This window comes from Eschscholzia californica, unplaced genomic scaffold (assembly GCF_041429995.1).
Source record: "Eschscholzia californica isolate CP2 unplaced genomic scaffold, dmEscCali1.0.p SCAF_4, whole genome shotgun sequence".
Lineage (NCBI taxonomy): Eukaryota > Viridiplantae > Streptophyta > Magnoliopsida > Ranunculales > Papaveraceae > Eschscholzia > Eschscholzia californica.
In genome coordinates, this window is record NW_028238461.1 from 19884350 (window position 1) to 19948416 (window position 64067).

Below are 64067 nucleotides of genomic sequence, written 5' to 3' on the forward strand. Positions count from 1 at the left end.
CTAGCCCCTATTTTAGCAAAAATACCCACATGGCCTCTTTTCTAGTTACCGTTAACTTTCTGTTACTCTCTCTCCTCCATCTCATCTATTCTCTACGTCACATCATTGGTCACGCCACTTCATTATCTTCTCCGGCGAAGGTCGCCGGCCGGCGACCTTCAAATATTTAAAAAAAAACTTTTTTATTTTCTCTCTCCTCTCTCTCTCTAAAATTTTTCTTTTTCTTTTTTAAAAAGTCCTCTCTCTCTACCAGATCTAGAGAGAGGGTTTTCTAAAAAAAAAAATTTTAGAGAGAGGAAGAGAATAATTTTCTTTTTTATGTTTGAAGGTCGTCAAGCGGAAAATCGGCCGGCGACCTTCGTTAGGGAAGATGATGAGGTGGCGTGACCAATGATGTGACAGAGAGAGGAGATGAGATGGAGGAGAGAGAGTAACGGAAAGTTAATGATAACTGACAAAAGGAGTCATATGAGTATTTTTGCTAAAGTATGGGGCTAGGCAGGAAGCTGGTCACAAAATTGGAGCCCATTTGAGAAATAATCCAAAATTTAATTTATTAAAAGAAGCTCATTTATTATTGCCAACTAAACGTATATTCTCAAATTATCTATATTTAATCTGGAGTATTACATTAGATATACCATTAACACAAGTTCACAAAACTTTTTGTTGTGTTATTGGAAATAATTCAAAAAGTGTTTGACATTCTATTGTACTGGTAATTAAATGAACGTTATCTACAAAATATTTAATTAAATGAATGTTATCTACAAAAAAAAATAAAAAAATTATAAATACTTTAAATTATTATATTTTTAAAGATATTATATTAGACTATTCTATATAGCATATCTTTTATCCTTTTTTTTTGTTAAAGATCTTTTATCCTTTTTAATAGTTAGTTTTTTTGCTTTTTAGTTTAGTATCTCTGTGTTCGTTGGTGGATTTCTTCGGATTCCCTTTCCCTAGTGGTGGTCGAGGGAGGAGCAGGATTCTTCCTTGACTTTCTGTCCGTCTTATAGAGCTTTAGTCGAGTGATTGATTATGGTTGTGTCATCCATAACCAACAACTGTTTATCCTGTCTTAGTTGGAACATTAGAGGCACGCCCACTTACATCTCGAGAAAATATCTTCTCAATTTAGTGAAGATTAAACAACCTGATATTATTTTTCTGTCTGAAACGAAGAACAGATCTCATAATATTGATAAGCATATTCCCATTAGGAAAACTTACGCTAGTCACTATGTAGAACCGGCGAACAAAGCTGGAGGTCTGGCGCTTTTTTGGAAGCATCACATTAACGTGCAGATTCTTCAGTCTAACGCTAACATTATTCATGCGGAAATTAAAGACTCTCTTAATTCGTCTTCCTATATACAGGTTTCTATGGGTGTCTGTATACCAAAAATAAAATGCGGCCTTGGAAAATGCTTATCGATCTAAATGTTAACATTAATGATCCTTGGGGATGTTATAGGTGACCTTAATAGTATTCTTGATCCTCTGGAAAAAAGTGAGGGTAAGGAGACATCTAACTCACACCTTCCAAAAATTCACAATATCATTCAACTTCTAGGGCTTGTAGATTTAGGTTATAAGGGTAACCCATTTACTTGGACTAATCGTCAACTGGATGGCAAGCTTATTCAAGAGAGACTGGATAGAGCGTTAGTTAATGAGCATTGGTTGAAGTCTTTTCCTGATTCGAGTCTTAGCCATCTAGACACTAGTGGTTCTGATCATAATCCTATTTTTTTGAGTTCTATTAAGACATCTAAACAAAAACCAAAGCCATTCAAATTTATTAGGACTTGGATGTCTCATCCAGATTGCCATGAGTTTATAGCCAATAAATGGAAAAATAATGGTGACCCTTCCCCTCATATGATTCAACCTAACTTGTCTCATCTAGGCAAGCATCTCTCTAAATGGAATAAGGAGGTTTTTGGTAATCTTGACAATCAGATTAATAGGACGATTGCTTGCCTCCAAAATAAGAATATCAATAGTAATGAAAGAATCAATCTTAAAAGTCGTCTAGAAGAACTTTATAGGCAGCAGGAAAGTTTGTGGAAAGAGAAATCACGTAATAATTTTATTGCCTTAGGAGATAAAAACACAAAGTATTTCCATTCGCAGGCAATCCATATAAACCGTAATAATAGAATCCTAGCGATTAAAGATCACAATGGTGATTGGAAGGATGACATGGATGAGGTCACTAATATCATCACCAACCACCTGCTCAACATCAACACTTCGTCTAATTGTGTTAGCTCTCCCAGTATCCTTGATCTTTTCCATCCAGTAATTACTCCTGCTCAAAATCTTGACATGACTGCAATTCCTGATAAATCGGAAATTGATTTGGCCATCCAATGGCTGAAGAAAGATTCTGCCCCAGGTCCAGACGATTATCCGCCTTTCTTCTTCCAAGCTAACTGGGATACTGTTAATAAAGACAAATACAAGATGGTGCAGAATTTCTTTCAGACGGCGGAACTACCACCAGAAACTAATCACACTCATATTTGTCTAATTCCTAAAACAGCAGTTCCACAAAGTCCTGCGGACTATAGACCTATTAGTTTGCTTAATACCACTTACAAGATTATCACAAAGATTCTAGCTGAGAGACTTAAAATTTATCTCAGTGACATCATCTCTCCTTTTCAGGCAGCTTACATCCCTAGCAGACAGATCTCGGATAATATTATTATGGGTCAGGAACTCATCCGTTCTTTTAAATATATGAAAGGTGCAGTAGGTTTTTTCGAGCTTAAACTGGATATGTCAAAAGCCTATGATAGAATCGAGTGATCATTTCTTATAGATAATATGGAGAGGTTAGGTTTCTCTGACCATTGGAGAAAAATGATATCTAACTGCGTGTCCACGGCCTCCATGGCAGTGCTCATTAACGGTCATCCAGGTCCTACCTTTCATCCTACTCGAGGCATTAGGCAAGGAGATCCGCTTTCCCCTTTTCTCTTCACTATTGCTATAGAGGGTCTCAGCCGTATGCTTTCAGCTAATATAGGTGAAGGTAAATTCTTAGGTTTTCCTACCAAAAACCAAAACCTAACGATTTCTCACCTTCTATTCGCTGACGATTGCATCATCTTCGGGAGAAATTCTATTGAGAATGTCCACAATCTTAAAGCCATCTTATCCTCTTTCTGCTTGGCTTCTGGCCAAATGATTAATTACAACAAATCTAATATCTTTTACTCCAAAAATTCTCATCCAAAATTTAAACGAATCATTATGAAAACTCTAAAAGTCAAATATGCTTCCACTTCGGAAAAATACCTGGGAACTCAATTGTTCATAGGTCCTCAGAAGACTAAAGTTTTTAACTCTATACTAGATCAAATAGATAATAAATTATCCAAATGGAATCATGCATTCCTTTCTCAAGCTGGGCGCACGGTAGTTATTTCGGCCGTAGCAGCAGCCATTCTCCGATATCAGATGCAATGCTTTGCTCTTCCAAAGAGCATAAGTAAACGCATATCGACTTCTCAGAAGTCTTTCTGGTGGGGAAAATCTAAAGGTACATGTACCAAAGCTTGGTCGTATATTTGTCAGCCGAAAAAACTGGGAGGGTTAGGTATTCACCATCCGCAGCTGGATAATCAAGCCCTACTTAGCAAGCTGGCTTGGCGTCTCAAGACTGATTCAGATGCGATTTGGGTGAAATTCCTAAAAGCTAAGTATTTCCATCAATCTGATCACCCAGGTCCGGTGAAAGCTTATCACTCCTGGATATGGAAGAATCTGAGAAGGCATTATGATCTTATAGATAGTCACATAATGTGGGAAGTCCATACAGGAGATCACATTAATATTTGGAAAGATAATTGGATTCCAGGAGAAATCCAACAACTTCAAAACACTAATAACTCAGGTTTAAATAAAGTATCTGATCTTATTAGTAATAACAATTGGGATGAGAACATCCTCAGGCAAACTTTCCCTGATAATATTTGCAATCTAATTAAAGCAATTCCGATTCAGCATGAAGGGATAGATAAGATGAAATGGAAGCTAACGCAATCTGGTAATTTCACGGTTAAATTCATGTATCAGCATCTTAGCTCAGCCGACCAATCTTCTTCTCTAGGAGATATTAACTGGAGTTTTATTTGGACTTTACCCACTATTCCTCGTATCCAACTTTTCATATGGAAAATATGTACGAAAGCACTTCCAGTGAGGCAACGCATAGGTAAATACATCGGAAATATAACTCATTGTCCAAACTGTACAGAAATTGAAACTATAGAACATGCACTATTGTATTGCCCCATACCTAAGAGAATATGGTTTCACTTTAACATTATTTCAGAACAAATTCCTTCGGTTTCTGACTGGATTATGTCTTGGCAGAATCAGAATCATACCAATTGTACAATTGGCAATATTCATTTTGTTACAATATTATGGTACATATGGAAAATGAGATGTGATCACTGCTTTCAACAATCGGTTTATGACGTGAATACGGTTATAGAATCGATAAAATCGTTTCCTAAAATTAGTGCAGAAAAAGTGAATCATGATAAAACTGTCATTTCTAAATGGTAACCTCCGACTCAATCGTATGTGAAAATTAACGTTGATGCATCTTTTGTTAATGTGGTTCAAATAATAGGAACTAGTCTGATTGTACATGATTATAGGTCAAAGTTTATCTTTGCAAGCGTGAATGTTGGAAGAGCAAGGAACAGTGAGGAAGGAGAGGCTTTAGCCATACTGAACGGTATTACGTGGACAAAAGAAAACAATTACATGCAGGTCATCATTGAAAGCGACAATATAAATCTAATCAAACATTTGAATAACTCAAAGCATCAGGTTCAATGGCAATCACTGGTACACATTCGGCAAATCAGAAACGTAAAGAAGGAGATGCAACAGGTTAAATTTCATTACATCAAGCGGGATCAGAATACTCAAGCGGACAAGTTAGCGAAATGGGCGCGTCGAAAGGAAAGAGTAAAAAAGTGGAATTGTATTCCGTATTTTCTTCTTAATATGTATTGTAATGACACTCTGCGTTAGTTTAATAATATATATACTTTTAACCAAAAAAAAAAAAAAAAAAAAGAAGAATACAACCCAAACAAAATGGAACAGATGAATAAAAAATATTAAAAAGAACACGGGTAGGCACGATGGTTGAAGACTTGAAGTTATAAATAATGGGGACTATGTATAAACTATAATGTACACAATTTCAACGCTTTAAACAAGATAATCTGGTACCCAAGAATGTATCAAATATCCCTATATTAATAATACTATTAATATGATTAAATATTATTTTCCATTTTATCAACTAATGATATTAATTTTCAAATATTCTGTAGTTCCTTAAAGATATTAAGGATCAGCAATCATAAGGAGATACAAAAACTACAGTAGTCTTCCATTTACCTTTGGCTTTTGATGGTCTATTCATCATCATCATCAACATCATCATCCTCATCATCATCAAACTTCATAACATTAACAAGTGAAGCTTTTACAGTATGGATGAAATCATTAATTTTCAATGGTAAAGGTTGCACTGTTTATAATTCAAGAGGTGATATCGTCTACCGTATTGATAACTACAATCATAAATATAACCACAATGAAATTTGTCTTATGGATTGTCATGGAAAAGTATTAGTTACTATACTTAAAAAGGTAACTAAAATTAGCCATGAATATTTATGTTATTTTATGTTAATTAGTTCATGATGATCAATCTAGAGGTGGGTTTTGTGCAGAGATGTGGTGTTTTAAGGTTATGGGAAGGGTATAAATTGAAAGAAGGGAAACCATGGTTTCAAGTTAGACTTAATCCTTGTAGAATTTTAAAGGGATATTCAGTTTATGAAGTTGTTGTGAATGATATTGATCATAAAGGTGAACAGTATATGTATCATATTGAAGGATCGGCCAGCAACTCGACCACCAATTACAAGATAATAAAGCAAGTTGGAGGACTTGTTGCAGAGGTGAGTCGCATTTTCCTTCATACACAAGTCAATATATATACAGAGTTACAGACTCACATATACTACATGATTTAGGTGGTGTTTCTTTTAAGATCGATCCCAATATCAAATCTAAATATAATTTTACGTATAATTTTAGCAGTTTTACAGATATTTATCATTCTAATTTCTAATGGAATTAGATTCTAAAACTAGTTATTAAATGTGAGATATGTATTTTTCAACTAAAAGAACAAGTATGGTCTATGGATATATTGAAACGAAAACTTCTTTTAAGATGCAACAAGGTTTGTGTGAGAATAGTCTCACATGAAAGATGGGGTAACTAGCAACCAAGAATATAATGTATAGGTCCTCTCCACTAATTGCCAATTGGTTTTTTTTGAGTTGGATGACCACAAACTTACCATGGTGTCAGAGCTAGGCCTACACGTAATACGCTTAAAAGCCACATATTTTCCACGTCACCCGAAACAAAAAAAACTTATTAGGTGAACCACACCCCACGTGAGGAGGCATGTGAGAATAGTCCCTCATGGAAGATGGGGTAACTAGCAACCAAGAACATAATGTATAGGTCATTTCCACTCATTGCCAATTGGGTTTGAGTTGGATGACCACAAACTTAACAGTTTGAACGTCGACATACCCTTACTCTCAAGTTTTTGAACAACTAACTTAAAACTAGTTAACTATAAAGGGAGCGACAAGATACTATGTTCTTGGTAATATGAGTACACTATTTTCCGTGTAGGAACTCTCTTAGTTACCACCTAACTGAAATGGTCTGCACAACCAAAGAAGAGTGTACATGAACGTTATTTTTTGATCTCAGATTATCTCTAATGCAACACTCAAACTCTAAAATTAGAGTGTTACATATGATTTTTGGATGTTCTCTTTAACACTCATCTAAAATGCAAAACCAAATTTGAATCTCTACAATGATGTGGTAAAAATTATTATAAATGTTCTCTAAGAGGAAAATTTATAGTATCCACTCGAAGATCTCTAACTGTCAAATGCGCAATTCAATTAATTTTAATGTCAAAATATAAGTTTTAGAATTTTCTTGAGTTTCCCACACTGGAGAAGTTTTTCTAACACAGTATCTCTAAATAACCAGGTAGGAAGGAGACAATTTGGGTATCCACTTTCACACTTGACACCAAAGAGTACTTTTAGAATTTTTCTTTGAATGTTGCATTTGAATGGACATAACTGCATCTACTGTGCACACAATATAAAAGTGAGACATTTACTTACCTAATCTGATTTTATTTAAGTTCACAAAAATTAGGTGTTACTTGTATACGATATGCACATTGGATTAACTATTCTCACATATGGGTGCTACCAAGGGTGTGTATCTACAATGACACTCTTAGTGACACCTCTATGGACATAAATTGATTCACTATTGATATTGTATACGGGTAACGGTATATGATGTTACGATGAATTTGTGTACACTGATATAACACCATGAGTATCACTCTAGTATTTTTTTTCCGATCGAATAACTCTTTCTGCATCTAAACTAGTCTGAGAACAGCACCTGTTCGCCCATGTTCGTAGACACTACAAACCATCCCAAATTGTTTCCTTACAAGGACACTAATTAATTTATGTTGTTTAAGTGGTGACCAGATAAAGAGGAAGCAGTTAAAGTCAGGAATGGTGCTAGGGGAAGATGTAATGAGTTTGGTGGTGGAACCTAATGTTGATCATTCACTTATTATAAGTCTTGTGGTTGTGTACAGTTTAATACATCATAAAATGTAAATTATGTAATGAAATGATCACTCTCCCTTCCTCTTGCTTAGCCAATTTTGTGTATTCTGTATTCAGTTCAATTTGATTCATTGTCTGAGTTATAATTGGTCAATAAAATGTTAAGGACTACTCCTATTTTAAGTGTTTTTAAGCATTTCTCGACAATGTGCGGCCTAATCTCTCTGGATAACACCATCGTCGTATAAAAACTCTATTAATTACTACTATTATGATTTCTCTAGCTGCTTAAATCAAAAGTATTTTAAGTTATCTTGTGGATATGGAAACGAGGATATGGAAACCATACGTGATACGTCATTGTATATATGTACACATAAGTTATATATAGATTACATGTATGGACCTGCACATTAACTTTTAGTAGGTTTCTTATATGGTTGGGCTTCAACTTGGTTGATGTTAGTGTATTATTTTCGCCATTATATAAAGAAGCTCATAATGTGCCTGTAATACATGTAGCCGGTGGTTGCTGTGACAATAGTCTCACATCGGAAAAAGTCGATCTAACAACCAAAAATATAATGTCTAAGTCATCCCCACTCGCTGTCAATTAATTTTGAGTTGGATGACCACAAACTTAGCAGTTGCACATCCCTCTAGAATATCTATAGTTAATAGTTGTGATTCGAGCCTTGTATACCAAAGTTTGCTTCAACCTTTATACAATATATAAAGAACAAAAAATAACGACTATGAGGCAAGGATTTACGTGGTTCGGCTAAGCCTACTCCACGGGAGAAGAAGAGATCTCTATTTTTCATTCATGATGTTCTTGGAGGTGAGATTACATCAGTTTATAGGCTCAATACAAAACTAATTTGAGTAACATAATAAAATTATAGAATCTTGCCTAAACTGTTATATTCTTATCCAAGACTATGAAGGAAACATGATGAGCCTAGAAAGTTTCCTAAATGGGCCTACACCCGCAAGTGCACGGGTGTCAAGTTGTAATAAATTCCGGTAAGACCGGTTCGTTCCTCAGAGACTAAGTGAAACCTATTCTAAGACTTGGAAGTAACTCGGTTTTGATTTTGAAATTGGTTTCTAGGATTTTGGTAATAAAATAAATAAAATATTAAAACGACTAAAAAGGTGAAACTCAAATGGGGAGAAGTCAAATGGGAGAGAGTCTAGGTTTTAGGAATTCACCACATAAAATCACATTTAGAACAAATAATTATCTAATTAATTCGCTTTCTTTATAACTCAGAATTTCGGATAATAAACTATCCTAATTCCGGGAGATATTTTCGGTAAAAAATGATAAAGCATAACAATGTAGTTATTTGTTTCGAAAGATATATCTCTAAACTATTATCCATCAAATAATAAGTATACACCATCAAAGGATCTAACCTAAGCATGATGTATCAAATCTAAAAGCATAGATAATGAAAAGATTACATATTTTAACAAACTAAACAACTTAAACTTTGAAGCACGATAAAAAGAATTAATCAAATAGTTATATGTCGTCTCTAAAAGTTTAAATATGGGTTTCATCCTAGCCCTAGAAGGAGGATTAGCTACTCATAATAAAAGATTAAATCAAATATGACAAATGAGAGAGAAAATGGAAGAAGAATGAAATTTTCTCACTGATTTTCCCTATCGCAGCCAAACAGGCCCTAAGGGAAAACGATTTTCTCGTCTTCCCGGAAATGGATTCTCTGTGGGAAAATGTTTTCTCGTCTTCTCCAACTCTCTTTCTCTTCTTACTCTTTCTGTTTCTGTAAAATCTCTCTTTTCTTTACTTTTCAATCCAGAAATCAACTAACATAAACACATTAAAAGAGGAAGACTTTATTAAATTAGAAATAATCTCTCTCTCTAACAATCTCTCTCTGTTTCTGTTTCTTTTTGTTTGAATCTGTCCTCACTCTCTCTGTTTCTTTCTCTCTCTACAATCACTCCTTTCTCTCACAAAAAGAAATAAATACAAAGCAAAGAACAGAAGAATAAGATTAAGATTATGATAATGGTGTTTCTATCTCTCTCTCTCTCTCTCTCTCTCTGATTTTTCTATTTAAGTTGAGCTTCAAGAGAGGATGAACTCCCCCAAAAACCGAGATGATTTTAGTCCCAGCCAAGAGATCCCCCAACTCGTTTCCCTCTCTGTTTCTATATAGCCGAAATACTTCCTATCTCTCCTCCTTTCCTTTCTCGATTTGTAAGAGAGAAGGAAATAAATCTTTCCTTTCTCTCTCTTTCTGTAATTTGAAACAGCCGAGCTCTTCTTTCCTTCTCTGTCTCTATATGCTTCTATGTTTCCTCTCTCTATTATTCTCCTTCTCTCGGTTATCTTCCAGCCGAGAGCTTTCTCTCACTAAACTTTCTAAAGATGAGAGAATAATTTCTAAAGTTTGGGATTTAACTTGATTACGTTGGCTGTTAAGAATCGAAATTATCCCATGTAACATGCATCACCGAGTTATTGTACTTCTCAATTAGCTGACCGTCAGATGGATGCTGGTCATACGTACGGTTTGATCTTCGCGGACTACAATACTATCATGTTCTGCCGGGCATTGAATCAATGCTTCAAAATAATCCCGAATTTAACCACTGGGCCCAACCCTTATACCGAAAGTGACCAATTTCCATCAGATCACACCTTGTCCTTCCGCTAGATCATTGCCACGTGTTCTTTAGTTGATCCACAACTCCAATCTTTGACTTAGCATAACTTTCCCATGCGGACTCCGATTTGACCTCCGTTTTCGCCGATAGATTCGTATTGGACTCTACTTTCACATGAGCACTAATATTGACCAAAATACCCTTGTCATTAAAATGACCAAAATGCCCCTCAAGTATGTCTTTATCATGGTGTTTTCGCATCGAACTCCGTAAATGAGACCTGAGAAAGAAAATCAGACAAATCATCAGAGTAACCGCTCGAACTGGACTAAATAACCCGAGTTAAGAGATTCAGATGGGACAGTTTCATGTCTCATCAAAACATATATCCTTCAAATCTTCTCCAACAACACTCCCCCTCAAGTTGGTGCGAAGATGTCAATAGAGCCCAACTTGAACAATATCTCTTGAAACTTTTTAGCAGATAGTCCCTTTGTAAAAATATCTGCTAGTTGTTGATCAGCACGAACAAATGGAGTACATATAACATTAGCCTTTATATTGTCCCGAACAAAGTGGCAATCCACTTCAATGTGTTTCGTTCTTTCATGGAAAACCGGGTTGGAGGCAATATGCATAGCAGCTTGGTTATCACAAAACATCTTAGTGGGTTGAGACGAAGGAAAACCTAGTTCTTGTAGCAAAGCTCGAAGCCATATAATCTCAGAAGTAGTTGATGCCATGGCACGATATTCTGCTTCAGCACTAGATCGAGCGACAACATTTTGTTTCTTACTTTTCCAGGTAACCATATTTCCTCCAACAAAGGTGCAATATCATGTTGTTGATTTTCGATCAACTGGACAACCAGCCCAATCAGCATCAGAATATGCTGAAATACAATGTCCAGAATCATTATCATTTTTTCGCATCAATATTCCTCTTCCTGGTGATCCTTTTAGATACTGCAAAATCCTCGTCACTGCATTCATATGATTAGAAGTCGGGGAATGCATAAATCGACTTATTAGACTCACTGCATAAGATATGTCAGGTCGAGTAATGGTAAGATAAATTAATTTACCAACTAACCTTTGAAATTGACCAATATCTAGTAGTGGTTTACCTTTGTTGTCAATTTTACCACCACTTTCAATTGGAGTATCAGCTGGTTTTACTCCCATTTTTCCTGTCTCTCTTAACAAATCTAAAACATACTTTCTTTGATTTAGAAAAATCCCTTTTTTTGAGTAAGCAACTTCAATACCCAAGAAATATTTTAATATTCCTAAGTCTTTGATAGCAAACCTCTTGTGAAGCATATCTTTAAGATTTTTGATTTCATGTTGGTCGTCACCTGTAATAACAAGATCATCAACATAAACCAACACAACCGTAATTCCAGAGGTACCTCTTTTTATAAACAAAGATGGTTCTGCTGAGCTCCTTTGCAACCCGTCCTTCATAAGAACATAACTCAGCTCGGAGTACCATGCACGAGGTGACTGTTTAAGCCCGTATATTGCCTTTTTCAATCTGCATACTAGATTAATATTGCCTTCTTTAGGATGGCCAGGTGGTATACTCATGTAGACTTCTTCATCAAGATTACCATGCAAGAATGCATTTTTAACGTCCATTTGAAATAACTTCCAATCTTTGTTAGCCGCAAGGGACATAAGAACTCTAAATGTGTTCATCTTGGCCACTGGAGCAAAAGTTTCTTTGTAATCTTCTCCATAGGTTTGTGTGAATCCCTTAGCAACCAATCTCGCCTTGTGTCGTTCAATACTTCCATCACTTTTATATTTAGTTTTATACACCCAACGACAACCAACCGTTTTCTTTCCGTGTGGCAACTTTACAAGCTCCAACGTCTTGTTTTCATCTAAAGCTTGCAACTCTTCTTTCATAGCCATCATCCAAATTGGGTTGGACTGGGCTTCTGTAAAATTTCTTGGCTCTTGATCACTTGATATTGCACTTAAAAAAACAGAATGTGAAGGAGCAACATTATCATAAGTCAAATGGGCCTCCAAAGGGTAAGCAGCAGCATGGTATGTGAAGAAATCTTTCATTTTTTCTGGCGGTCTTGTCTCTCTAGCAGACCTTCTTAATACTGGAACTGTTTCATTTTGAGGAGGTATTATTTGTTCTTCTAACAATTCATCAAGATCATTATTGGTGGGAGTTGGTATTGGTTGATTTGTTGATTCAACAAGTTCAACATCATTGATGGAGGCATTGCCAATATTAGGAAGTGGAATGGGATCTTCAACAGGAAGCGGTACCATATCAGCCATATACTCCCCCTGGGACCGATTCCCAGACTCAGATTGAAAATAAGCTTGATCTTCATCAAATAAAACATCCCGAGAGATTATAAGTTTTTTGGTTGTTAGGTTATAACATACATACCCCTTTTTTGTGGAAGAATATCCAAAGAAAACACATTTAGTGGATCTAGCATCAAACTTGTCCCGATTTTGTGTTTGTTGATGAACATAACACACACATCTGAATACCCGAAGATGAGAGATATTAAGTTTATGCCCTTTTAGAACTTCTAACGGAGACTTAAAATTAATAACTCGGCTAGGAAGCCTATTGATCAAATATGTTGCAGTTAACACACTATGGGACCAATACCTTTTTGGAACGTTCATTTGTATCATGAGAGCACGAGTAGTTTCCTGCACATGTCTATTTTTGCGTTCTGAAACACCGTTTTGTTGTGGTGTGCCAACACAACTCGTTTGATGTATAATACCCTGATTGCGGAGATAGTGAGGAAGTAAACCTTTAACATACTCTGTACCATTGTCAGACCTAAAATATTTAATTTTAGCATCAAACTGAGTTTTCACCATGTTATAAAAATCTACGAAAGCAGAATAAACATCACTCTTAGATTTCAGTAAAAATAACCATGTTGCCCGAGACCAATCATCAATAAATAACACAAAATATCTATAACCATCATATGAATCAACTGGAGCTGGACCCCATAAATCTGAATGAACTAACTCAAAAGGCATAGTAGTTTTAGATATAGAAACATTAAATGGTAAACGAGTTTGTTTGGAAAATTGACAAACATCACAAATACTGGGTTCATTTGAAATAGTAGGGAAAATATTAGATAAAACACGACTAGAAGGATGCCCAATACGCTTATGAAGAATAGAAGTTGAGACAAGATTTGTTGCATGACACGCCTTGTCCATGGAACTTAATAAGTATAAGCCATTTGAATAAACTCCTTTACCAATCATCAAGTTCGTCTTTCGATCCTGAAAGATGACGGAAGTAGGTGTAAAAATAACATTACAATTTAGAGAATTCGTGATCTTCCCAACGGATAGAAGTTGAACAGGAAACGATGGGACAACAAGTGCCTCAGAGGGAGGGCAATTTGAGAAAAAAAAAACTTTTCCACTGCCTAAAACAGGAACTGTACTTCCATTAGCCACAGCAACATTATGCATATTAGATTTAGAAGAAAAATCATTTACAGACGAAGGATTGTTAGTCATGTGATCAGTAGCTCCAGAATCAACAATCCATATATTAAATTTTGAACCAAATGAAGTAAGAAAGGCATGTAAAGTACCTGAAGTATGAGTAGAGGTGGAAGGTTTTTGTTCAGATGAGACAGACTTACTCATTTGTTCGAAAAGATGACTCATTTGATTAATAGTAGATGTGTCAGCTATATTTGCACGGTCAGTTTTACCCATTTGCTGAAGCAATTGACTTAGCTGGTTCAAGGTAATTGAAGTATCAGCAACTGCTGCACGATCGATCTTACCTTTCTCAAAATTTGATTTCAGATGAGGATGCAATTCCCAACATCGATGCTTTGTGTGCCCAGTTTTACCACAATGATCACAATTATATGTTTCAAGTCGTCCTTTATTTCTATAATTTTTGCCTCTTCCACTACTAAAATATTTTCCTTTTTCTTCCTTCTCAACCATGAGAGCATTCGATTCAGGAATATCAGAAACACCTTTCAAATTCATAGCCTTCTTTCGAGTTTCTTCACGTTGAATAGTAGCACAAACATTAGATAAAGTGGGCAAAACGGAACTCATGAGGATATTGCTTTTTAAGGACTCGTGTTCTGGCTTCAAACTATTAAGAAGTGTAAAAATTTTATCTTCCTCTGCCCTTTGTAAAAGAATCTTTGCGTCAGTTGTATGTGGCCGATATAACTCAAGTTCATCCCACATTCGCTTTAGCGTACCGAGATGTTCGGTAAAGGGCTTTTCCCCTTGCTCTATTTTAGCAATTTCAAATTTAAGTTCAAAAATACGTGCTGCATTATTTTGATGACCATATAAATCAGCCACAGATTTCCATAAATCTTTTGCAGATTCGGAAAATGAAAATATTTCACTAATATCCGGTACCATTGAGTTCAAAAGCCATGATCTAACAAGTTGATCATTAGCAATCCAATCGTCATAATTAGGGTCTGTTAGATCAGGACATTTAGCATTACTATCAATGAAACTAGTCTTCCTTTTTCCACCAAGGGCTAGCATTACAGCTCTCGACCAACGAACATAATTTAGGCCATTTAAAGGAACAGTTGATAACTTTAAACTGGTATTGTAATCTATTCCCGCCATTAAAAAGCAATAAGAAAAGAGAACAAAAAAAAGGTTCAAATGCAAGAAAGCCCAAACAGATAGTAAAATTTAAGAGAGATTAAGATCTATAGGACTTATCTTGATATGAGTTGCACTGGATCACTTTCAATAAGATGTAAGAGAGAAAAAGATTGCAACCGAGAAGCACAAGATCACATCCCAGTCTTCTTCCCCAAATAAACAATCACTTTTCCACTTCCAAACCCCTCTCTGTGTTTCAAACAAAAAACTTCTTCCAATCGACAAGGTTAAAGGTGAACTCAACTCTTCTTTGAAAATCAATTTCTTCAATGAAGGATTATGAAGGTTTTGTGTATTCAGCAACAAACAATACTTATTGATATGGAGTCAAATGTTAGATCGACTCAAATCTCAATCAGTCAGCAGATTCAATTCGGAGTTTCTCTTGCTCGCAAAATCAGAACGAGTCTATACCGTAGCTCTGATACCATAAAGAACAAAAAATAACGACTATGAGGCAAGGATTTACGTGGTTCGGCTAAGCCTACTCCACGGGAGAAGAAGAGATCTCTATTTTTCATTCATGATGTTCTTGGAGGTGAGATTACATCAGTTTATAGGCTCAATACAATACTAATTTGAGTAACATAATAAAATTATAGAATCTTGCCTAAACTGTTATATTCTAATCCAAGACTATGAAGGAAACATATATCCTTCAAATCTTCTCCAACAACAATATATGTAATTTATATATATTAAATACATAAGCGTATAGTCCTTTCTTTCATAATTTGTTTAAGCTTATTGACAAATTATTAATGGGTACTAACGAATTTTTCCCGATGGTCTTTGAGTCAATTTCAGAACAGTTATATGTAGATTTCATGTTATAATATTAATGTCGTACGATGTGCTCATATCTGTATGATGTAATGCATCATAAAAAAAATGCAGTCCCAGCTCGCGAAGGAGCTCAATCCTTATCGTTTCGATGACCATAATAAAAATATCATATCATCTATTGTCCGATTACTTTGAATTGGTCCAGAAATACTGCCTTGCATGTATCATATGTTTCTACTTGCTATATTCTAAATTCTTTTTCTTCTACTTCTATAAATAGAAGAGTCAGATATGGCTCTTAGTAAAGAAATGGGGTCGTCCATTGACCATAGAGAAAGCATCACCACCATACTAAAACTAGCATCTATTGAACAATTTGAAATCGTCATAGGCCAATAATCTACCAAAAACAATCTAACTAAGAAAACGGTGTCGTATGACATTAATTTAACGAGGATATTACGTGGTGTAAGAGCAAAATTAGAGCAAAAAAAAAATCCTAATTCTGTTGATACAGTTAAACCAATGTACATATTAATAATCAGAGACGGAACTTACGCTAGGCCTGAGGGGGCCATGGCCCCCTCGGCCTAGCGTAATGACTTAATGTGCAACAATAATTCATGAGGATTACTGTATTAGCTGACAGGATATGTGAAACTAGCAAGAAAGTGTTAAAGGTTTTTTGGTAGGAATGTGGGCTTATAACCTAAGTGATCCGAAAAAGAAATGGCAAATAATAGAGATGTCTAGAAAGATAATGGCAAATGCCAAACTTGATTACTGAGGAGGGGCTTTAGACTGCACAAGAGGGCCCAAGAAATAGACAAGTATATCATGTAAAGTGAAATCACCTTTTAATATGGATGGGACCTTTGCCTTATCTTATTCAAGTATATGTTGTATAATATAATGCATATTAACAAACAAGGGTAGCAATTATTTCAACAAAAAAAAAAAAACAAACAAGGGTAGCAATCCCATTTTTCTACCCCAACTATGCACGTATGGAACAGGGCCTTAATGGGTCGTCATTGATCTACTCATCTATCTTGATTCTTGACTCCAACCATTGCATCTAACTATATAGTGTAAATATTACTTGGGCGGCTTCATAACATTATTTTATGTTAGTTACTTTACACTCGTCACACTTTTTTTAATATTATTAGTGAAGTACGTATTTGCTCGTAAGTTCAACTAAAAAAAACGCATTTGCTCGTCTCATAACTAAGACAAAAGTTTTTAGGAAGTCAATAACAATACAAAATCTCACAAAAAAGTAATAAAGCGCATTTCTATAAGCACCCGACCAAACTATTATAAGCGGGCGGTCATTTTTTTGACCCGGGTCAATTTCTACACTACCTCTGGCCTAGCTCTGTTGTATTACCTCTGCAATCTGAGTTGAAGTTGCAACCACTTGTCCTTTATTGACTCTTTTTAAACAGACTTAATATGCAACTCACTAACTATATTGTCCACTTGACGAGCTTAATATCGAATTCACATTTCTAAAGAGTTGATCAATATGTACTTTTATGACGTGGGCCTGAAAATACTACCTAATTTTCTTCCAATTATGATCAAAACGTATGCGAGTTTTTCTATCATAGGATAGTTGAGCTCTTGCCTAGAAAGGACTTTGTTCGAGAAGTAGATCAAGATTCAGGACACAACTTGAGCTCTGCACTAGAACATTCCCTGACAAAGACTAATGGATAGAGGCAGGTCCATTAAATGCTCCTTCAAGCCTTGAAAGGTTTGCTCCGCTTCATCCATCTACTAAAACCTGGATTTTTCTTTAGTATCTCGTACAAAAACATGGCTTTATCGCAAATTTTTCTTAGGAACTGGGACAACGAAACGAGTCTGTTACTGAGTCTTTATACTTCGTTCTTTCTTGTAGGTTCGACATTTTCGTTAGAGCAGTGATCTTTGATGGGTTGACCTCGACGCCTCTATGACTGACCATGGAACTCAGGAACTTTTCAGATGTTACTCCAAAGGCACACTTCTTTGGATTCAACTTCATTTATATGCTTGGAGCCTTTCGAAGGCCATTGTTAGGTTTTGGGAAGACTATTGCTCGGACCTTGCTTTTAACAATGATGCAATCATGTTGTCTATGTAGCATTCCACTGTTTTCTTGATTTACACTAGGAAAATCTTGTTCATCAGTCTTCGGTAAGTTGCCCCCACATTCTGGCTTCAAATTTAGTTTATCAGATATCACTGAGGCTTTTATACCTCGTAACTTGTTAGTGTTGAAGGCAAAGATGTGTGTGTATCTGTTAACTCCTACCTTTCAGCTTCTATCAAATTATCGCCAACGTTATCAACCTCTGACTCTACGGTCTCGATCGGCACAGGCACCATCATGTCTTCCGAATTAGCCTGCTTGGTTGTCTTACATGTTTCAACCTCTGCCAACATAAGTTGGATTTCTTGTACGGTTTTACATGTATCTAATACATATCTAACTAGTGTTGGTAGCGGAATCTCATACATCTAATGTTTAACACTAAGTTATCCAGGATCTATACATGAACTAACTATGAACTAGAAGGAAGAAGAATACCTTTAATCGCTTTCCCTCGAACTAAATTTCGACCAGTATTCGGAAGATAAAGAGCTTCAGGTGGTGCTCCTCTACTTGAGACACCGAATTGTATAACTCGAACTCCCTTCTTTCAGTCAGCTAGGACCTTCTTGAAGGTTGAGATGAAGAACTGCTTCTTCTAGACTTGATAGCTAGAATGAGAACTTTTCCTCTAAAATCCTCTCTCCAATAGTTGTGTGAAGAGAATGATTTTCTTCAGATTAAATTCCACACCTTTTCTGAACTCATAATGGGGCTTTATGTAGGCATTACCTTAGTAGTGTCCCACTCAAATAAGAAATCCTAAAAGTCCCTCATAAAAGATAAGTACAAGTTAGTGTTTAAACTAACTGGGACTCTTAATATGGGGAAACCCCTAATTAGGGTTTCCCTATGGTGTGGCCGGCCAGAGTAACCCTTAATGGGCTTACTCTGCCCGGCCCACCCCCTTAATAAGGCCGACCAGGGATCTTCCTTTAAGGGAATCCCTTATTGCCCCCTTAAAGTGGGTTTTTGCCTTTTCGGACTTCTCTTTCGAGCCCGATTCTTTCTATCTTTTAGTGGATCATATCCATCTATATACTGGTTCCCATTATTCTATTCTCACTGTTCAAGTTACCAATTCTTATGTGTAACCCGTTGTAGGATCCGGTCTATGTTAGCCGCGGATAACCAAAGTGATCCGACAATCGTAAGCGGCTTCAAGCTAAGCATTACGACTCCTAATTGAACCGGATTGATTGATCTTCCAATAAAGTCATCATTATCCTATGAGCCAAATCGTACGCATTGCCATCTTGGTCGAAGGACATTCCTTCGGAAGGATATACCTTCAGACTCCAAGGGTATATATCCTTCATTTCTTTTATCTCGTAGTGAGGTAATTTTCGCCCCTTGTCACTGTTTCTCTGCTAACTAGGTTATGCTCAACTTCGGCAATATGAACCTTTGTTGATTCTCTAGTGTCTCCAGGGGAAAAACTCTAGTATCTCTCTTTGGTGCTATCATTTCCGGATTTCCTCTGGACAAGCTAGCGAGACCCTCACTGGTTGCTTGCATCCTAACGTCGAGAAGACTTTGATCTCGGTTTGCCTCCTCTCGTATTCTCAGGGAAGTTGTTTAGCATCATAGCCAAGGTGTCTACATCTCGTTTCTATTCTTCTTTCAAACGGGCTACTTCTTTTACTAGATCTCCATCTTCCTACATGGTGACGGTTGATTCGAGTGCTCTAATGTTATGAAGATTGCTAGATTTGTGGTAACGTTAGTCTGGGTTTCTGAAGTTACTTCTCATTCCTCTAGCGTCAAAGTGATGATGTCGGAAAGAGATTTCCCGGATAAATCAAAGAGAAAAACGTTCTTGTTACCTTCAATCAATTGCTTCCTTCATAATAATTACTTGATGGGGGAGGGGGATACCTGTAAAAACACTTCGACACTCAAGTGAGCCTGTCTGCATGTCAAGATGAGTTAATGAATTCCCAAAGGTTAAGGAATGGATCCCTTTTCACAGCAAACAAGTATTGGTTATATGGGTTACATGGTTGTGGTAGATCAACCGATGTGATTTTGCGGTAGTCAAATACCAACTTGATGCAGGCCACGTGACAGAGACAATAATGGAGTCTTCCAGATCGTGCTTGCATGACCTTATGTTATGGTATGGAAAACGGATATTCAGAGCTATCTAACCCTCCGCATTTCGACAAAAAAAAAAAGATCTAACCCTTCGCATAACCGTCATATATTTCAGGAAGAACATAACTCAAAATGGCGACTTTATTTTTGTGCCATTGTTCACGGTAGAATAAGTCTTACCAAACAAACCACGTAAATCTCTTGTGTTTGTGTCATTCTTTACTCCGTTAATGTTAATGTTTTTCATGTTTATTCTTGGTCGTAACATTAAATATGAGTCCTTACTCCTAAGAAGACAAAACTTATTTAGATGACTCAGATTATGAACAAATAAAATAACAAACATCTACGGCCGGAGAAGGGAAGTTTCTTTGAACTTTTCCAATTGAGTTGGAATTATTTTAGCACACGTACCACACTGAGTCAGATCTAATAAAGAATAGACATTCTTGTTATCATAAGGCATCTTTCTTTTTATCAATTTACATGCCTAAAACGTGGCATTCACCTATCTGATTCAGAATCAGACCCCACATTAACTTTTTTTTTTTGCTGAAATACCTAATTATTGGTTATTTTTACAGGATCCAGTAATTAATCAGCGCCCCACTGATTAAATATAAGTTCCAAACTTTTATAAGTTCTCTCAATACACTACTCACCCAACAACCAAACATTTCCAAAAATGGCTCTAAAAGTTCATCCACAAGACTCCATCTCTATATCTTCTTCCTCATCTTCTTCTTTGTCTTCATCTTTGTATTCATCTTCTTGTTCGTCTACATCATCGGCTTCGTCTTCGTATATAACTTTAGACAGGGAAGTTTTTACGATATGGATGAAATCTTTGGTGATGAATAGCAATGGATGTACCGTCTATGACTCAAATGGTGTAATCGTATATCGAATAGATAACTATGACAAGAAGTGTAGCAACAAAGTTTATCTCATGGATCTTAAAGGCAATATATTATCTACCATACTTAAAAAGGTAACAAAAACCTAATTATCTAATATAATTCTTAGTTATTTTTCGCATAAAATCATAGGACAAAGTAAGTACTAATTTAATCTTAATATTCCTAATGACTAATTACCCTTTTTTTCTTAACCATTAAATTCAGAGATTAAGACTGTTTGGAAGATGGGAAGGCTATAGTGGAAATGAGTCTAAGTTGAATGAAGAGAAGCCATTGTTTCAAATTAGAAAACCTTTCAAGTTTCTAAAGACTAATGATACTCACTACAACGTTACAACGTCGAGTACTACTTATAAGATCGAAAGGTCAAATAGGAAATTCGCCTGCAGAATAGTAGATCAAGCAGGAATTGTTGTTGCAGAGGTAAAAGAACTACTCAAGAACTTGATTTATTCATAATAAGGAATTAGATTTTTAATTAAAATATTAATCAAGTTTTAGCTAAGGATTAAGATTTTAAATTTCCTGTTATAATTAAAATATTTTTGTTGATCTTGCAGATGAAACAGAAGAAATCTAATTCAGGTGTTGTGTTAGGAGAAGATGTATTGACATTGGAGGTTGAGTCAAATGTTGATCATTCCCTAATCTTAGGGTTTATAGTTGTACATGGTTTAATCAGTAGAAAATTGTGATTATTAATCTTCTTAATCTTGTTATTATGTAGTAATGATCGCAATTTGTAGCTTAACTTAGATAAATATCAAAATCATACTAGTTCTCGAGTTCTTCTTAATTTAGAGATAAGGAATTCAAGAATAAATGTTTTGTTTTGTTATTATATAGAAAAAAAAAATGAATCAATTGTTTGTTTATAGTGAGAAATTATATCCTAATCATAGACACCACCTAATATTATATAACATTTCTCGGTTGGTGGTAAAAGTCAATCAAGAAGGCCTAACTGATTGGTTGGAGTGGTAACTTTACCTCGTCCCCATACAAACATAAAGGTAAATAATAGTGTTGAATGGTCCTACGAAATGGGGTGAACACAGGCTGAAAGCTGACGTGACTGGCTCTAGTTAAACATGTCATGTCTCTGTCAAGAAGGCCCGATTGGGCCGGTCACGTCGGCTTCTGGCCTGATCGGACATTTTTCAGACCATTTAGCATTTTCCAAAGGTAAAAAGAAATAGAAAAATAGAAAATAGTGTGTTGGATTATATTACTATAAGGCCCCATTGATCATTTTCATCTAACAATAACTAATTCCCAAACTTATCTCCAACGCATGCGATAGTTTTGAAAGAAAATATAATTTGAACAGCAACCTGAAATTTTCAGTAAGTCAAACGTCTTTTGTTCGTTGATCTGTCACTAAATTAGTTTTTTTCTCGAACTCTTTGATAACTCTCTTTTTCAATTGCAGAACTACAGTCAAATAAATTATTGGATATTAGAATATGTATTACTCGAAAACTGACATCACAGTCCATCTAGTTGATTTGAAAAATGTCGACATCTTAAACGTGTTTAGAATGATGCTACATTAATATTTGGTCGAATTATCAGAATAATTCCACAAGGAAAGAATAAGAATATTTATGCTTTCAAATTCTCTACTTATTCTTGGGTAAGAATAGAAAGAGATCAGAATCATGAAGATGAGTTCTAACACAGCACAGGATTCTGAAAAGATAAGAATTGAAGTAAGAAGAATGAACACTCAATAATTTGTTATGGGGTTTGTTTGGTAATGATGGCTTGGGTATTTGAATTCCTCAATCTGACTAGTTGACTTCTTTTACCAAAAGAAAACTTGACGGGGAAGCATGGGAACTTGTACTGGAATCCTTTTCCTAGGTATTTCCTCTTATGGGTTCTGAAAATGATATTCACTATTCACTTATTTCTTTCCTATTGCATTCTTGACCAGTTGACTCAACTAAATGTCTCTAAGGGGAAGCCCAATACAGTATTTGATTTTTTAATTTTTTTAATTTTATTTTGAAGTTCTTGTCCATTATTTTTGTTTATCTTTTTACAATTTTCTCTCTCGAGAATTACATCAAATTTAAACTTAGAACTACTAATAATTTATAGTTGAAAAATAGTGATGAAATTTCGGACACATACGTCACATACGTTTTAATATGAGCTGGGAGTCCTTGAGTGGGAGCCCAACATTGAAATTAAAAAATTCATAGACTCAAAAAATTGGGAGCCCAACCCCATCACATTGGGTTTGTTCTAAGTACTCTAGAAGAAGGGAAAAAATCATCAAGAATATTTCATAGAGAACTCAAAATTGTGGCAAAGGTAATGGAGATTTGGAGGATTCGATGGAAAACTCGGGAAGATTCTAGAGATGTTTAGGTATGTCTAGAGGATTCATCGGAAGAGTTTGCAACATCTCATTGTATTTAATGTGCTTCGTAAAGTGTGTCATGTCCTACATAAAAAGGAGTCCTCGTTTGTAAGCGACGAAGTTGAGAATGAATTAACTAAGTGTAAGGTGAGCATGAGAGGAGTGACTTGGAACGTGTGTAAAAGAGTTGTACATTGGTATTGTACTTGATAGTTCTTAGCAGTAAGAGTTTCTTTTCACTAAGTGTGTGTGCAGACGATCTCTTGCAAGGTTGAGTTCTTACATGATTCCTAAATGGCATTGTTGAGTCTCCTTAGTGAGGAGAAGTACTTGTGTGACCATGGTTAAGATTGTGACTTGTGCTAGATTTGCCTCCATATTATCAAAAGAGCACCTTGTGCTAGATTTGCCTCCATATTATCAAAAGAGCACCGTATGAACACAGAGAGGTAGTGTCGAATCACAATGTTTCTTTAACATGTGGTGAGCTCTATTGCTGGGATATTTGATGTTTCAAACCTACTCCATCTAGATACGTGCATACTTTCCTCCTTACCTAGATTTTTTCTATTAGGATTTTATTCGTTATTAAATCCCCCCATTAAAAATAAACTCAAAATTACTGTCACGATATAATTTTGACACACCTTTTGTCCCATAAGCACAAGATGCTGCTCTAAGCGATCAAGATCAATAACTTTCACTTAAACATTTACATCATAGTTAGAGTTTACATTTCACAATCCATAAACTTTGGGAGAGGGAGACTAGAGATTGAGAGGGAGATAAAAAACGAGAGAGATAGCACCAGCGTTTTGTGAGACAGTGGAAATACCATTTTCCCATGTTTTTGATGGGAAAATTATAAGACCTTTTTTTCCAACTATTTTTTCAACTTTAAGTAATCCACTTTCTTACTCATGAGGTTTTATCAAACAGCGGAAAATCGATTTTCTTAGTTAATTTTCCCATGCGTCAAACGTACTGTAAAGTCCAAAAACCCAAACCCATGAAATTTTTACCGATTAAAATACTCAGATTAGGCCAACCTGGTTAATACCTATAGCAAGTAGCCAAGTATTAACAAAAAGGTTAATGTCCTTATATCTTGTGTGTTGTCATGGAAGATCTCTTTCTCTTTCCTTTCTTTGAATCAGGATGTCTTTTTCTTTAAGGGGGAGAAGGAATCTTGGGTTGGGGAAGCATCAAATCTCTTCCTTATTTTAAAGAAATATTTTATGTGTGACATTACAGTACAAGCTTACAGTTTCATGTGATCCTCCTATCCTAACCACTGGATGACTTCACCAACCGTGTGCAATTGATTCTCCCCAACTATATATGATAAAATAGCATCCAACGGTTACCTTTTATTTTATCTTTTATATTATGAAAGAAAAAAATAGACTATTAATACTATAGGTTCAACAAGATTCCATTTAGATTTGTTATAAAACTATGTGATTTTAGTCCTAAGAGAATGATCATGGTGGACAATAGACAACTAATCTTATACAACACTGTTGTTTTCTTATACTGTATTATTCTACTGGTCTCCTGCCACCTTAATCGAACTGTGTTATTATTATCTGTGTTCATGTAAATATTTGGTGTCAAGCTCCACGGTTAGATGACCGGGATCCATTGACCCTTGGATCTTAGAGAGGCGAGATCAGTACAATTACTCTTATATATAACTCTTTGTCCAACCATTGTTGAGTCATATCAAACTAAATAAATGAAGTAATTTCACTCTAACTTAGTACCACAAGTACAAATCTCAATTTTTTTATTGAAATCATGCCTTAATCATGCTTTTTAAAAAACAAAATAGTAAACTAAGTCCAATTGTCTTAAAACCCATTATTATAACATGAGTACACACACTCATGGCTCAGTTTCTCAATTATATAAAAACCCATCTTGAATCAGATCTCCTCCATTTCATACAACTCAGGAAATCTCACAAATGGCTCAGATTTACCCTTTAGACTTCCTTCCTTCATCATTATCATCTTCATCTTCTTCATACATAACTTCAGAAAGAGAAATTTTTACAATATGGATGAAATCTCTAGTGATGAATAGCAATGGTTGCACTGTTTTCGATTCGAAAGGTCAAGTTGTTTATCGAATCGATAATTACGATTATAAATGCAGAAATGAAGTTTATCTCATGGATCTAAAAGGAAAAGTTGTGTCTACTATACAAAGAAAGGTGAGAAATAAAGCTAATGAAAAATCTTTTTTTTTTTTTTTTTTTTTTGAACAAGAACTTTAGTACTAATTTATTTGTTCAATCTTTTATGCAGAAAACTCAAATTTTCAGGAGATGGGAAGGATACAAATCTGATGTTGGTTCTAAAGGGAAACCATGGTTTCAAGTTAGAAAAAATTTCAGATGGTTTAAGAGTTTAAAATGGGAATTAATGGATGAACACAAACACTATAAGATGGAAAGATTAAAAGGTAGTAGTAGTAGCAAGTTAGAATGCAAAATTGTAGATGAAAATGGATCAGTTGTTGCAGAATTAAAACAAAAGAAATCAAGTAGAGGAATTGTATTAGGAGATGATGTTTTAAATTTAGTGGTAGAACCCAATGTTGATCACTCTCTAATTATGGGGTTTATAGTTGTTAATAGTTTGGTTAATCACAGAATGTGAAAGAAACCTTGATTTCAATTCATTAAACAAGAGATTGTATAAATTAGGTCAAAATTCATTCTATATGTGTATATTGAAGAGATGTGAAGGCTGCAGGCAGTAGGCACAACTAATATACTTGTAATTTGATTTCTTTTTTTATAAAGTACTTCAGCAGACATTACATAAATTATACTTCGTCTCCACCAGGACCTATAGTTACACGGAATAAATCTTGGTAATATTCCACCACCAGCAAGATTTGATCTTAAGATCTCATGGATTTAAGAAAGGAATGCAAATCACAGGCCAAAAACCCACTTGTGTATTAATTTGTTGTTAGTTATGTTCTGGAATATTTTTCCACGACATGTGTTGTTAGAATAACAACATCCGATTAATTTTTGGGATATGTTATATACAATTACCATTTCTACTTGTTACACTCACGTCTTTTTTTTTTTCGGAAATTAACTTCATTAAATGGCCCTAAGACAAAGTGGTTACAAAATGAAGTTAAGACAGAAATTGACCAAATACCCCCTTAAGTAATAATGGTGGGACTTAAATTAGATTAACAGAAAATAAAGGATCTAGTTCTGAATGTGCTGCAACATGAGCCTCTCTGTTCATCTCACATGGTATCCAGCTGTAGATGACACCTTGCAGCTCACACTCACATCTCTTTTATAACTCAAAATAAAAACTACCTTAGATGTGAGTGCATATAACAAATATGGTGAGTGTATTTAACGTTTCCCTTAATTTTTTAGCAGAATGAGAATAAATACAACCTCAACTTCAAGGTCGGCCCAAGCCTATCACGGCCAACTTGGTATTTTGGAGCCCAAATGTTATTAGAGGCACTACCAGCATTGAAAAGAAAAAAAGTAAACCATGATATAATTTTTTTTTTCTGGGTATGGACTATGATAGTCATTATAAGATCTATCATCAAGATGTGATAATCACGATACTCGCCTGAATTAAGCCCTTAAAGACCAACTTAAGGGACTTAAAGCACAACTAACTTACTTTACTTGGACCTAAACTAAATAATTCTAAATTTGGATTTGCACTTCTATGGGATGGAATTTGGGATTTCTATGTTGCAGATTGAATGTCCATTCACTACACCAAGAGAATGTATTTTGGTGGGTTCATTGTGTTAAATAAGTTTCATTTGCCAGAGGTTTGAGTTCACATGAAGAGGTTATTCTCTGCATCTTTTTGGAGTTTTAATAAGAAAAATTGTGTGACCACAATTTAAGATACTGGACCTAATGTTAGCAAACAAGAGACTTGATCATCTAAGCTGTCTTGTTTCTATTGCTAAATTTATAACCAAAAGTTTAATATAGTTAATCGGACTGAAACTAAAACATTAATTTTTCTTTGAAAATTTTGAAACTATATTACAATCCATTACCAACAATAAAAGGTATAAAACCTACTACCTACGTGGGAACCTCCCCAACTTTTTGTTTTTTAGAGCTCATGGCTTCAACCTTAATTTTGTTTTAGGATCATAGGATACCAATTTTATTCCCCAATGCTTGGACTGTCGCATATAGAGAGACTCATATTTTACTTTATTTGTGATTATTGAAGACGACGTCAAGATATTTTGAAGTTTGTGGTCATCCAATTCAATACCAGTTGACAATAAGCAGAAACGATCGAGACATTATATTCTTGATCAAGATATTGTTAAGTTTGTGGTCATCCAACTCAAAATCAATTGGCGATGAGTGGAGAGGACCTAGACATAATATTCTTGGATGCTAGATACCCCTTCTTTCATGTGAGACTATTCTCGCACGCCCCCTCACGTGTGGCGTAGTTTGAGCCTAACCTGTGTTTTTATTTTCTTTCCGGGTGGCGTGGAGCACGTGTGATTTTTTAAGCCTATCACGTGTGGACCCGAGCTTTGATACTGATGATCCTACAACGGGTTACACATAAGAGTGACAAATTGATCTAGGATATGAGTAGTGGGAGTGAGATATAATCATGGGAGTGTCCCATAAACATATCTCATAGGCCTAAAAAGGAATTAGGCAAAGATAGTACAAAAGGGCCAAAAACAGGGTTTTTGGGCCTACACCGGTTCGGGTACTTCTAGGACTCGGATTGGGCTGAATTTTGGAGGGTTAGTTGCTGATATAATAAACATTATATCTGCCAATTTTCGTGGTGTTTGGGCACCTCCTCCTTAGGGAATTGAGAAAATACCAATAGTTGCTATTTTCGACTATTTCCCTAAATCTTATTCTAAAGGGTGTTTTAGGAAACCTAAAAGGAGGTGGATTCTTATTAGGGTTCTATATAAACACTCTTAGGGCAGAGAATAAGGTGTGGAATTTCTCTCTAAGCTTTCTTACTCTACCACATCAAGTAGAGAGGAGAAAGTGAGCTAATTCCCATTAACTATCTATCTAGTCAAGAAGAAAGGAGTTCTTCTTCCAACCACCATTGGTGTGCTAGCTATACAACAAGGTGGGAGATCAAATTTGTTTGCTCGTGTCCCAAGTAGAGGAGCTACACTTGAAGCTCTTGATCTTCTCATAAGCAATTGGAAAGGTTCGAGGGAAAACTAGCGAATAAGGTATTTATCTTTCTAGTTTTAATTAATGATTATCATAGGTTTATGCATGTGATCCTGGGAATACTAGTGTAGACATTAGATGTCTTAATTCCGCTATAAACACTAGTAGAAGGGTGTAAAACCCAACAGTGGCGTCAGAGCGTCTTGCAATTAGCCTATCTTATCTAAGTTTTGGACCAATTCCATGCTTTCCTAGATAGATTATTGTGTCAAAAGATTTCAAAATTTGTTCTTGAAAAGAGTTTCAAAACCTAAATTTTGATCCAAATTGGTTTGATTAAAAGAGTTGTTTTAAGTTTTTGGAAACTTGTGAAAAACAAAATTTGGAAATTTAGAATTGTTCTAAAAAGAATTTGAAATATTTAGAAGTGTTTCAAATTTTGGAAAAACCAATTTAAAATTGCAACACAAAAAAAAAAAAAAAAAAAAAAGGGAAACTATTGAGTTTTTTAGAAACTCAATAGGTCCGGCCAGGAAGCTTTCTGGCCGGACCAGTAGCCTGGAGGACGCGTCTGGTAGACGCGTCCCAGATTACTGTTGGATGCGTCTGAGGACGCGTCCAGCTGCTCCAGGTCGCGTCTTCCAGACGCGACCAGTAGCTTAACCAGGACGCGTCTTCCAGACGCGACCAGTAGCTTAACCAGGACGCGTCTGGGGTCCTGGGTGTCTCGTACTAAGTCCGAGACACCTAGTGCTGGTCCGGTCCAGCACCAGATGCGTCTAGGACGCGTCTGGTGCTTGGACTAGCGTCCTGGCTCCGGCCAGGACGAGATCAGGTGTATTGGCCTCGGCTCGGACATGCCGGCCCTATGGGCCGTGCCATATCCGGACCTTGTCCAAGCCCTTTTGTGGGCTTAGGCCGGGACTTGTCTAGGACTTGTCCCGGGCCTTATCAAGGCTTTTCGGACCACGAAAAGGGACCACTATTCGAGTGGGAGTTTTATCCAAATTTTCTCCCAAAATTCCAATCCAAATATTTCCGAAATTAACCCGGGCCATTCAAGGCCCAAACGGAATTTCTCTTTATAATCAAATTTTAAAATCAAACCAAGACACACCATTAGTCTAATCTTTTGATGTAGACTTAAGGTGCGTACATGACATACGGATGTCGACAAAAGTATCTCCCGGATATACATGCATATATAATTGATAGCCTTGAAATATATTATATGATTGCATGTGATGTGAATGCGGAAACTCCAAGTTCACACGGATGGGTGCATGTTTTGTAATAATTTTAATTTCAAGTTTACACGATCTGCGAATCGTTTGAGTCTTGTAATTAGAGTTTAGGGTTTATGAGTCCATTGATGAAACTCAAGGAAGAAATCCAAAGGCGAGTGGGAGAAATCAATGGAGGTTCAAAGACGGAGATCTAGACGAACTAAAAGGCGAAACAAGAAGCAAACCAAAGGAGATTAGATCTTCTAGGTTAGGGGCCATACTAGGATCCATATGTGCTTGATTTACTTTCTCGCGCGCATTTACTTACTTATTTACGCTTTATGTCGTGGATGTTAGTTAGGCTAATTAGTTCACTAAAACGAACGCCAGACTAGCGTAAAAGTCCCTAAAAGTAATTTTGAGTACAGTGCCTATCCAAATTAAGACACTCCTTGCGCCCTTGTTCGAGGAAGGTGGGTCGGCCTTCGCAGAGTACCTCCTCTACCTTGGGACATTGCGGGTAGGCCTATAGAAGAGGCCTACATGTCTAAATGGTTCTACTCAACGAGATCAGCAAGAGAGTCTTGGATACTCGAGGCAAAAGGATGGATTTTACACTAAACATGTAATCCATCAACCGAGAATCATATAGTATGATCAGTGAAAGTATTCACTCACCTAAATCAATGGGAATTAAGGGCAGGGCCCTAGTCCGCTTAATCCTTGAGAGATGGGATCTTGGAATCGCATTATTCATCTAGGGACACGTTTTATCCTGAATAATGTGGCAAAAACTTAGGACTTTTTGCAAAAAAAATTATCGAATGTAATACTTAGCAAAATCCTTTTTCTGTTTCATGTAGTTTTACTATGGCAAAAATCAATCTTTTCAACCTATGTTCAATCCTTGATGAGGACAAATTGAACATGGATAACTTCCTTGATTGGGAAAAGAGATTGAGAAGTGTTCTCAAATCTACAAACAAAGAAAGCGTACTGGATACCCCTATTCCAAAAATAACTGCGAACTCAAAGATTGAGGAACAAAAGCAGGCCAAAAGTATCCGGATGAAATCAATTTCAGTAACTTGCCTTATGTTGGCAACCATGGAGCCTAATCTTCAAAAGAGATTCAGGAAAATGGATGCGCATACAATCATCCGTCGATTAAGGGACATGTCCCGAAACAAATCACGGTTGAGGAAGTACGGAACTTCTAAGGCAATCCGGAGAGGCATTGGAATGTCTGAATCAAAGAAAGAACTTCAACTGATTCAGAAGAACAAAAGGAAAAAGGAAGGAACTCACGATTCCGACCAAGGTATCTATGTTATCGAAGTTAACTTACCAAATACATTTGATTCTCAATCCTGGGTATTCGATACCGGATGTGGTGCTCATATCATTTATGATGTGCAGGGCCTTAAGGGAATCAAGTATTTATCTGGAAGGGAGCTTGTCCTACGAGTAGCAAATAGAGCAACGGTTGCTGCGAAAGCTGTAGGAACTTTCAGTCTACCTCTAGAAACTGGTCTAGTTTTAGAACTTCATAATTGCTATTATGTACCCTCTATTTCTAGAAACATTATCTCTGTCTCAGAATTAGACAAAGAGGGATATCAATGATGTGGCGTTAAAATGCCACATTTGGATCGCTTAACTTCGATGAGTTAGTTCTTTTCGTGTTTTATTTCTAATTATTTATAAGTTTTTCTTGGTAGGTACCTTATTTGGAGTTTGACGCTTCATTCGGAATAAAACGGAACATTTATCACATTTTATCTCATGTGGAAGAGACCGGAAGGAAAGAGAGACCAAGGGTATTTTGGTAATTTTTGCAGAGATCAGAGGTTAAGTGGCAAGTGGAGTCGATGGCGAGTCCAACGGCGAAGACGGAAGTCGAATCGGAGTTCGGACGAAAAAGTTATGGAAGAAGGAAGTTGAGGGTCATTTTTGTCTTTTCTGAAAATTAGATGAAGTAGAGACAATTATGAAGGCACCTCCTTGGTTTCTAATGAGATACAAGGCCCAGCCCAAAAGTCTAAAGAAGAACAAAGAAACTCTGTGAGCACCTCCTCTCTAGAGGTCAAAGTCAAAGTCTATGGAGGTGGTCAAGTTAAGGGTCTTAATTTTAGTAAAGGAAAATAAAAGAAAAGAAAAAAAAAAAGGCTGGGGGGTAATCTTCTCAATTAGAAAATTAGGGTTTAGAAGAGTTTAGGGGGAGAGAGAGGAAAGGGAAGCCGCCGGCCATAGCTTGGCCGGCCGGGAAACACAGCAGGAGGAGCAGCTCGGGTCTTCATCATCTCTAATCGGGACAGCGGCAACCTTCAACGTGCACAACAACTTCTCCAAGAACAGCAACAACTCGTCTCCTTCACCAACTCGGGATCTACAGCTCGGGTACGGGACAGCAAGGCGGCTACTCGGGATTTTGAAGAACAGCTCGGGAAAGCTGGAACAACAGCAAGGTGCCGATCGGAACAACTCGGGAAGCTGGCCGGAACCGCATAGCAGCTTGGAATCCATCACTTCGTGGCCGGAAAAACAGCACCTAACCAGAGCTACTTGGGGTACTTCCGGCCGTTATTTTGGCCGGAAAGTTTAGGGGTTTTGCTCCCTTGATCATTACCTTGATTCCCTTGTTATCCTATTGTGTTTTTGGTTAATATTTCTTGAGGGAGAAAGCTTAGTTATAGCTTTAACGGTGGATTGTTTTTGAAAGGAAGAAGATGATACCGATCGATAAGGGGAGGTCAAGTTCTGCTGACAGGACACCCATTGTATACTGTTAAGAGGACCCCTGCATTCTGTTACAGGGAGATCGACAGCACTTCAACACTTATATTTCCCGTCGATCTTAGTCTCGCGCCTCATCGGAATAGGGAGATTTTCACCTTAACTCGTGTCTTTCTTTGTTTTCTTCCCATGTATTATTTGTATCGCCATGTCTAGCTAACTTTTGTATTCGGATACTCGTGAAACATGTTTTGATGTGATAAATGAGTCTTTTATTGCTTTTAATGATGACACTTTCCGGATTCTAGAGCGTTCATGTTATGGAATCCGAGTAATATAAAAAGTTTGTTGACCAATCCATGTAAATGGGTGAAGTTAATTAACTTTTCATGCTTATAGATTATTAGTACTAGTCACTATCAATTCTGTTGATCGAAGTATCCCTCTCATTCCATTCTTACTCGACTCTTCCCGAATCTCTTACTTTTAGATTAGTTCATTTTATTTGTTTATTTATCTTAAATCAATCTGAAAACCCAACTTATTGTCTTTTCGTTTTTAGTCTGAGTTAGTGACTGACACTTAAACCGGTGGGTTAGACTCTTTCGGTATTCGTATTACCTTCCTATCTTCGTGGATCGATCCCGGTCTTACCGGGTTATTACTTGACGCCCGTATACTTGCGGGTGGAGACCTTTTAGGGTAACCTTTTAGGCCCATCAAGTTTTTGGCGCCGCTGCCGGGGATAGGTTTAGTAGTTTGGATATTGTTTGCTTGTTTTGTTCATTAGTTTAGTGTTATTTGTTAACTTAGACGTTTTTGTTTATTTTCGTAGTTTCTGACTCTTTCTTGTTTTCAGGAACTACTTTAAGAAAAAGAAAAAAAAGCCAAAAAGAAGAATATAGGAGCGAAGGAAAAGAAAGAAATCGGAAGGAAGAACGAAACGAGAGGAGCATCCGCTAGTATCGTATTCTATCTCTTTCTTTCTTACTTGTGTGTGATTGGTTGGATAAGTTTTGATTTGCATTGATAGCTTGTTTGTTAGTTCCTTGAGCATTGTGAGATCATGGCACGTTATTCTAACGGTTGGCCATTCCATGTTGATGATGATGATCTTGATCTGAGGAGTTCCATCACTACCCGACCTGATATGACCTTAAGAGAATACCAACAGTTGCCTAGAGTTGAGCTTAATCGACATGGTATCACATTCGGAGAGTACCAACAGATGTGTAGAGATGGTCAGATTAGTGATAGATATGGTCCGGCACCCAATATATATGAGAGACCTTATAGTCCACACTATTCTGAGACCAATGATTTTAGAGGCAGGTATGATCCTAGTATGTACGGTGGGAGTTATCATCAAGAGTCTTCATTTAGTTACAGTTGTGAGCCTTATTATGAAGAGACTCTTGAAGATAGATCCCAATCAGAGTCTGAGAGTCGTCTTATTGAGATGATCTCCCAATTTGTAGAGGCAGATACTCAAATGAGGCAAGAAGTACATCAGACAATTGAGTTATTGACTCAACAGGTAAAGATGCTTAAGTCACAGTTATTCGTCGACGAGGAAGGGGTTTCACCACCCCAAACTCAAGAGGGTACTAGGTACGATGACGAGGGTAATACGTCTAACCCTAGTACTAAGTTAAATGTCGATGAATTTACTGATAGTACCTTAGAGCCTGAACGGTCTGATGACCTTGTTGTCTTGTTTCATCCACCAGTGTCGTCTCACCATGATAGGACTACATTAGACGTTGATGTTCAGGGTGATAGCTCTACGAGCAAGTTTGAGGATGACACGATTATGAACTATCCAATTTTTGACACTTGTAAGGAGTCAGTTTTAGATGCAATGCTAGGAAGGCCTGATATTATAACTGACTGCGAGGCTCCAGATGCCTTTAAGGATATTGATGACGTAGTAGTGAGAGACATGTTGGATAGTTCGTCAGACTATTAACCGAAGGAAACCATGGACCTTGACTTGGTCCCCGAGCATATTGCCTTACCCTTAGAGTCTAGTTCGACTTTCCACATGATCTCAAACTCGGTTGTTGATCCCTTTTGGGACATTTCAGACGTCTTTCCAAAGACGTCTATGGACATAGTGGATATTCTGTCCACTAAGCTTCCAGATGATTTTTTGCCTTCGACTGATATTTTGACTCTTCACATGTATGTCGATCCTTTTGATTATTTCTTTGTTGTCGTTCCTTCTATTTATGCCTACTTAGTGGATTGTGCACCCACCAAGTTTGGGGATGGCTTATTTTCTTTTGTCGTCTCACTCGCACTTCATATCCTTTATCTTTTTGTGAGACGATTAGCACCGGCATATAGCTTTCTTTGGGTTGACCCCCAAAATTTCCGTCTCTTATTGTATGATCTTTGACTGATTGAGATGGATCTTGATGTTTGTGGGTATCATCTCTGGAAACCCTCCACGAGACAGAACTCGTGCTCTTGTGAAAGCAAAAGAATCAACGGCTAATTGCATAGCTCAATGCAATCGTGTTTACCCGCGTTAGTGGTCTTTTTTATGATCATGATCTTATGTGTTTCATTCTCATATTTCTTGTTGATCATAGGAGCATTTCTTACTTGTTTTGCTTCTGAGGCATGGTTTGTTCCAAGTTTGGGGATGGCGACGAGCTCGACATCAACTTGGAACCTGTTCATACACGAGTCTTGGTAGTAGTATCTCTTATCTCCTCCAGCTATGGTAATATCTTTCCATTCTTCTCTTTAAATTAATATGTCTTATCTTTTGGTGAGTATATGGTTGAAACATTGAGGACAATGTTAGTTTTAAGTTTGGGGATGGCGACGAGCTCGACATCAACTTGGAACCTGTTCATACACGAGTCTTGGTAGTAGTATCTCTTATCTCCTCCAGCTATGGTAATATCTTTCCATTCTTCTCTTTAAATTAATATGTCTTATCTTTTGGTGAGTATATGGTTGAAACATTGAGGACAATGTTAGTTTTAAGTTTGGGGATGGGGTATGACTTTTAGCCATGACCATGGGGTTTCAAAAGACAAGAGGGTTCAATAATTCGACCAAATTTGAAAATTTTTGGGTAGATTTGATACGACTTTAGTGGTATGCTTAAGTATGTTGATGCATGTGTTTCAATTTTGGTGAATGTTATGCATGTTCTTAGTCTTTTTCATGAATGTTAAGTCCTTTAGTGTTTGTTTTCTGATCATATGAGTAGCATCCTAAGGAAAAAGAAACATTTTTAAGGGACCTAGAAGAGTCATTAGTGGAGACTTAAACCCATGTGAGATATCTGAGCCTTTATATTGTTTTCGAGTGTACTCTTCTGCGCTAACTCCTAGTAGAATGAAGAGCTACTCAACCTCGCAACTTTTAAAAGAGCTTAGACGATCTCATGAGCTCAACTTTCTTAGCCACTAGGAGTGACATCAGGATAGCGACCTTACTCTTGTAGTCCATGAAACTCGATAATAGTGTCAACTTTAGGGAAACGGATACTCCACCACCTATTCATCATCTTACTTCCGAGAATGAAGGCATGATAGTTATGGAAAGAAGAATGTGAAAGCAAAGTGTGAATGAAAAAAAAAAAAGTTGTTTGTTGAGAATACTAGTGTTAGTATTTGTTTTGTTACGAAAAAAAAGAAAAAAAAAGAAAAAAGAAAGTGAAAAAAAAAAAAATTATGTGTTATTTTATGCTTTTGATGTGTAAGTGTTGTGGGAAATAAAGTGTTCAAAGCAAAAAGCTAAGTTTAGTAGTTGTTTGAGCGTTCTTTTTTTTGAAGACGTCGACATTCTCGGGATTTCACTACTTTCATCTCATTACTTGTATCCGTTGACCTTTAGAAAGCATTGTTAGAGGGTATAGTGGGTGAGAAGGGTGAGTGAACTTCCCCATTCCATTTTAGTGGTATTTCCATTCTTTAGAGATCATTTCGTTCTAAAACTTGTTATCCTCATTTGTTTTGTATGTGTTGAGTTTCTCTTTATTCCATGCTCACACATTAGAGTGAACCGTATTATCTATTTTTGAGTGATTTCATGTTTCAGAGTGTATGACCGTGAGGCTAAAGTCGAGGCGAAATGTACTAAGATAGGAATCGAGGTTTTGCAACTTTGGACTTAGATGATGCTCATTATGATTGGACACTTACATTTTAGGATGAGATTACTAGTGAGGAGACTTTTAACATTTATATGCGTTTATCGATTTTGATTCGCTTGTTTAGCATGCTTGAGTGTGTCATTTGTTGTCATTATCTTATTTACATCGATGTTGAACTCTTTTATGTCTTTGAAATCTTGAATTTTGTGGGTATATTCTCTGGAAACCCTCACGAGACGACACTCGTCCACTAGGGGTAACCTAGGGGTTTAACGGCTTGTTGCATATGCTTAATGCAATCGGGATTCCTCCGAAAGTGAGTTAGGATTTTACTTTAAGTTTGTTTGCTCGAGGACTAGCAAATTATAAGTTTGGGGATGTTTGATGTGGCGTTAAAATGCCACATTTGGATCGCTTAACTTCGATGAGTTAGTTCTTTTCGTGTTTTATTTCTAATTATTTATAAGTTTTTCTTGGTAGGTACCTTATTTGGAGTTTGACGCTTCATTCGGAATAAAACGGAACATTTATCACATTTTATCTCATGTGGAAGAGACCGGAAGGAAAGAGAGACCAGGGGTATTTTGGTAATTTTTGCAGAGATCAGAGGTTAAGTGGCAAGTGGAGTCGATGGCGAGTCCAACGGCGAAGACGGAAGTCGAATCGGAGTTCGGACGAAAAAGTTATGGAAGAAGGAAGTTGAGGGTCATTTTTGTCTTTTCTGAAAATTAGATGAAGTAGAGACAATTATGAAGGCACCTCCTTGGTTTCTAATGAGATACAAGGCCCAGCCCAAAAGTCTAAAGAAGAACAAAGAAATTCTGTGAGCACCTCCTCTCTAGAGGTCAAAGTCAAAGTCTATGGAGGTGGTCAAGTTAAGGGTCTTAATTTTAGTAAAGGAAAATAAAAGAAAAGAAAAAAAAAAAGGCTGGGGGGTAATCTTCTCAATTAGAAAATTAGGGTTTAGAAGAGTTTAGGGGGAGAGAGAGGAAAGGGAAGCCGCCGGCCATAGCTTGGCCGGCCGGGAAACACAGCAGGAGGAGCAGCTCGGGTCTTCATCATCTCTAATAGGGACAGCGGCAACCTTCAACGTGCACAGCAACTTCTCCAAGAACAGCAACAACTCGTCTCCTTCACCAACTCGGGATCTACAGCTCGGGTACGGGACAGCAAGGCGGCTACTCGGGATTTTGAAGAACAGCTCGGGAAAGCTGGAGCAACAGCAAGGTGCCGATCGGAACAACTCGGGAAGCTGGCCGGAACCGCATAGCAGCTTGGAATCCATCACTTCGTGGCCGGAAAAACAGCACCTAACCGGAGCTACTTGGGGTACTTCCGGCCGTTATTTTGGCCGGAAAGTTTAGGGGTTTTGCTCCCTTGATCATTACCTTGATTCCCTTGTTATCCTATTGTGTTTTTGGTTAATATTTCTTGAGGGAGAAAGCTTAGTTATAGCTTTAATGGTGGATTGTTTTTGAAAGGAAGAAGATGATACCGACCGATAAGGGGAGGTCAAGTTCTGCTGACAGGACACCCATTGTATACTGTTAAGAGGACCCCTGCATTCTGTTACAGGGAGATCGACAGCACTTCAACACTTATATTTCCCGTCGATCTTAGTCTCGCGCCTCATCGGAATAGGGAGATTCTCACCTTAACTTGTGTCTTTCTTTGTTTTCTTCCCATTTATTATTTGTATCGCCATGTTTAGCTAACTTTTGTATTCGGATACTCGTGAAACATGTTTTGATGTGATAAATGAGTCTTTATTGCTTTTAATGATGACACTTTCCGGATTCTAGAGCGTTCATGTTATAGAATCCGAGTAATATAAAAAGTTTGTTGACCAATCCATGTAAATGGGTGAAGTTAATTAACTTTTCATGCTTATAGATTATTAGTACTAGTCACTATCAATTCTGTTGATCGAAGTATCCCTCTCATTCCATTCTTACTCGACTCTTCCCGAATCTCTTACTTTTAGATTAGTTCGTTTTAATTGTTTATTTATCTTAAATCAATCTGAAAACCCAACTTATTGTCTTTTCGTTTTTAGTCTGAGTTGGTGACTGACACTTAAACCGGTGGGTTAGACTCTTTCGGTATTCGTATTACCTTCCTATCTTCGTGGATCGATCCCGGTCTTACCGGGTTATTACTTGACGCCCGTATACTTGCGGGTGGAGACCTTTTAGGGTAACCTTTTAGGCCCATTAATCACCTATTAATAAAAAAACCATCGTTGTTCTTTATACAAAGGTGAAATGTTTTATACCAGTGCTAAACTATACAACGGTCTCTATATTACGAATATTGAGAACGAAGTCTTCAACATAGAAACCAATTGGCTACGGTCAGATGATTCAAATCCAAGTTACCTTTGGCATTGTCGTTTGGGTCACATTAACATGACACGCATGAAGAAGCTCCATGAACATGGACTTCTAGGTTCGTATAATTTAGAATCATATGACACATGCGAATCATGTTTAATGGGTAAAATGACGAGGTCTTCTTTTAAAGGAAAAGGAGACCGAGCCAAAGAACCCTTGGAACTCATACATACGGATGTATGCGGACCAATGAGTACTCCGGCGAGAGGTAACTATGGCTACTTCATCACGTTCACGGATGACTTCACTCGTTATGGTTACATATACTTGATGGGGCATAAGTCCGAATCGTTTGACATGTTCAAACAATTTCAGAACGAAGTAGAGAATCAACTTGGCAAGAAAATAAAAGCCATTCGATCCGATCGAGGTGGTGAATATTTGAGTCAAGAATTTGACGATCATCTTAGGAGTTGTGGTATAATATCTCAACTCACTCCGCCAGGAGCACCCCAGATGAATGGTGTTTCTGAAAGGAGAAATCGCACCTTGTTAGACATGGTTCGATCTATGATGAGTTTAGCAAATCTTCCAAACACGTTCTGGGGGTATGCTCTAGAAACGGCTGCTTTCACACTTAACCGAGCTCCGTCAAAAGCTGTAGAAAAGACGCCATATGAGTTATGGTTTGGAAAGATTCCAAAGCTGTCTTTTCTCAAAGTCTGGGGATGCGAAGTTTATGTAAAACGCTTACAAGGAGACAAACTCGCACCTAAATCAGACAAATGTCTCTTTGTGGGCTATCCAAAAGAGACAAGGGGTTACTACTTCTACCACGAATCTGAGAACAAAGTGTTTGTTGCTCGAGATGGTGTCTTCCTTGAAAAGGAATTCCTTTCCAAACAGACAAGTGGGAGAAATGTAGATATCGATGAAATTCGATATGAGCAACAAATAAACACAGATATAGAAATATCAAGAGGTTTAGCGGCTCCTATCTATACACAAAGTATGGAAGAGGAAAATGAGGTCGAGAGAGTACCTCCCGCTCAAGTCGAATTAAATTCGCAGGAGACATCTCAACTAGTTGAGAACACTCCAAAAGTTGCTCAGGCCCCTCGTAGATCTCAAAGGCTCCAGGAATTATCTCAGAAAACAGATATCCTACTGTTAGAAGATAATGAGCCGAGTACCTACAACCAAGCTATGACGAGCCCCGACTCCGAAAAATGGCTAAAAGCCATGAGATCGGAAATGGATTCCATGTCAGAAAATCAAGTATGGAACTTGATCGATTTGCCCGATGGAGCAAAACCAATCGAATGCAAATGGGTTTTCAAAGTAAAAACTGACAAGGATGGAAACGTTAGCGTTTTCAAAGCTAGACTCGTGGCAAAAGGATACAAACAGATTCATGGCATAGACTATGATGAAACCTTTTCACCTGTCGCAATGCTTAAATCCATTCGGATCATTCTAGCAATTGCAGCTCATTATGATTATGAGATTTGGCAAATGGATGTCAAAACCGCCTTCCTGAACGGACACTTGGAAGAGGATGTGTACATGACACAACCCGAAGGTTTTGTAGATTCCAAAAATGCTGGAAAAGTTTGCAAGATTAAGAAATCCATTTATGGACTCAAGCAAGCAAGCCGGAGTTAGAATCTTCGATTCGACGAGAAAATCAAAGAATTTGGATTTCTCAAGAATGCAGAAGAATCTTGTGTTTACAAGAAGGTTAGTGGGAGCGACCTAGTTTTCTTAGTCCTTTATGTCGATGACATATTAATCATAGGAAATAATATTCCGATGCTGGAATCAGTTAAAGACTGGCTTCGGAAATGCTTCTCTATGAAGGACTTAGGGGAAGCAGAATACATATTGGGAATCAAGATCTATAGAGATAGATCAAGGAGGATGATCGGACTTAGTCAAGAAACTTATATAGATAAGATTCTTCAACGGTTCGAGATGACAAACTCCAAAAGAGGATTCCTTCCTATGTCACATGGTATGGTGCTTAGCAAAGATCAGTGTCCTAAGAGTCCTGATGAGCTAGCACACATGATGAAAGTACCCTATGCTTCGGCAATAGGATCAATCATGTACGCCATGATCTGCACTCGCCCAGACGTCTCATATGCTTTGAGCATGTGTAGCCGTTACCAATCAAATCCAGGCCAAGCGCACTGGCACGCCGCCAAGAATATCCTAAAGTACCTGAAAAGGACTAAGGATCATTTCCTGGTATATGGCGGGGAAGATACACTAAAAGTTGTAGGCCATGTGGATGCAAGCTTTCAAACGGATAGAGACGACTTCAAATCACAATTTGGGTTCGTCTACTGTCTGAATGGAGGAGCGGTATGTTGGAAAAGTTCCAAGCAGAGCACAGTTGCAGACTGTACCACTGAAGCAGAATACCTAGCGGCCTCGGAAGCTGCAAAGGAAGGAGTTTGGATCAAGAAGTTCCTGATAGAACTTGGTGTCGTACCTGGCATGGAAGAGGGCGTGACTCTCTATTGTGACAACAACGGAGCTATAGCCCAAGCCAAGGAACCAAGAGCACACCAAAAATCCAAACATATCCAAAGGAAGTACCACTTGATTAGAGAAATCATAGAAAGAAAAGATGTGGTAATTTGCAAGGTTCATACGGATGATAACGTTGCAGATCCGTTAACCAAACCGTTACCTCAGCCCAAACATGATTCACACATGAGGGACATTGGTATAAAGCGCATTGGGGAATGGCAACAAATGTAATTTGGATTCATAATAGAGTTTATGTGCCTAATTACTTACATTCGATAAATAAAATAAAAGAAATTTTATTTTGTCCTTAAAATTTGGTTTGGTATTTTAAGAGACAGTCCACACGATAAAGAAAACGCTCCGAGTAGGCTTGTCAGATACGTGATCTGATGAATGAAACCCTACTAAGTGAACTTGGAGTGATTCATTATCAATTCCCTAGTCCAGGTCATTGCATGGACAACAATGACTCACGAAGACTAGTACGGGAGTCGATGGGATAGCGCAGTTTCATGGGCTACAGGAATAGTGTATTCGATTCGACTACGTGAGTGCATAATAGGGATTATACGCTGGAATAACCCTCAACGTGAGAAGTTCATCCAAAGAATGATGAAATCGTCAAACTTCTCACAAAGACAAGATTGAAGAGATTCCTCAAAACATGAGTGCTCAGCTCATCTTATGTAAGGAATGTCTGACTTTAGTTCCGTTAAACGCCGCGCCGTAAAAGGAGGTTATAAAGGCGGATACTGGGAAGGACGGGATAGACATGAAGTTGAGTGGGAGCGCAAGAATGGATTATGTCCTCCTAACCATGTTAGGGTACAGTGTCCTCGGGCCACTTGACGAGCAACAACTGAAAATGCATGGCCGTGCTCAAATGGATTAAAAGTTAATCATTTGTTTTGACAGTTGTACTCGAGATCAAGAGAGTCTGAATGACGTGACGTATCAGATGGGATACTAAGTGACATGGGAATCGAGCATTGTACTTGTTCTAAGTCCAAGTGGGAGTCTGAAGGAGTTGAAGGAGATGTCCTTCGACCAAGGTGACAATGCGAACAATTTGTCGGATAGGACAATTGATGTGGAAGATCATCAAGTCCGATTGATTTAGGGATCGTAGAGTTGTAGCTAGAGACCAACTACGATCGTCGAATTACGGAGTAATTCGCGGCTAACTTCGATCGGATCCTACAACGGGTTACACATAAGAGTGACAAATTGATCTAGGATATGAGTAGTGGGAGTGAGATATAATCATGGGAGTGTCCCATAAACATATCTCATAGGCCTAAAAAGGAATTAGGCAAAGATAGTACAAAAGGGCCAAAAACAGGGTTTTTGGGCCTAGACCGGTTCGGGTACTTCTAGGACTCGGATTGGGCTGAATTTTGGAGGGTTAGTTGCTGATATAATAAACATTATATCTGCCAATTTTCGTGGTGTTTGGGCACCTCCTCCTTAGGGAATTGAGAAAATACCAATAGTTGCTATTTTCGACTATTTCCCTAAATCTTATTCTAAAGGGTGTTTTAGGAAACCTAAAAGGAGGTGGATTCTTATTAGGGTTCTATATAAACACTCTTAGGGCAGAGAATAAGGTGTGGAATTTCTCTCTAAGCTTTCTTACTCTACCACATCAAGTAGAGAGGAGAAAGTGAGCTAATTCCCATTAACTATCTATCTAGTCAAGAAGAAAGGAGTTCTTCTTCCAACCACCATTGGTGTGCTAGCTATACAACAAGGTGGGAGATCAAATTTGTTTGCTCGTGTCCCAAGTAGAGGAGCTACACTTGAAGCTCTTGATCTTCTCATAAGCAATTGGAAAGGTTCGAGGGAAAACTAGCGAATAAGGTATTTATCTTTCTAGTTTTAATTAATGATTATCATAGGTTTATGCATGTGATCCTGGGAATACTAGTGTAGACATTAGATGTCTTAATTCCGCTATAAACACTAGTAGAAGGGTGTAAAACCCAACACGTCACATAGCTCGTTATGTAGGTAAGGCCGTTACAAATAGGTATTTATAACGGCCACAACTCGTTATAAACGTATTTGCCACGTGACTACTTATAACGGATAAAGATTTTTTTAACAGCTATTTGGCGTTCAAAAAGACATTTGTAACGATTTTTCTCATATTTGTAACGGACACAGGCCGTTACAAATGCCTCGTATTTTTGTAGTGTAAGTCGGTTAAAGATCTTAAGTGTTTAAGTAAAGCTTGGACTTGAAGAGTCTCAAAGGAGGAAACGTCTCCTAGAAGATCTATCACCTCGGCAGGATATCTACGAAGTATCCTTGAACACAGGAAATTCTATTTATCCTAGATATGAGATAAACCACAAAGGAAAACCCTAACACAAACAGTAGCAAACTTTCCAAATGGTGAATCACAATTGGCTCATCTACACCGTCTATCACAGTCGGTCCAATTCAACCTGTAAAAGAGCATCACATCACCTTCTTCGAGGCACATTGAGAAAACTCAATACATTCTAAAAAAGGTTCATTCAATACTCAATCTTTTTACTACAAAGAGCAATCTGACTATCTTGAGCGTCAGAGCGATTTCCGAACCCTTTGCAGGTTTTTCCCTCGGGTTTTTAAGGAGCAAATAGCGAGAGCAGAAAGAAGGAGTATCCATCAACCAGACGGAATATTCGTTCATAAGAGACTTTGTCATGCATCAAGTCTCGATTTCTTGTTGATTAACGGAAAACCATTTTCTGACATCAGCAGATACCATGTTAAGTTTGTGGTCATCCAACTCAAAACTAATTGACAATGAGTGTAGATAACCTAGACATTACATTCTTGGTTGCTAGATAGCTCTTATCGCATGTGCGACTAATCTCACACGCCCCTCACGTGTGCCGTTCTTTCAGCCTAACACATGTTTTTTTCTTTTCGGATGACGTGGAGCACGTGTGGCGTTGTTTGAGCCTAACCCGTGTTTTTTTGTTTTCGGGTGACGTGGAGTACATGTGGCTTTTTAAGTCTATCATGTTGGCCCTAGTTCTTATACCATGTTTAGTTGGTGGTTAGATACCTCTTCCCCCATTCGGGACTATTCTCACAAATATATTTCTAACAAACTGTTTTCGGCACTTGAAAAATACAAAAGTAAAACATGACTTACATTGTGAATATTGACCAAATCTATAAAAAAACCAAGCACAAAACATATTACAGGGATAAATGATTTTTTTTGTTAAAAAAGGGGATAAATGAATTGACAAACATCCTCTCTCATTGAGCTTCAATCTGTATTTTTCATGTTATCACCAAGATGTATTTAACAAAAAGATCATTAATTACAGAATGCAAGAGATTTACATGGTTTTGTCGTAAAACCTACTTCATGGTGAAAATTTGGGCGATGATTTTCACTGTATATGAAGAATACGATTACAAAGTTGAGTATATGTAGCTCTTTAAACCCTAGTACTCGGTCGATATTTAACCCGTTAAGTGACTTGAAAGACCAAAAATTTTGGTCTAATCCGTTTCCGTAACGTTTGCTATAGTCTTATAAGGGCGTTTTGGTTTGGGGAAAGTGTTTTTGCCATACTGCCCTTATTCAAGATGCTTTCAACATATTCTCATAATCATATATCTTTTGAGAAGAACCCAAAGCAAGATTTTGAAAAATACTCCTTGAGTGTATAGTTATAGTAAGCCGATTTAGGACTTCTTTGGAATATGACAAAGAATATCCTAAGTCCAAAAGAAGCTTTGGTGAGTATAGAAATGGCTAGTTTCTTCAAAATGGTATAAGACAAACTGGTTTAGTTTAAAATGGAATGAGTTCTCATGAACATCTGAAAGGGAATTCTTGTGTCTTTTTCATTTTTCCTCAAATGATATGAAAAGAAGCATCTAGTCATGGGTAGATGTTAAAAGTAACTCAAATTGTTTAATACACTCAAAATTTTTGTGGTCAATCTGAATCATCTCAAAAAAAAAAAAAAAAAATTCTTTACCCTTTAACTAAAATCTCTCTCATCTATTTCTTCTAGGGAAGGGTCCCTTAAAGATTAACATAGAGCTTAACTGACAAGGTTGAAGGTGTGTACAACCTAGGTTAATGTTAGGCAATAACGTATTAGGTTTTCCTCACCGAAAACCTTTTTCTTCTTAACCCCGAGTCATTTGTTTCGCCTCCTTCACATACAGATAGTTCCTCACTAGTCACGTCCTCCATCATTTGACTCCAATATACAGTATGGGACTACGGGTTTTTCTTTGCGGATATTTTGATCGTGCGTCTTGCATTGCCGGTGGTGGCGGTGGATATCCATGATGTTTCTTTTATGTTATTTTTGGAGGTGTCTCGTGGGTGGCCATTACCAAAGAAGGACGTCAAAAACGTCTTTCTTTGTGGTGATCTTACTGAAGATTTGACACAACCCTTCAGAGTTTGTAGATCACTCGTATCTTACATATATTTGTCATCTCGATATATGGTCTAAAACAAGCATTAGGGCTTGACATGAGCGATTTTCCACATTACGGAACCTGAGTAAATGATCATTGGCCCATATCAAAATAATATCTACTCCAAAAACTTAAAACTTGTGAGTTAGGGTTTTTTACATTGTTTTCTTCCTTTTAGGCATGAAATGGAAATATGGCCAGCTCTATGTGATTGGTATTGTAAATTAGGATAAGTTTGTTATATCAATAGTATCAAATACATATATCTATTTTAATGTTAAAGGAATTGCTCTCTATCGCCTATCGGCGTACATATTCTAATCCTTGCCACAACGGTTTCTAAAGGTATATAGCATCCAAATAAATAAGATAAATATATCATAATTTGACACACAAACTTTCACAATGGATTATTTTCTGAATTTATTCTGGAAAGGTACATTGCCACCATTATATTTAAACAGAGAGACTGTGTTTTCACCCATTTAAAATCTTTGGCTGCTATTGAAATTTATTTACACCTAATTTACTCCATAGGTAAACTGAAAATACATGGGCTTTTAGCTCAATAATTGTGCACCTCCTCTAAGATCCAAAACTCTTGGGATCAATTCATGAAAATTATAGTTTATCCTTTTGAATTATTGTGCGTAATTTATAGGTGTAAATAAAGTACACCGTATTAGTCAGTCTATTTAATGGTTGTTTAGGGTTGCTTTCACGCTGACATAATTTGAATGCTCATAGTTTTCAGTTCAGTCATCTGGTTCATTTTACGTCAAATACCTTATACAGTATATATTTTTAAGGCCAGCGCTTTGGGGAAAGCTAAATAGTTTCCGGGGTGTGAAGAATTGGTCAAAAATTGGTCAATTTCTTTTGACAATTTTAATTAGGGGGAAAGCAAAATAGCTTCTCCACCTCAGCTCTCTCTCTCTCCACCTCTTCTTCTCTCTCCCCCTCACCTCACCTCCCTCCACCTCATCTTCTCTCTCCACCTCATCTTCTCTCTCCACCTCATCTTCTCTGATAGGTCGCCGGCCGGAAAATTTTCCGGCCGGCGACCATTAAAAAAAAAAAAAAATTCACTCACTCTCTCTCTCTAGAAACTCCGGCGAAGGGGTTTCCCTTCGCGGAGTTCCGGTCTGTTGAAGTCTTCAACAGACCTGTTCTTCAACAGACCGGATCTGGCCTGTTGAACCCTTCGCCGGAGTTTCTAGAGAGAGAGAGTGAGTGAAATTTATTATTATTATTTTTTTAATGGTCGCCGGCCGGAAAATTTTCAGGCCGGCGACCTATCGGAGAAGATGAGGTGGAGAGAGAAGATGAGGTGGAGGGAGGTGAGGTGAGGTGGAGGGAGGTGAGGGGGAGAGTTTTTTATTTTGAACCATATTCCCCATAAAATATATTTCCCCGGAAATTTTTCAAAATTTTGCATATTCCCTTTAAAATTTCACACCCCGGAAACTATTTAGCTTTCCCCAAAGAGCTGACCATTTTTAATTCATAGTACATTATATATGTTTATAACGTATAAATCCTATAAATTATTGAATAATAAAAAAAATACTAGTAAAATAGATTAACATTAGAAACAAATCTAAAATAATAGAATTTTTGGGCTTATAATCCAAAAAACGGGCCCTAATAGGACTTTTAGTCCTCTCTAATCCTATAAAGGGTTTCAAAACCAAAAAAATAATACAAATGGATATCTAGTCCATTTGGTGTCATCTAGAGAGAAAACACAAATCCCTAGAATACCAAATAATTTATAATACCTAAACTAACCTTCCATATATATAAAATCTAATTTAAGCTCAAATCAACCAATATTCGTTTTCCTATTTTATCTCCCTGTTTCTCTCTCCAATTACCGACTCTAAAGGAAGAAAGAAATCTTTATCTTCCTTAAATTTGTAACCGAAACGTTCTCTTCCTATCTTTCTCTCTCTCTACATCTTCATCTTCTGAAACTATCCTCCATTAAAACAAAAAACTTTGTAACCGAAACCTTCTCGTCCTATCTTTCTCTCTCTCTCTACATCTTCATCTTCTGAAACTATCCTCCATTAAAACAGAAAACTGAGTTTCTAAGTTCAGGTAAAACTCAAACCAAATTTTATGTTTTCTGATTATGTTTCGATTGAAAATTCCATTAACTTGTTTCATTATCATTAGAGCTATTCAAAATCATCATCTTAATTGTTAATCAGGTAAACAATTTTCTTATTTGATGATTTGTTTCAGATCAAGAAAGTTATTATTGTCTTTCTCTCTCTAAAGTTTGTATTAATGATCACGATCTTCATGAGATTAATACTTCATTTCTAAATCTTACAAATCGAGTTTACTTATTGTTTTCAATCAATCGTCATATTAGTTATCAATAGATTTGGAGTTTATGCAAAGTATGATATTCAAATTTTCTCCAGATCTGATTTTTTTCCGTACAGATTGATGAAACGTGATTCTGTCACACGGTTACTCGTAACAGAATTAACATTATATATACTTTAGAATAAATTACCATAATGTAACGTAAATTATATAAACTTTGAACTGCGATGTATATCAAATTGAGAACATGATATATGTTCTGGTTCTGCAAATTTTTCACGAATAACATTAACATTATATTATTTTGTGTAAATCATACGTAATTTATGGAACATTATGTATGATTTAATATCAAAACAGTTCTCGTTTCATTATTATAACATCTTTGATTTACATATGTAAATCCTGTGTACTTTTTTGTAAAGTACATGTAATTTATTCAAATGTTCATATAATTTACTGCAAATAATATACTTGTATATATAATTTATTTGAATTAATCTATCTCACTTTGTTATCACAGATGGAGTTCCAGGCAGAATCATCAAATCAACATAAGAAAATCAAACTGAAATCAGATGGTTGGGATAAGATATTTACAGAACTAGGACAGTTATTTCCTGGGGGTGCAAAAGCTTTTCGATATGCTCTTAGGCAATATAGCATCAACACCGGGCATGATTTCAAATTCATAAAGAATGATTCTAAGCGTGTTACTGCTGTGTGTCCTGTTGAAGATTGCAAATGGATAGTGCATGGATGGGCACCATTGAAATGCGATTCCATGTTCATATTGAAAGACATGGAAAGGAAACATGATTTCATTATTTGTGATAAATGTCTCATTATTTTTCATAGAGTTTGCATAATTTATTGTAAATTATACATAATATCGTATTTACAGTTTAGGTATACTTTATCATTAGTATATCAGAATTTGTTGTACATCATTAAATCCCATTGTAAAACATACTTATTGTATATCAGTATACAATGTAAATTCCTTCATATAAATGACCACTATCAGAAATTACAAGGTTTGATCAATTAAAAACTTTTAAATTTTTGCTGTTATCATTGGTTATTTATCAAAAATTACCAAATCCTGTGGTAAATCACGGATACTTGTGAATAAATTATACATACTTTACGGTAGTTTAAGTTATACCAGACAGAAATTGACATAATTTATCAAACAGATCTTTAAAAATTGATTTATGACGAAGCTTTGAACAACTATGTCACAACAGAAAAAACCATAAAAATCAACCCAAAATCTCACCATAACGTTGAAACAATCTTCTTTATAATGAAAAATAACCATGCAAAAAAAACTTGTGAAGAAATTATACATACTTTACAGTAGTTTTGGTTAGGATTTTTGTTTATGATTGATTCGGATAATAGGAAAGAGAAAATTGATTTGGTTTCTAAATCTGTAAAGAAGAGAGAGAAAATTGATTTGGAAATATCCGTGGTGATGACGTTTCGTTTTGGTTAGGATTTTTGTTTCTGATTGATTCGGATAATAGGAAAGAGAAAATTTGTTTTCCAAATCTGTTTAGAGGAGAGAGAAATTATGATTTGTTTCTATCCATTTTTTTTTCTAATAAATCTCCATATTTTTTGCTAATAAATCTCCACAATTTTTGCTAATAAATCTCCACGTCAAATTTGAGCGTGGGACATAGACGGTAATGTGTTTAGAAAGTGAGGGTTTTTATGTCCATAATGTAAAAGGACTAAATATCCATATTTTGAGAAGATTGGATCATAAACCTTTTTTGAACATTATTTTGGTCTATATACCCACCGACCCAAAATAATATTGATTTTCTTGTTTGAGTCAGCTTATTCTTCCTTTGTGTTTCCTTTTTCTTTTTATACCTAAACTGACATAATGAAATTAATCCTTCGAAGATATTATACCTAAATTGAAATGTATTACCACAATTGTCAAAAGCAAAATATAACATATTTGCTCAAGATTGCCTTAAATTCCAACTTATTGATAATATTAAAAGCACAACCATCCCATTACTTCACTTAGCCTTTTGATAATATAGGTATTAAAACGTTCATTGTTTGGAAAGAAGTTTGGCTCTGAGTTCAGCAACGTCAATTTCATCGAAACGGTTCTCGGGTATCCAGTTACCTGTTTTCGGGTCTCTCATCCAAAACACTTGCTTCGAATCTTCTGTAAAATCACCTTCTGGTTTTTTATTCATAACTCTAGTTGTTGTTGTTGTTGTTTTTGTTGTTGATGCCATCTTCACAATATTATCAGTTGCCAAAACTGAATATGCTCTCCTACTATCTCACACAAAACATTGATGGGACAATATATTCCACAAATTTAAATTAATATATGAGTTATTTAAAAAAAAACAATTATAAAAGTATAAAAAATAAGTCTTATAATAAAAAAAATATCGCCGACAACTGGTAGTCCAGTTGGTAAGTGCATCTAACTCACTGAGAGCATTATCACCTAGAAAAAGACTACTATTTCTGTCTATTTTTCAAGCAATGGAATTTATTTCTTGAATGTGTGTATAAAATTTAGAGTATTATCATCTTCTTCGTCCGAGACGCTTTATAACTTAAGATACCAAGAGAAGAAAGAAACCCGAATCATAATCTAAAATATTTTGTTTCTTCTTTGTCGAATTCTCTTCATCTTTGTTTCCTTCTTCTCTTGGACCCTTACCTTATTATAATAGTCTCCATATATACTTATATTCAATTAGAAATTCATAATAATTCAAAGAAGTAATATGTTTTAGTACCTGAGAGTGAAGAAGCTCTTGTTTATCTTTGCCATCCCGTTTATGCCTCTGCAATCACAACCCAAGAGATTTATAGAGAGAGAGGGGTTTATAATGCATCAAGTAGGGTTTAAGAGGGGTAACTGAATTTATAGGGACAAGTTAAAGGAGTGTTTAGGTGAAAAAGGTAAATAGAATTCTATAAGGTTTCTGCAAATATAGAAATACTGAATATACACGTAATTAGTTCAGGATCCTATCAAATTTGATATACATGAGGGAATAAGCGGTTATTTTTTGTGATTCTAAATATACTTAATTGATTTTCCATTGTGTATAGTGTCTCTCAATTAAATCATAAAACTTCACATAATATAGCTAGAAATGGGACACTACTAGGGTACAATTTGTATCCGGTGGTGGACACAGACAGTTCTATAATCTCAATCCTTGAACATTAGCTTGGAAGATGTAATTTTAGCCTCTAAATATATTTGTGGGAAGTTTAATTTCAACCCTTGAAGATGAACTTGGGAGATGCAATATCAATTATTTAAAATCAAACGTACCTATTGTCTCATAAATACATTAAATCTTTTAAGATCATGTTTGGGGCGTGAGGATGGAATGCAATTACCTTGAGCCACATTCTATAATTGTGTTTGGTACACAGGATTACAGGAATGCACATGTAATATGATTCACTCAAAAGAGAATCTCAAATCCAAGGGTGGGTAGATTTTCGCTTCGCTTTCTCCTTGAATAGTTGGTCATATAATCTATGCAGATAATTAATCTATACCAATCTTATCTCCGACAAAACCAAACAATATAAAAGAAGTTATATAGGCCTCCTATAAATGTCAAAGGCGCCTCCAAAATTTATAGGGGCACTTTTAAACCTTCGCACGATACTGTATATTGCAATAGACATGATTCACATTGTGGAATAGACTTGTCGTTACAAATTGTGCTTTAAATTTATAGAAAAATCGAATAAATATATGGAGGCTTGAGAATATGCGGGTTTCTGCTAGTAGGAAAGAAGGATAGTTACCATTGCACTTGTTGGGGCTAAAAGTAGGAATATAACAATTTATGTAACATCTACCGAAAGCTATTTATTTGTAAAAAATATTTGTTATTTATATCTTTCCTCCTAAGCTTGATCAACAAGAGAGCACCTAATTCTCCATATTCATACGTGGAGTTAGAATCTACTTTTGCTAAATTTGGTTCTTTTTTTTTTTATCATGGTTCCACCCTTTCTAGTGACTTTGTAAATGGACCATATATTTCTTATTCTCTAAAGGGGCAACTAAGAATTGAGCATAAGTTTTTTTGAGTAACTATAATAAGATGATTTTATGGAGGATTGGGTAGGTCAAGATAAGACAAGAAGAAACCTAAGGTATTTGAAAATTTACAAAATATGTTCTATACATAGTTTTTATATATTTATCTTTAAAATAACTTGTAATTATTAGTAGCTAGAGGTATATCTAGTTTACTATACAACTATTCAGTTGGAAAAATTTATATAGTGTAGCCATTTATGACTTTTTCTGTGAAAGTAGGTCGTGAATTTCAGACTAAACTACGTTGAATCTTGGTGTCCATTATTTCATTTTATTATTCCCATTATCACATAATCGTGAAATTTATCATGTGACTTTACCAAGAGACCAAGAGTAGGTTAACCCTGATTCCTTTCCGTTATTACGACCTATTTTTCTTCTACTGTGCTTTAGTAATCAATCATGATCTCGTTTTTTAAATTCTCTAAGTTATCTTGTAATCATCTTGATATTTAAATTGAGATTTTTCGAAGACAATTTATCACCAAGAACCACCGAGGAAGAAATTTTGTTTTAGAAGATATACTTGATGGCAGCGATAGGTATATTTGAAAGAAAAAGCATTCCAACACTCGATAAGAATATGCAACTGACTCCAACATGTATAATAAACACATGTAGATGTACTAATCTTTTTTAGCTTTGAGTTTTTAAAATAGGCAAAAGTCGTCAAAGTATAGATTCGACATATATGAAACCTAATATTCTAAAAGTGTATTCAAAGCATAAATGTTTTCCTCATGTCTTCCTTCACCATTTTTATGAAAATCAAATAAAAAACATTGAAAAAGAATAATTATAAGTGAGAGAATAAAGTGTCTATTGATATTTTTCATAAGAAAATGTGTTAGAATCTATGAAAGTCGAGAAGCCATTAAATTTCTTCTCGCCTTCCATTCCCTCTGCATATAAGTGGGCCTTTAAACTATAACATCGTTGAGGAAAAGAAAATTTCAATGGAGCTATTTGAACTACCAAGTACCAAATGCCTTCTAATACTAAATCTAGGCGTTGACATAAACTCCAGAAGTCCCTGGAGGTCCCAGGTTCGAATCCCAGAGAAGGTGGAATCTTTGGTTATTTGAATTGGGGTTATTAGGGTGTAAATTATGTTGTTGGGCTTTAGGCCATGTCTTGTTGGGCTATAGGCCTGGTTCTGTTAGTGTTTGAGTGGGCGGTTATCGAACTTATCACATCTATGATGTATCAAGTGCCAAATGTAACGACATATGTGGTCGACTTCAACCTACCCATCTCTGATCTAAATTAATACACCCTAGACACAGTATTCATTCACAAAACCCACAAACAAAACAATTTCAACCTACCCATCTCTGATCTAAATTAATACACCCTAGACACAGTATTCATTCACAAAACCCACAAACAAAACAATTTCAACCTACCCATCTCTGATCTACTATCTCTTTTCAAGAACAAAGAACTACTTCATGGAAATGGCCTTTATGTATACAACCAAAAACCCATTCAGTTAGAGTTGATAAAAATGATATATTCAACTCACTCAACTTTATTCTATTTGTATAGTAGAAGATGTGTCATGTTTTACTATATCAATTCTGTTTTGATTTCTTGTTTTAGTTCTCCTTGAATGTAATCTTTTTAGATCTGAAGAATTACTATGTAACTTCCTGCAATTGTGGTTTCCGTCGGTTACCATCTCTTACCGGAAAAAAGTGCCAAGCATAGTACGAAGACGGGTTACAATCTTTACATTGATCTAGATTACTCCTTCATTATTTTGGATTACGATGTAATCGGGTGTGATATTGGTGAAATTAATAACCATGTGATGGAATTAGAGGTGTTCATTGTGGCTGGCCATGGTTTTTATTGGTGACGAATTTGCCTGAATCTTCTAAAACAAATAAGATTTTGTGTTACACAGAGGTCGGGAATGCGATTTGGTGGAATACGGAGAAGAATTTCGAACTCTCCTCATGGTTAATAATGGTGTCCAAGGTTACTGTAAGTTCATCTGATTGGTAATGGTGATGTTGATAATCATCAATGTGTTGATAATTTGGACGGGTTTGAAGAGGAACGTGGCTCACACTATTTGACTCTTCACTATATTTTATACAATTAAGTTGACGGAATCAAAGATCGAACCAGTGAGTGATGCCAAGAAAGGGAGAAGAAAGAGTTACTAGTTTTATATCTACTTAGTACAATAAAGGTTATGTTTCTTTGTTGGTCTTTAGGGCCTGTTTTGTTGGTCTTTAGGACCTGTTTTGCTGGTCTTTAGGACCTTTTGTTATTTTCAATTTTATTTAGGACCGAGTGTTTTGATCATAGACCACTATTGGGTGTTTCTTCATCAACTTACAACTCAATCTACCGATGTACCGGAATCAGAGGCGCTAACCGGAGATTTGCACGCCACGGTTGACGGCGAGAAGAGAAGAAGGTGAAAGAAGCATCGGTTATAAAACCACCCTTAGATGGTTTGTGGCGGCTGCACTAGAAGTAGCCCACCAGTTAGATCAGGCAGCTCTAGAGGCAACCCAAATGGGCATAACTTGTCTTGTTTGTCCGGTTTTGGATGTGTCTTTGTTATTTTAAACTTCATGATGTAATTCTCATTAGCCTTTTAGCCTTTCAATGAAGTTTGATTTCTGAAAAAAAAAAAAAAAAAAAAAAAAAAAAAAAAAAAAAAAAAAAAAACTTCAAAAAAAAAAAAATCTAAGCTTTACAATTTGTCAATGGGGTGTTTTGAAAGGCCCCTAACGTTTGCTAAAGGCGCCTCCAGAATGCTTCTGTCGAACTTCCCTTTGTCAATTTAGAGGAGGTCTAGAGTCCTCCTAGTGAAGTTGTGGCCCCATCTCACTTGTATAACCAAGGGTCCAAGTAAAAGGCAATTTGGAGCTTAGGTTATGTATCCCTCAGCCAACTGATACATTTAAAGCACTCCATTTTCGTGACAAAATTGAAATTTTGATGTCACCCATCATTTCTCAAAGAGAAAAGCACCAGGCTATGTGCTATCGTAAATCTCTCAATTACATGCACTAAGACTCATTGAGCATTTCCACAAAAAAAAAAAAAAAGACTCATTGAGCAACAAGAGAACTGGTATGAAGGACTCGTTAGTATTTTTAAAACTAATAACTTATGTGGACTAATATATGTATTAATTACATAATACATGTTATTTCACTTAAGGGTCCCAAAAGGTGATCTAATCGATTTATACATTATGGACCATAAAATATCAGTTTGAAGTGTGGGGAACATATTATCAATATATCATGTGTAGAGCCCTCAAAAGTAATTATCAAAGAATAATGGACTCTTTAATAATTACTTGGGTAACTGCTAGTAACTACTTAGGCAGTTCCCATATTATTCAGGGCAAATCCCTAAACCAGAAGATGAGACGTGAATTTCTCAACTCCCATTTTATAGAAATCAAAAACAACGTCCATTCTCAAGGTTTAGAAGATCTTGTCCAAAAATTTAGAAGATTTTGTCCAAATCTCAAAGGTAACACTGAAATCTACTGTATCATCTTCAAGCTATGGATTCGGGTTAGTATCTACAACCTTTTACATCTCTTTAATTTATCAAATAGAGATCTTGGACTATTTTTCATTATTTGTGTTATTCATCAGTTTTGTGTTGAATTTTTATTGAACATAAACATCAAGAGATACCGTTAGTTAAAATCCCTTGTTTGTTGGTAAAAAGATTTAAATCTCTTATTTTTGGGTAGTTGTTGTTTCTGATTTTTTTTTTATAAAACAGATCTCGTAGGAAATTTTTCTTATTTTTGATTATCTTTAGAAGGATTGACCCAACCATCCAAAAAGAGGGGTTTAATGGGACCCAAATCCACTGCCATCCTAATATAAGGAGCAGGTCCAAAATGAAAGTGGGGGTGAGAATTTACTTTTTTAGGGTTCAAATTTTGTGAATATTACCGTTCTTGCCATCCACTTAAATCCCGCCCAAAAACTAGCAACTCTTATCTATCCGCCACGTCATCTTTATCTCTCTTTAATCCTGCCCAATAACTTAGCAACTTTTTCAACATTTCTTCTCTAACTTTTTTAAGTTTTCTCTCTAATTTTATTTTCTCTCAAAGCTAATATTTTTTGCAGATCTTTTTGCTTTTCCCTATTTTCTCTCTCCTTGGTTATTTTCTCTTTATATTTTTGAACTTTCTGTGTACATAGTTTTCATCTCTCCAAAATTACATTATTTTCTCTTTATATCTATAGATCTTTTCTCTTGTATATTCCACGAATTTAGTTCAACAGATTTATATTTCCATTTTCGTTCTTTTTCAGATTTATTTCATTTTTCTTTTTTTATTTTCTCCTACATATATTTCTCTCTCCAATTTCTACAGATTTCTCTCTTCAAAATTATTTTTTTACTTTTTAAACATATTTTCATTGATTTGCTTCCATTGATTTGTTTCCATATGTTTCTTGTGTGCCGGAAATTATTTTATGTACTTGTGTACCGGGAATTGTTTTATGTATTGTACATTTTTTATTTACAGAACACTTTTGTACTTGGAATTATCTTGTGTACCTGGAATTGTTTTATATACTAGCCATTTGGTAATGTCAAAAATCACATAATATAAGGAGCAGGTCCAAAATGATTGGTTTCTGCATTTTTTTCATTGATTTGTTTCCATATGTTTCTTGTGTGCCGGAAATTATTTTATGTACTTGTGTACCGGGAATTGTTTTATGTATTGTACATTTTTTATTTACAGAACACTTTTGTACTTGGAATTATCTTGTGTACCTGGAATTGTTTTATATACTAGCCATTTGGTAATGTCAAAAATCACATAACCAAGCAAAACCAATCCAAGAACAAGCGGCTCGAAAAGTAAACTATTTTACTGAAAAATGTAATAAACATTCCTTCTAAACTTTTTTTCTAGTTTTGGTAAAAGTTATGTTTCGTTAACAGTTATATTCCGGTAACAAAAGGTATAAGGAAAAACTTCAACATTAGGTTCGTGATAAAAATTGAAGAATTCTCTCTCCAATCTTAACTATTTTCCTTCTCTTAAATTTTCTCTCCTTATATGTCGACAGATTTTTTTTTAAAAGATTTTTAATGAAAATCTTCTATACATTCTTTCCATAAATTCTTTTAATGAAAATTTTATATACATTCCTTCAGTACAATATTGCTTATATCATGGACAATTATAGGATATTCCTTCCAAAACGTAAATTACTTTCAAGGAAAATTTATATGACAGTATTTTTTGTACTATACATTTTTTTATTTACTGGAAACTTTTGTAAAATTATTTTATGTATTAGCCATTTGGTTATGTACTAGACCCTTTTGTACTGGAAATTTTCTTGTGTACCGAAAATTGTTTTATGGTAATTCGTAGTTTGGTTATGTACTAGACACTTTTGTACTGAGAATTTTCTTGTGTACCGGGAATTATTCTATGTACTAGCTATTTGGTTATGTACGAGACACTTTTGTACTCAAAATTTTCTTGTGTACCGGGAATTGTTTTATGTGCTAGTCATTTGGTTATGCACAAGACACTTTTTGTACCTGAAATTTTCTTTTGTACCGGAAATTATTTTATGTACTGGCCATTTGGTTGAATGATAACTTTGTTTTAGTACAAGTTGTTGGTACAGAATAATACAACTTCGACTAAAGATAACATTGATCGATTTGAGGACTATGTGAAGGGCGGACTTTCGGTAAAACCTTTCATGGCCTAATATACATTTAAAAATGTCTAGTAAATACAAATATGTAATGTAAGTTGCAAAATGTACAGTCAATACAAATATGTTCTAATACAAAACAGAAGATCTGAAATTAAGTAACTTAGAACACATCAGAAAATTACATTCATAATCTTTAAAATGTAGTGTGTCCAGTGCACAGACACATGTAACAGGAACTTGGTAGTATAGCGGGAACTGAAGAGTGTACAAACATTTTCTAATGTACTATACACATAATACATTTTTTTTATGAGAGAAACCTTGCATTAACAAAACCGGAGTAAACATTACATAAAACGCAGCTACTTTAAAACAGAAATAAACGAAGGTACAGAGTTCCACACTATCCTGCTCGAATTCCTTCTTCCCCATTTGGCTAGAGCGTCAGCCTGAGAGTTACATTCTCTAGGAGTGAAGGTGAAGATGGTGCCTTCAAATTGATTTATGAGGGTATGTACTTGTTGTAGAGTCGCTTCCGTTTGCCAGTGGACACTCACTTTATGACAGTTAATAAAATTTATCAATGATTGGTTGTCGCTTTCAATGCGGATGTGTGAGATCTGCAACTCTATCGCCCATTTCATACTGTTGAGTATAGCAAGGCTTTCACCTTCTTCAGCATTTTGGCATCGAACCGAGTCTGCTGCCGCTATTATGAAGTTAGACTCTTCATCTCGTATGATACATCCAATACCTGCCTGTTCTGTCAAGGTAGTAAAAGAGGCGTCAACGTTCAGCTTGAGGTATGGTTTCTCTGGGGGTTTCCAAGAGCAATTCTTGGTTTTCTTTTTTGCTTTTGTTTGTGGTTATCGTCGCCGTTTTTAGAGGAGTAATAGTTGCATTAATGATTCTGTCAATAATTTGTTTAGGATTTTGTTTGTTTTCATTAAAACAGTTTTCACATCGTGCTTTCCATATAAACCAAAGGATTTTGGCATATAGGTGAGTAATCTCCTCTTGTAGATCCTTCCACTGAAAGATCCATTGTATGGTGGAGCTGATTTGATTTGTTCATACCTGAAAATGAAACCATATGGCTTTTGCAAACGTGCAATGGAGCATTACATGATCTAGAGTTTCGTCATCTGCACAATTAACACAAGCGTAAGAGTTTCCAATGTATTTACCTATTTTTGCTTTCACAGGTAAGCTATTGGTACAACACTTCCATATAAATAGTTTAACTCGGGGGATAATATTCATATTCCAAATAAAGTACCAGTCTGTTTGAGCCTGCATATGAGTCGTGTTATTCATTCTCAAATGATTATACATCGTTTTTATGGAGAAATTTCCTGATTTCGTTAACGTCCACATCGGTTTATCCTCTTCTTTATAATGAATATTAATACTCCGTATGGCTCTACAAACCTCCTCGTCGAAGCATTCCTGCAATATCTGAATATTATCTAACAACGTATTGTAAATTTTGTCATGCACTGTACAGATAATAACTAAATGTTCATACATCCATTTATGTACTGTAACTGAAATATAATCTTAGTCATACTTAATTTTTTCTTTCTAGAGTTTGTTCTCATCACCATTTGTTCTTCCATAATCTTCGATTTTGAATCTTCGTAAAGCGTGTTTCTACATCATGGAAATGTGAGAAAAGGTGAGAACCGAAACACCTTTCTGTGAAGGAGCAAGCAAAATAGTTGAAGAACCAAAACCCCTAAGATCTATTAAGAACAAAAACACAAAACCAAATCTCAATATTTCTTCCCCAAATCAACTAGACCAACATGTCTGAGTTCTTCACCATTAAATTTCTTTACTAATAAACTTTCACCAAATTTGTTCAAGAAATCAAATCCTAACAAAATCAATAATCCCGGATCTGATTTCTTCACCACTAAAATAAACATCGGTCTTTGAAGATAAAATGAAAACAATCCCAGATCTTCTTAGTGTACAGATCAAACCCTAACAAAATAAACATAAGTCTTTGTTCAAGAAATCAAACCCTAACAAAATCAATTATCACAAATCTTCTTAGTGTACAAATCTTTGTATCTTCAGATCTTGGTTCTTGAAAATAAAATGAAGACAAATCTGACAGTGAGTGAGTTAGAAAGAGAGAATAATGAGGATGATGAGTCTCTCTTTGAAAGAGAAAGATACAAAGAGAAGGAAAAGAAAATACAATTTTCATTGATCGATAGATGAAAAGCTTTTGTTTGAAAGGAAAGTAAAAGAAATGGAAAGTTAGAGACAGAAAGGAAAATTTAATATTAAAGCTGACATTTGAGTAAGAAGGCTATTTAGGGTATTAAAGAAATAAGGCACAACTTTTTTTGTGCTTTTCAGTTATAGCAGACCCATTGGACCTGCAACTCATTTAAATTTTGCCCTGGATCTTATCCTCTTTAAGGTCCTCATTTTTGGACCCTAAGCCAATTTTGGGTTATCTTTATTATGGAGTTTGTTTAAAAGATAATTTAATTTTTTAAAAATATTTGGGAGATCTCATTTTGAAAAGATTCCAGCAACTATTTTTCATATTTGTAACTACTTTATGATCGGATTAGATTTTCTTTGCGAGCTTCCAAAGATTTCTATCTTAGGTTTATGTTGGATTACCTTCTTAGGTAGTTATTTTTTTGGGAGAGTTAAAATATAAGTAGTTATTATTTCCTTATTTCTCTCTCTCATCATTTCTCCGTTGAATATTAATTGGTTAACAGATATTTTTTTGTAGATTCTATCATAACCAATTTTAAGTTTTATCTCTTTAATTAGATTCTTTACAGAGAAAATCAAAATTGGTTAGTATAATTTTGTTTTTAAGATTCTGTCAACTATTTTGGGTTCACCTATTTCGGGTCACGGAAATATTGATTTTGGACGAGAAAATATTTATTAAGTTTTAAATTTCGGTAATGCTATGTTCCCAACAAATTTGCCAAGCACTTTAACATAATTATGACGTGGCATTGAACGTGGACAGAGAGAGACGGGATGGTGGCCTTTCACGTGAATTTACGGGAGACTCTAATGGCGCCCAGAGTAATGCTGTAAGTGCTCTATTATATTGGGCACTCAAATGACCTTTCCTTACTTTTTTAATCAACGAAGGCTTTCAAAAGAACAAAAAAATGCTATATCCTCTCCTCTTTCATCCACAACTAAACAACAAAAACATGGGTATATTTTTTAGTACTGAGTTATTTTTTGGCCTTCTTGATTTCATAGGGTTCTTCAACGTCATTTCATGAAGAATTTCTTCAATGCCTTTTAAGACATTCTTTATAATTCACTCCAAAAAGTTCTATTTATAATACCATCCTATAATCAACTATAGAGAATCTGAGACTCCTATCAGCCACTACTTATTCAACAAAAAAAAAACCACTACTCGGAACCCAACACTCATAAGAACACAATTTGAAGAATCCCATGTTCAATGTTCTAAGATGTTGATTTTTTTTTACTCTATCAATAATAATAACTTTGAGAGTCAGATTCCTTAATAGCATCATACTATAACACACAATCGGAGAAAAAGATCAAATTTGCATTATTGAACCATACTACTAAAATTTCTAACTTAAGATATAAAGTTGAATGATAAAATTCTCAATGTAATATTTATTCAATTGATCAAATAAAGGAAAAAAATGCACATAAAAGAGTCTTCTTTTGATTTTTACTTTCAGAATGATCCAAACCATTACTCCGAATGTAAACCTGTTCACCTACATTGTCACATACGATAAACTGAAGTTAGTGATTGTAGCATTAACTTCAAAAATATACTAGTATTACATATACACGTAAAAAAAATTAGAAATGGTGCATACCATTTAAGTGGTGCTAGCTTTCATTTTTTTCTTATTCATTCTTACCGTTGGTTTCAACCTGTTAACTCGTGGGCGTCTTTGCGGGCAGTTACCAGCGGATCAAGGATGGTATTGTTGCCACCACTTTCTTCGAACGTATCATTAGTCTTCTTTGAAGCATTTGGATCACTTGGTTGAATTATCATATGCATCTTCATCTCATTTTCGACCCATTTAGAAATTCTTACAAAATGGTCTTCATTCTCTGAAGCGAGGTTTGGTAGTTCATCAAGTTTGTGGCTTAACTCATAATATCGTGATTGTTCTACGGTCCTACTTAGAGCATCGACTCCAATGCCCATCTTCGAGTGACACCTACGAACATCTTTCCTCCATCTTCTAAGAATATAGTTGTCAGGTAATAGGGAGATGTCGTTCTGCAGTAACACAAAAATGACATGCTTGCATAATATTTCCTTAAACTCGAACGCATGACAAGTGAATTCAACTTCAAAATTGGATCTTATGAATAAAACTGTGACAACCATTTTTTTTACATACTCTCCTATCATAATTTCTTCTCGTACGTCATACTCCATGCCGAAGTATGTCTCACGAGTTGAAATCAAACGACAATATAATTATCCAGTAAATTCTTCTTGAAACTCTCTGAACTTTGATATAGTGTATATACTTTGAATCTGTTTCTCCATCGGTAATCTAGTTGTGCATGGGACCATTTGGGAGAAAGACTTGAAATCAGCCAATGTTTCATTTTCAATTTTTTGCTTCGTAGCACTCTCACATTGTTCCACAAATTGCTTTAATGTCATCTTTGAATTAACATATCCATCAAATAAAGCATTTACACCTTCACTCCGTTGCGTACTAGACATACCGACCCAAAAAGTGGTCTTTAGATAGCATGGTATCCATCGTTCTCTCTCTATGTATAATTCACCCAACCATTGACATTGATACAAATCATACTTTTGAACCATGTCACCCCATTTATATTCAAAATCTATTGGAATGTGTGTGTCATATACCAATCTTTGTAAATCATGCCTTATTGAATCATAATGAGTGTAAGTGCCTAATTTCTGAGGTATCTTTTTCATTATATGCCACAAACACCACCTATGTCTAGTATTGGGGAATACTAACTCAATTGCATTTCGCATAGCTAGATCTTGATATGTAATTATACCTCCCGGGGCTGATGCAAATTTCACTACTTATGTCGTTCTGCTGATGATACTGAAATCTACTGTATCATCTTCAAGCTATGGATTCGGATAAGTATCTACAACCTTTTACATCTCTTTAATTCATCAAATAGAGATCTTTGTGTTATTCATAATTTATATACATGAGTAGTGAAATTTCCATCAGGTGGTATCAGAACCTCTGTTTGTTTGGATTCATGAGATGTTAAAAGTAATTTTATTCATCAGTTTTGTGTTGAATTTTTATTTAACATAAACATCAAGATATACCGTTCGTTTAAATCCCTTGTTTGTTGGTAAAAAGATTTAAATCTCTTATTTTTGGGTAGTTGTTATTTCTGATTCATTTTTTTAAACAGATCTCGTAGGAAATTTTTCTTATTTTTTATTATGTTTAGAGGGATTGACCCAACCATCCAAAAAGAGGGGTTTAATGGGACCCAAATCCACTGTCATCCTAATATAAGGAGCAGGTCCAAAATGAAAGTGGGGGTAAGAATTTACTTTTTTAGGGTTCAAATTTTGTGAATATTACCGTTCTTGCCATCCACTTAAATCCCGTCCAAAACCTAGCAACTCTTATATATCCGCCACGTCATCTTTATCTCTCTTTAATCCCGCCCAAAAACCGAAATAGGGTAACAGTTGATGAAGAAAAACAACGACAATTCCTTAATGAAGATATATAATTCGTAGATGTATGAAGAATGAGAGAGAGAGAGAGAGAGAGCCAGTTAACTGGCGAAATGAAACCAGTAGTTGAATGAGGAAAAAGGGTTTAGGGCACAATCCAATAACTGTTGGGTGCACTCCCCGTCTTGAAAACATATTATACATAATGGAATCGACGA

General features: G+C 35.9%; 3 protein-coding genes and 1 long non-coding RNA gene across 4 annotated transcripts; 3 read left to right on the forward strand and 1 right to left on the reverse strand.

The window, feature by feature from the left end:
- The first annotated feature begins 5411 nt into the window (after positions 1–5411).
- LOC147543503 (protein LURP-one-related 11-like) lies at positions 5412–7907 on the forward strand. The gene is made up of 3 exons (XM_086638008.1): positions 5412–5700; positions 5784–6014; positions 7665–7907. Exons 1-3 carry the CDS (start codon positions 5458–5460, stop codon positions 7797–7799), a joined length of 609 nt encoding a protein of 202 aa, XP_086494134.1. The 5' UTR covers positions 5412–5457; the 3' UTR covers positions 7800–7907.
- A 12810-nt stretch (positions 7908–20717) lies between these two features.
- On the forward strand, positions 20718–21904 carry LOC147543504 (protein LURP-one-related 4-like). The gene is made up of 3 exons (XM_086638007.1): positions 20718–21090; positions 21224–21442; positions 21580–21904. Exons 1-3 carry the CDS (start codon positions 20785–20787, stop codon positions 21712–21714), a joined length of 660 nt encoding a protein of 219 aa, XP_086494133.1. The 5' UTR covers positions 20718–20784; the 3' UTR covers positions 21715–21904.
- Positions 21905–25342: 3438 nt separating this feature from the next.
- LOC147543505 (protein LURP-one-related 11-like) lies at positions 25343–26225 on the forward strand. Its single transcript, XM_086638009.1, has 2 exons — positions 25343–25608; positions 25703–26225. Exons 1-2 carry the CDS (start codon positions 25360–25362, stop codon positions 26054–26056), a joined length of 603 nt encoding a protein of 200 aa, XP_086494135.1. The 5' UTR covers positions 25343–25359; the 3' UTR covers positions 26057–26225.
- A 5747-nt stretch (positions 26226–31972) lies between these two features.
- Positions 31973–38832, reverse strand: LOC147543506 (uncharacterized). Its single transcript, XR_015223743.1, has 4 exons — positions 37905–38832; positions 35406–37864; positions 32293–35226; positions 31973–32252 (listed from the first exon to the last, which is right to left on the reverse strand). It is a non-coding gene; the product is annotated as an uncharacterized LOC147543506 (long non-coding RNA).
- Between the last annotated feature and the right edge of the window lie 25235 nt (positions 38833–64067).

Bases quoted from the DNA above. Each gene is read 5' to 3' on its own strand.
- LOC147543505 (XM_086638009.1), top strand. From the start codon at position 25,360: ATGGCTCAGATTTACCCTTTAGACTTCCTTCCTTCATCATTATCATCT. The intron at 25,609-25,702 runs GTGAGAAATAAA...TCTTTTATGCAG, and splicing joins TGTCTACTATACAAAGAAAG to AAAACTCAAATTTTCAGGAG.
- LOC147543504 (XM_086638007.1), top strand. From the start codon at position 20,785: ATGGCTCTAAAAGTTCATCCACAAGACTCCATCTCTATATCTTCTTCC. The intron at 21,091-21,223 runs GTAACAAAAACC...CATTAAATTCAG, and splicing joins TATCTACCATACTTAAAAAG to AGATTAAGACTGTTTGGAAG. The intron at 21,443-21,579 runs GTAAAAGAACTA...TTGATCTTGCAG, and splicing joins CAGGAATTGTTGTTGCAGAG to ATGAAACAGAAGAAATCTAA.
- LOC147543503 (XM_086638008.1), top strand. From the start codon at position 5,458: ATGGTCTATTCATCATCATCATCAACATCATCATCCTCATCATCATCA. The intron at 5,701-5,783 runs GTAACTAAAATT...GGTTTTGTGCAG, and splicing joins TAGTTACTATACTTAAAAAG to AGATGTGGTGTTTTAAGGTT. The intron at 6,015-7,664 runs GTGAGTCGCATT...AGTGGTGACCAG, and splicing joins TTGGAGGACTTGTTGCAGAG to ATAAAGAGGAAGCAGTTAAA.